Genomic DNA, 71,525 nt, shown 5'->3' on the forward strand with positions numbered 1-71,525 from the left:
TGTTGCTCAAACACTTTTACCAGAAAATATCTAGACCTTAGAGAGACCAATCATGCAAACCAAATTTCAACAAGCTCTACGGTAGTTCTCCACTAATAGATTAAACTACATGATGCAAGAGCTTAAACATGATCTAATGAGAGCTCAAAACAATTGCAAGTATCAAATTATTCAAGACCATATGAAGCATTTTCTGATTCCAACCAAATAGCAACAAGTGAAGCGATCAACTTTCGCCCTTGAACATTAAAGCACAACTAAGAACACTAGTGTTCCATATGAAAAAGCGGAGCGTGTCTCTCTCCCACATGAGCATGAATTTATTCAGAGAATAAAAATAAAAAAACGAAAATAAAAGCACACAGACGCTCCAAGTAAAGTACATAAGATGTGACAGAATAAAAATATAGTTTCACTAGAAGTGACCTGATAAGTTGTCGATGAAGAAGGGGATGCCTTGGGCATCCCCAAGTTTAGATGCTTGAGTCTTCTTAAAATATGCAGGGATGAACCACCGGGGCATCCCCAAGCTTAGACCTTTCACTCTTCTTGATCATAGTATATCATCCTCTTCTCTTGACCCTTGAAAACTTCCTCCACACCAAACTTTAAGCAAACTCATTAGAGGGTTAGTGCATAATCAAAAATTCACATATTCAGAGGTGACACAATCATTCTTAACACTTCTGGACATTGCACAAAGCTTCTGAAAGTTAATGGAACAAAGAAACTCATTCAACATAGCAAAAGCGGCAATGCGAAATAAAAGGCAGAATCTGTCAAAAACAGAACAGTCCGTAAATACGAATTTGGCAGGGGCACTTAACTTGCTCAAATGGAAAAACTCAAAACTAATGAAAGTTGCGTACATATATGAGGATCACGCTCGTAAATTTGCAGATTTTTTTGATTTTTCTACAGGGAGATCTGTACGAATTCGTGAAAGATAGCAATGCTGTTTCTGCGCAGCGATTCCAAATCTAGCATCAACTTTAGCATAGAGACTTTACTTGGCACAACAATACATGAAAATAAAGATAAGGAGAGGTTGCTACAGTAGTAAACAACTTCCAAGACTCAACAAAACAGTAGCAAAATAAACACATGGGTTATCTCCCAAGAAGTTCTTTCTTTATAGCCATTAAGATGGGCTCAGCAATTTTGATGATACTCTCGTGAAAATATACAATGAAGCAAAAGAGAACATCAAGAAGCAAATTCAAAACACATTTAAGCCTAACCCACTTCCTATGAAAAGGAATCTTGTACACAAATAAATTCATGAAGAACAAAGTGGCAAGCATAGAAAAGCAACACAAGCGCAATTTCAAGATTCTCAACATAAAGAGGGAAAACTTAATATTATTAAGATGCATATAACCATGTTTCCCTCTCTCATAATAACTTTCAGTAGCATCATGAAAAAACTCAACAATATAACTACACATGAAGCATTCTTGTCATGAGCCACATGCATAAATTTTTTACTCTCCACATAAGCATAATCAATTTTATTAGTTGTAGTGGGAGCAAATTCAACAAAGTAGCTATCATTATTATTCTCATCAAGTGTAGGAGGCATAGTATAATCATAATAAAATTTACTCTCCATAGTAGGCGGCACCAAAAGACCACTATCATTATAATCATCATAAATAGGAGGCATAGTATCATCAAAGAAAATTTTCTCCTCAATGCTTGGGGGACTAAAAATGTCATGCTCATCAAAACTAGCTTCCCCAAGCTTAGAATTTTCCATATCATTAGCAACAATGGTGTTCAAAGCGTTCATACTAATATCATTGCTACTAGCATGCAAATAAGATTCCATAGGATTTTTAATTTTTGCAGCAAACAATCCATGTCTTAACTCAGGAAATAGAATAAGAAGCTCACTGTTGCTTTCCATTATACCTAACTAGTGTAAACAAGAAACCAAAAGATGCAATTGCAGGATATAAAGGAAATAGCTTCGAGCACTTACAACGGCAACAGAAAATAACTTAGTTACCTGGGACCGGAGTATGAGTGCCTTTTACCTTTCCTCCCCGGCAACGGCGCCAGAAAATAGCTTGCTGTCCACAACTGGCGCGTGGTTGACGTGGGAGGTTTGATGGCGGTTGATGGGCTTGATGGAGTGTCTTAATTCGTCCCCGGCAACGGCGCCAGAAAATAGCTTGATGTCTACGGGTGCTTCTATTCTTGTAGACAGTGTTGGGCCTCCAAGAGCAGAGGTTTGTAGAACAGCAGCAAGTTTTCCCTTAAGTGGATCACCCAAGGTTTATCGAACTCGGGGAGGAAGAGGTCAAAGATATCCCTCTCAAGCAACCCCGCAATCACGATACAAGAAGTCTCTTGTGTCCCCAACACACCTAATACACTTGTCAAATGTATAGGTGCACTAGTTCGGCGAAGAGATAGTGAAATACAAGTAGTATGGATGTATATGAGTGGTAATAGCAATCTGAATAAAATATGGCAGCAAGTAAACATGCAACAGAACAGTAAATAAGCGGTGTTTGCAGTATTGGAAACAAGGCCTAGGGATCATACTTTCACTAGTGGACACTCTCAACATTGATCACATAATAAATAATAACTTCTTCTCATTTGTGCTACATACACTCTTTTGTTGGATGACAAACACCATTCGTTGTGTAGGGCTACAAGAGCTCCCTCAAGCCGGAGTTAACAAGCGCCACAACATTCGGCATTCATATTTAAGTAACCTTAGAGCATAATAGATCTTTGCAAAATAGCCCGAGTACTAACATAGCATACACACTGTCACCATTACACTATGAAAGGGGAATAGATCACATCAATACTATCATAGCGATAATCAACTCCATAACCTACAAGAGATTATGATCATAATCTACGACAAGAACCACACGATGCACACACTTGTCACCATTACACCATGCAGGGAGTAATAGACTACTTTAATAACATCACATGAGTAGCACATAGACTAGTAGCGATACAAAGCTCATATGAATCTCAATCATGTAAGGCAGCTCATGAGATCATTGTATTGAAGTACATAGGAGAGAGATTAACCACATAGCTACCGGTACAGCCCTTAGCCTCGATGGAGAACTACTCCCTCCTCATGGGAGACAGCAGCGTTGATGGAGATGGCGGTGGTGTCGATGGAGAAGCCTTCCGGGGGCACTTCCCGTCCCGGCGGCGTGTCGGAACAGAGACTCCTGTCCCCCAGATCTTGGCTTCGCGATGGCGGCGGCTCTGGAAGGTTTCTCGTACCGTGGCTTTTTCGTATCGAAGATTTAGGTCAGGGGATTTATATAGGCGGAAGGGCAGCCTCGGAGGGGACCTGGGGCCACCAGACCATAGGGGGGCGCGCCCCAGGTCTAGGCCGCGCCGCACAGTGGTGTGGCCCCCGGCTCGTCTCCGACTCTTCTTTGATGTTCCGGAAGCTCCCGGGAAAAATAAGATCTTGGGCATTGATTTCGTCCGATTCCGAGAATATTTCCTTACTAGGATTTACGAAACCAAAAACAACGAGAAAACGGAAGCGGCACGTCGGCATCTCGTCAATAGGTTAGTTCCGGAAAATGCATCAAAACGATATAAAGTGTGAACAAAACATGTAGGTATTGTCATAAAACTAGCATGGAACATCAGAAATTATAGATACGTTGGAGACGTATCACCGCCCCAATTTCATCACCGGAGGCCGCCGGAGACGCTGAAGATCGAGCGCTCGAATTCGTCCACCTCAGGAGCCGCCGCGACCCTCTCTCGACTCGCCGTCGTCGCCTCGGTCGTTTGCCCGCCTTGCTGACCTCGCTGGACGCCGGTAAGGACCTCCCCTGGACCCCCCTGGCCGCCGGTAGGGTTTGGACCTCGCCGGAGCTCGTCGCGGACGAGGACGAACCGCAACCGTCTGATCTCCTTAAATCCCACGGCCCCCATTCACGCATACCGGTTCGTCGTTTTAAAACGACTGACCGATGGGTCCCACCCTGTCAGGCAGCCCACTGCGCACCAGCGCGTAGCTGGGCCGGCCCAACCCGTTTAACCCCTCCTGGCCCATTTTCTTTTCCCGCGTTGGCCCAAAAATTCAAATATGAATATTCCAATTTAATTCAAATTGCTTACTGGTTTCATATTCAAATTTGAATAGAATCAAATCTACTTGGCCAAATTTAATAAATTTTATATATTTGGAAAGCTTAGAAAATTATATAAACAACTACACAGGTCTTAGGGCCTGTTTGGTGTGGCTGGCTGTGGCTGGCTGTGGGTGCTGTGCAGAAAAGCTGCTGTCTAGGAGAAGCTGCTTTTCTGAGTGAAAGTCTTTGGCAAACCAGTCGGCTATCCGTCGTAAAGCTGATTGAATTATGCTGAAACACCCTTACATTAATGAAAAGTTGTACTGTCGCTGCTTCACGTGTAATAAATAGAATATGCATCTAAAATTCAAGTCGCCATACAATTTTCATTACATAACCATCGGAAATATAGTTGTCCAAAATACATTTCCACTACATTATACTAGCTAATTCCTCCGTTGTCTAGAAATGAACAACGTGTTGGCAATGTCGTCACGTGTTCCGTTCATGCCTCTTGTGTGTAGTTCACCCGACACATGATCACTAGGCAAGGTAATTGTTTGCCTCTGGACCTTTGGCATGTAATCCTCATCTGCATCACATCGATCAAACTGTTTATCACGCAAGTTGGAGTCTCTAATGAAATTGTGAAGCACACAGCAAGCAATGATAATTTTCTTCTGTGTAACCAAGTCAAAATGAGGGATGCCTTTCAAAATGCGCCACTTATTCTTCAAGATCCCACAGATGCGCTCGATGCAATTTCGCAACGATGAGTGGGCATGGTTGAAAATTTCTTCCTTCTTCGTTGGTGGCCCTTCTCGACGGAAATCAGGAATATGGTATGTGTTGTTTTTGTAAGGAGCTAGAAATCCCTTTCTGTTTGGATACCTAGAATCAACAAGATAGTATGTACCTACACACAGGAGAACAAATTTAAGAAATCTGAAAACAATAATGCATAGAAACAAATGCGCATAATGAAAATTAGAGTACTACCATCAGGAGGGGTTGGGAACTCGAAGTGGATACTTCTCCATGCTCGTGTTGCAGAATGCGGTTATCATGTACCGAACCTGGCCATCCAGCAACCACAAATGTGAATCTGAGATCGAAGTCACATATCGCTAACAGATTTTGTGATGTGTACCCATGTCTTCATGTGTGGTTGACCTCTTCATCTTTTGCAACTTCAACAGGGATGTGTGAGCCATCAATGGTGCCAATGGCACCTTTGAAATGAGGATAAAAACGTGCATCCTGAAGTCTTGGATGCACATCCTTGAAAGTTCTATCCACTGGTTTTATATTATCTTTACCCAGTTTGTACAAACAATTCAAAACCATATGGAACTTTCTATGAACTGTTTCAAGAGACCGACTGAAATGGTTCTGGACTTGGCTAAATGATTGAGGTGCTCCAATAGTCCATAGAAACATCCCTAGACATTCAACAGATCCCATGTATCTACTTGAAATTAACCCATACTTGGTAACTAAGAGGTTGTGCAGTTTGTGGAACACATCAGGATACATTCTAAACATTTTGTAGCACCTTTTTCTATCAGCAAGTTGTTCATGCACCCATTCATTCCCAGTTTGTTGTGGAATCCGCTGAGGTGCCTTGTTCCAATATTTATCTGAATAGAGATTACCAAGGTAGCCCAACACGGCCATGTCATGCGCCACCCCAAGGAGGTGTCGAATCCTTTCTTCATCACTTCCATTGTCGCCACCACCATCCATCCTACAAATTTCATATAAGATCATGTCAAATTTTTGGACATGGCATAGCTAAATAAAGGCAACAATTGTCAGGTGATAACAAACAACACATATAATGGTTCATGGAAGGTAGCAAATCGTACATATGGTTCACAAAGCTTACATATGGTTCACAAATATAATAGTACAAGGTTCCAGAATGATCACAAATAGTTTCAGCAAATAAATAGTACAAGTTATGGTTCTAGAATGATCACAAGTGATGGTTCTACTTGTTCATCTCATTGTGCATCCTTTGAAGATAGTCAAGCCTCCCCTCAGATGTCTCAAATGCCGCCAACAACTCTCTATGCTCCCTTTTCACTCGCTAGCTTACTAGCCGTGAACATGAGGTCGATGCCTTCTTTGATTCCACACTCTCGAACCATAGATAGAAACTCCTTCATTGTTGGGACAGAGTCACCCATGCCGCTTGAACCTCCAGCATCCCCCCTTCCAAATGAAACAAGGCTAGTCAAGGCTGTTTTGTAGTCCCTGTAGAAGGGGCTCTCTTTCTCCTTCTCTCCACCACCAAACTTGAGGCGCTTCACGAAGTTTGGTGTTTTTTTGGACGCATCATCGTCATCATCCACTTGGAATTGCAGCTTCCTTGTCCGCTCCCGTTTCCTCTTCCCCGGGATGGCCGAAGATTCTCCGGTTACATGAGCCTTATTAAACATGACATCAAGTTGTGTCAAGTTAGCGGGTGGTCCATATCTGAACTTGACATGCTCGGGACGATCATCGCAAATAGAGTACAACAAATAAATTAGGTAACTATTATCATCGAATCACAATAGACAAGAAGATAATACATAACATGAATATATAACTTACTTGTAGGTGAGTCCGCCACCAATCATTATCCGCATCCATAGTTTTTGTTTCCGGATTCCAACCTAGGCCGGTTGCATTTAGCAACTCCATCCAACCGGTGTATTCTTTTTTAGAGAATCCCATTTGTTCTTAAATTGCTTCTTTGTTAACCTTTTTCCCGTTTTCTCGGCAAATTTATCCTCAAGATTGTTGTACCCCTTCCTACTCAAACAACCTCCATCCCTATTGTTTGCATTCACTTCCTCCATACAAATGTCGCAAAAAAAACGAAGGTAGTGTGCATCCCAAATTGCCTTCTCCATGGAAACGGAGGACACAAGCTATAACACACAAAAAACTACAGAATTACAATGTGCTAAGCAAGCAGAATTACAATATAACACACAAAAAACACATAACAAATATGTACTGGCTGCTACCATATCCATCTAGCATCAATTCATCCAATTACTAGCATACTCACAGTCCAAATCAAATCATCCAATTACTTCATACTCACAGTCCAAATCAAATCACAAATTGAAAACATCATATAATTGAAGAAATGGGCAGGGGGGTGTCGAGCAGGACTTGTCCTCACCAAGAACTGCGGCGGTCGCGGAGGACGGGCTGGGCGGCGCGGTCCTGGGGCGGTCGAGGAGGACGGCGGCTGGGCGGCGCGGTCCTGGGGCGGTCGAGGAGGACGGCGGCTGGGCGGCGCGGGCCTGGGGCGGTCGAGGAGGACGGCGGCTGGGCGGCGCGGGCCTGGGGTCGAGGAGGGGACGGCGGTCCTGGGGACGCGCGGTGCTGGGCGTCGAGCAGGAGCGGACGGCGCGGTCTGGGCGTCGAGGAGGACCAGACGGGACCGGGGGCGGCTAGGGAGGCGCGGCGTGCGGCGGCGGCGGCGACGAACCTTAGCAGAGGCGCGGGGAGGCGAGCAGGGCGAACACGGGAAAATAACGAGCAGAGGGTGCGGCTCGGTTGGGGAAGCTCGGGAAGCACCCTTCCAGGTGCTTTTCCCCATCTGAAGGAAACGGTGTGGCTTTTGGAAAAGCCCATGTAAGGGTATATTGCCCCTATGTGTGGTTTTGGTAATTAATGACAACCCCTATGGACTAATGTTTTCATTAAGTTTATATGAAGGAATATTCCATAGGTACTACTTGTACTCCATGTGTTGGATTCAAGTATGGATGCCATGAAGATAAAGATATACCTTGTGTATTGGCATCAAGATCATCGGTTTGAAGATAAATATGTGATATGATCAACAAGAAGAAATGAAGATGGAGTTCTTATGTGGAACTCAATATTAGCCATGCTCTATCTTAAGTGAGTATGAGAAGATACAAGGTTGAGTCGTGCAAGTTCAAGATGAGCATCTCAAGTGGATCACATGCTTGAAGCTTGCCGTCCATTTGGTGACATTGGACATGTGAAGATGTGCATCAATGGAGCTTTCCCATCATGGTGTATGGGGGAGCATTTGCGAGTCTTCACGAAGCAACGATGATCAAGTAAGGCATTCCGGCTAATGTAGGGCTTGAAGAGTTATCATCAAGATCAAGCGGGATGCACAAGGCAAAGGTATGACCTTGATAGGTTTTTCTTTTACCGGTCTCAAGGTGGTTGTTGGGAGACCGGATTATAGGATAGATAGCCGCACTATCAAGAGGGGCTTTCGGTTGGGTAACTTGATCACATCGTCTTAGAGAGCTCAACCCTTTGCATGCTTTGCATTCCATAAATCTATTGCTTCTTGGTGTTTCTTTGTGTAAGGTTCTTGAGCTTGTTGCTAGCTTTACAACAAGCCCAAGTTCATCGAAAACGGAATCCATATGCATCTTCTATTGCGTTTTCAAGCTTGGAGGTTTTACCGGTGTCTCTTTTATAGATAGGTCAATCATTCATCTTATGGTTTTTACTCCGTGGGTGGACAATGATGTTTCTATGCATAAAGTTGTAGGGCTTGTTGTCCTGATTCCAACAAGCCCAAGATCATCGAAATCGGAGTCCGGACGCAAAAGTTATCATGGTTTTTGTAAACCATGTTTTCATATTTGGCCCGGTGGCGCCGGCTGTCTGACCGGCTCGTCCGGCACAGACCGGCTCCCACACCGGTGCCATCCGGACGGTTTCCAGGGGCTTTCGGGGCGCCCGGTCCCCGGCCCGGTCGACCGGGTTTTCGCCGGCGGCCGGTCCCGGCCCGGTCGACCGGGTTTTCCGCCGGCGGCCGTCGGCCGGACCGGGTTTCCGCCAGCAGCCGGTCCCGGCCGGTCGACCGGGTTTTCCGCCGGCCGGTCGCAGCCCGGTCGACCGGGTTTCCGCAGGCAGCCGATCAGCCGGTCGACCGGGCTTTCCGCCGAGCTGCACGAAAAACTCCCGGATCTGCCCCAAACGGTCATATTTCATTTGGCTATAAAAGGGCTTCTTCCCCAACGGTTTTCTAGGGTTCTTGAGCATATTTTTGACCACCATTGTTGAACCTCTTGAGCTTGCTTCCTCTCCCTTCCCTCCCATGATTCTTGCTCATTCTTGAGGGATCTAAGAGAGGAGATCTAGATCTACAACCTCCACCAATCCATTTCTCCTCTAAGTGAGGGGAACTCTTGGGATCTAGATCTTGGAGTCTTTTGTTGACTTTCCCCATTGTTCTTCCTCTCCAATCTCATCTTAGCATTTGTTGCTTGGGTGGGATTTGAGTGTGAAGGACTTGAACACCTCTAGTGTTCTTGCTTTGCATCATTGCATAGTGTTGAGCTCTCCACCACGATTAGTTCGAGTGAGAGACCGTGAGCTTGTTACTCTTGGAGGGAGACCTCCTAGTTGGCTTGGCGGTTGGTGCTCCGGTGATCTCTTCAAGAAGATTGTGAAGAGGCCCGGGCTTCTCCTTCGTGGAGCTTGTGAAGTGGTTGTGGAGCTTGCCATCTCCGGAGCGGAGGAAAAGCTAACCATAAGGAAAGGGCCATTATCCTTCGTGGGTGTGGTTCGGAGAATAGGGTGAGCCTTCGTGGCGCGGGGAATCCTTCGTGGGACCTCCACTCCTCCAAACGTGACGTACCTTGTTGCAAAGCAAGGGAACACGGGAATACATCCTCGTCTCCGCGTGCCTCGGTTATTTCTATACCCGAGCTCTCTTTCCTTGTGATAGCCATCGTGCTTGAAGTACATATATCTTGCTATCACTTGTGCTACATATATCTTGTGCCTATCTTGCTTAGCTCTAGTTGCCATTGTTACACTTAGTTGAGCTTAGCATATTTAGGGTTTGTGCTTGTAAACTAAACATTAGTTTAATTCCGCATTCTTACAAGACAAATCCACAAGAGTTTGTAATTGCCTATTCACCCCCCCTCTAGGCGACATCTCGATCTTTCAATTGGTATCAGAGCAAGGTCTCTCCTTGTTTAAGGCTTCACCGCCTTGAGAGTAAAGATGTCGGCTAGTAACTTAGTGCACAATGACACAATTATCTTTGTTGGCACAAATTATCTTTTGTGGCGAAATTGCTTGCTTTGCAAACTTCGGACCTTGTGTCCAAACATTGAGCAATTTCTAGATGTAGGTTTTTCTCCTCCGATGGACCCTCAAAATCTATCTTTAGAGGATGAGAAAAACTTACATCTTGAAGCTCTAGTATCTAATGAGCTTGTATTCTCTTTGAGACCAGATTTTCATAGGTTCTTGATATATATAAAGCGAAAATCGTCTCATGAGATGTGGATCAAGCTTAAGGAAATGTTTGGTGGATCCACTTCTCATTTGGTTGGTGGTGACTCCGAGGAGCTCTCTTCCCCTTCACATCATGAAGAGCTCCAAGTTGCTTCCACCTCCGGCCGTGATGAGTTCTCATCTTCTTCCACTTCACCAACGTGTAGCAAGACACGAGGTAATGATATGGTGAGTGGTGAGAAAAATTGCAATGTTGATATTGTGCTCAATAGTGATGATTCTTCATCTCTATCCCATTGCAATGCTTCCTCTTTGGACTTAGACACATCTAGCATTGAAAATAATCTACATGCTTGTGTTGATAGTCCTCGCATATCATGTGTAAATTGCTCACATAAATCCCATGATGATATGCTTGCCTTGTCTTGCTCCCATAATCAAAATGCTTCTATCTCCTCTAGTTGTTTGACTAACAATGTAGAGGAAACCGAACACTCTATGGATCAAGACATGTTTTCAAATAAGGATTCAAGAATTTCTTCATCTTCATCCTCCGGTATGCACATGTGCCTTATGGCAAATGGATCAAAGGTATCTCCTACTTTGACTCCTAACACTTCCTCTAATGATGAGAGTGATGATGATAATGATGAAGAATATAATATATTGGTGCATAATATGGCAATGGTATATGCTTCTCTTCATGGTAATAAAGAAGCTCGTGCTAATCTCGAACACTCTATGGATACCTTGAGTAAATATAGGGAAACCATAGTGGAGTTGGAGTCCCATGTTGAAAATGGGGAAATGAGATTCACTCTCCTCAAGCATGAGCTAAAAGATGAGAAGCATACTAATTTTATGCTCACACAAAAATTTGAATCCTATAAGCATGAAAATGAGAAAACTATTGTTGATGCTTGTGCTACTAACTCTACTTCTTGTGAAGCATCTATCTTAAAGGAGAATGTTGAGTTAAGGGCTCAACTTGAGTTGCTAACTAGCAATTATAGGGAATTGGAAGAAAGTCATAAAAAGCTCTCGGGCTCTCATGATGACCTTCTAATTTCCTATGATGGGCTAAAGTTAGCTCATGAGGCTAGTATCACTAAGGTAACATCTTGTGAGCCTCATGTGGACATTAGCACAATCTCTACTACAAATGCTAAATTGCCATGTGCTAGTCCTTGTAATCCATCTAGTCAAACTAGTGATACACCTTGTGTTGGATTACTTGCCTTGCCTTGTTGCTCTAACAATGAAACTTATACTTCCTCTAGTACTTGTATTTCTACTAACCATGTAGAGGAAATAAAAGAGCTCGAGGCCCAAGTCCTTTCTTTAAAGAAAGACTTGGAAAAGCGTCATGAAGGGAAATCCGCACTTGACAAGATGTTGAGTTTGCAACAATCCCCCAATGACAAGAGTGGACTTGGATTCAATTCCGATAACAAGAACAAGTCCAAGAGCAAGAGCAACAAAAAGAAGGGCCAAGACAAAGTCAAGGATCCGGCCAAGTTGGTTTGTTTCAAGTGCAAGGTTGTAGGGCATCATGTTAGATCATGCCCATTGAAGAAGAAGAAGCACTTGAGTGAGAAACAACAAGGGAAACGGCCACAAGGTCAAGGTCAAGCTCATGCTCGACCTCAAGTTGAAGATAGGCCACTTCCCAAGAAGAATCAAGATATTGTTCCCCAAGAGAAGAAATCAATAAAGAAGAGAAAGGGGAACACTTGCTACTTATGCCGTGTGAAGGGGCACTTTGCTTCTTCATGTTTAGGTAGTACCTTATCTAACCCTATAATTGTTGATGATGATTATTCTCTAGGGAAGGATAAGGATGGCAATGTGTTTGCCAAGTTTGTTGGAACTCAAAGTGGTCTCAAGAAAAGGACCATTTGGGTTGCCAAGCCTATTGTGACTAACCTCTTAGGACCCAACTTGGTTGGGGACCAACAAGCTCAAACGTGATCAATAGGTACATATGGAGGTCATTGGAGACTTGGCTAATTTATGAAGAATTAAGGGATCTTCATATATTATTTTGACCAAGCCAAGTCGTATGGATCATTATCTATATCTTATATCCAATGTTCCTCCTTGCGGTAACTTATACTTCAACTCTTCATATTCATTGTAAGTTACTTGCCCCTTTGCATGTTTGGTTTTGTATCAAATATGTGTTTGTATGTGTTGAGTCTTACTTGCCTATCTTGTGTATTCAAGTATGATTGTTTGACTCACCATATACTAGTGTATTGTTTTGAGCCTAATGCATCTTGATAATATCTTATTTGGCTCTCTTTGAGTGATTAATGGAACATCCCATTTTGGGGGAGTGATATGCATTGTGCATCTCTCTTTCTTTAAAATGTGTGTACATGGGTACCACCACTTAGTATTGATATTGCAAGATTATCTAGTCACTATGTGGTGTGTCATACTCATGAGAAATTCAAATTCTAAATATCCATTAATCATCTCTAGTCGAATTTTAGTTGCCTCTTGTTTAGAAGAAATGTTTTATCACATTATGGGGGAGTAATATGTTTTGTACATATCACAAACCTAAGAAAATGTGACCATATGAGGTTATGCCACTTGGAGTTGATACACGTAATTATCTTGTTCCTAGGTGGCATGTTTGCTCAAACAAGCTCCACTTCTATTAAAAAGCTCTTATTGGCTCATCCTATGGATTCTTGTTTGATTAAGAAATTCTTGGTACGGTTTTCCTCAAATACATATCTCTATATCTTATTTAGGACACCGTTTGCTTCAAGTTATTCTAATCATTGCCGTGCGTGATTGTTTGACTAATTGAAGCTATCAAGAATCTTCATCCGTGCATAGTGCTTAATTTTATATACTTATCCTATGCCCTTTATTGTGAAGTTGATCCTTACTATCATTGTCAATTCACCACCGGAAATTATTTCCAATATACTCATTGTCTTTGACAATTGATAACCTTGTATGTGGTTGAATTCATGGATCATCTTCACCTTGGATTGCCTCTTATTTACTTATTTTATTTCCAAGAAATCCTTGTTGCTCCCACGTGTCTTCTTTGTTCCTTTGAAAAATCTTTTGATAAATTCTCTTGATTCATATCAAGTGTTTGTTTTGGAAGACAAACCTTTTCCTTACGGTACATTGTGCCATTGTGAAAAGTGTAGAGGGTTTGGTTTATTTGTTCGAACCTTGCTCTTTTTGGGAGTTTTGCTATCTCATTCCTTCTTCTATGCTTTATTTGTTGAATGAGATAAATCTTTGAGCATGTTTGCTTTATTTCATCCTTTATGCTCAATGGTTTCTTCTTAGTTCATTTGTTGAACTTTGTTGAACAAATCTTTTGTGATTTGCGTCTTTGATATTATTTGGACAACAAATTTGTTTGGTCACACCTTTATGCCTTATTCAATTCATTTGGTGTTTTGTCCAAAGTATATCTTTCTTGGATCTTTAAAAGTCTTTGTGCGTGCTTATATGCAATTTATTTATATTTATAGCATGCTTTCTTTCTTCGATCCATTATATAGGGTATACTCCATCAAATCCTAAACGGCTAAGATGTGCATGAAATTCAAATTTCATCTATAAATATGCACATATTGATATGGAGTGTATCCTATGTATTGTGGTTAGTCTAACCATTTTGGACCCAATGAGTTTGGGGACCAAGATGTACTTGAATGATGTTTTAGGTACATTGGAGATGCAATGGAGGCTTGTCTCATCTATAAGGAAGGTGTTGTCACCATGTGAGAATTGGAGTCAAGTTAGGATGATCGTTGAACTCTTATCTACTACATCAAGCCATTGCTATCTCGGTAACAAGTATCTTATTCATGCATTCTCATATAGCATCCAACCTCTTGTAGGTTGTATCTTGGCATGAAATTATTTATTTCGAAAATATTGCGGTTCTTGAAAAACCCTTTTAAAATAAAACCTCTTATTGAACATTTGAGTAATTTGAGAAGATGCATATGATAGGTTATATATATATATCATATTTTATGATTCACCTATCACAAATATGCCCTCTAGCAATTTATTGCATATCAATTCCTCAAAGAGCTCTTGTGTGCAATATTGATGAATTTGTGAAATAAATCCGTATTTGAGATACTTGTTGCCTTTCTCAAAACATTCCAACTAGCCTTACTTCCCTTATTGTTAGTTGTGATGTTTTTGAGATCTTATTTTGTTGAAGTTCATTTATATACCATAAGTGAAAAGTGGAGCCATAGGCTATATATGCTTTTAAGCAAACATCCTTTGGTATATTTTATGACTTCATTTTGGATATCTAGTCCTATTTATTTTGTTAACCTCTTGTGTGTGCATGTTTCTTTATGGATCATTTTGTCCACTTTAGAAACTTATATACATAAGAGCGTTAATCCATCACCTTGATATCTTTGTTCTTTGCCAACCATCTTTTACCCTTTTTGTTTTTAATGGTGTTGGTAAAGAAGATTTATGAGTGCTTGGTTTATTTATTTTCTTCATGCACTCATATCTCGTAATTGTTGGACTAAAGTTGTTCTTGATAAGCATACTCTCTTTATCTTAGTTGTGTTCTAAATGATATATAGAGAGTGAGGATTCCATGTTTGTGCATATTGTATTCAAATGCAAACATTATAAATTGTGCACGAACCTTGGGGAGCTTTCTTATTTTTAGAGCACTATATCTCTCTTATCATGATATCTTTGTTTGTCCAATTGGATCTTTGATTGCTTGCTTTATTTGTTGAAGCTCACCTCACCATGTTATCTTTATGCAATCTTTGATCCTCAATATAGTTTGATTTCCTTCAAGTATTCATCATTGGATATGTGCACTTGATTCCACTCAAATTATGAGAAGTGCACACTTTGGGGAGGAACTCACATTATATTGGCCTTCTAAATTTTTCACCCATTTTGACAATCGATGCCAATGGGGGAGAAGTTTAGAGGGTTTAAGGGAATGGTTTTATACTTAAGTTTGGTTTGTGCTTAAGTGTTTTGCCTCTCATGCATTCCATATTTATATGTCTTGCATGGTTGTATATATATAGTGGAAATTGCCCCAAAGGTTAATCTTGACAATGTATGCAATGAATTCATGTTCATCACACGTGCATACATTGTGGGGGAGTTTTCTCTATATATAGTGGTTCTACTCACATCCCTTGCATTAGTTGTAGTTGTGTGAGTAGAGTTGGTTTTGATATGGGATAGTAGCTTTGTGTTACTTTACCATATCAAATACAACCTCTTGTATACAACTTATTCTCGGATAAGTTGCGTACTTGTCTCTAATATTCATTATATAAACCCTCTTATTGTGGTTGTCATCAATTACCAAAATGGGGGAGATTGTAAGGGTATATTGCCCCTATGTGTGGTTTTGGTAATTAATGACAACCCCTATGGACTAATGTTTTCATTAAGTTTATATGAAGGAATATTCCATAGGTACTACTTGTACTCCATGTGTTGGATTCAAGTATGGATGCCATGAAGATAAAGATATACCTTGTGTATTGGCATCAAGATCATCGGTTTGAAGATAAATATGTGATATGATCAACAAGAAGAAATGAAGATGGAGTTCTTATGTGGAACTCAATATTAGCCATGCTCTATCTTAAGTGAGTATGAGAAGATACAAGGTTGAGTCGTGCAAGTTCAAGATGAGCATCTCAAGTGGATCACATGCTTGAAGCTTGCCGTCCATTTGGTGACATTGGACATGTGAAGATGTGCATCAATGGAGCTTTCCCATCATGGTGTATGGGGGAGCATTTGCGAGTCTTCACGAAGCAACGATGATCAAGTAAGGCATTCCGGCTAATGTAGGGCTTGAAGAGTTATCATCAAGATCAAGCGGGATGCACAAGGCAAAGGTATGACCTTGATAGGTTTTTCTTTTACCGGTCTCAAGGTGGTTGTTGGGAGACCGGATTATAGGATAGATAGCCGCACTATCAAGAGGGGCTTTCGGTTGGGTAACTTGATCACATCGTCTTAGAGAGCTCAACCCTTTGCATGCTTTGCATTCCATAAATCTATTGCTTCTTGGTGTTTCTTTGTGTAAGGTTCTTGAGCTTGTTGCTAGCTTTACAACAAGCCCAAGTTCATCGAAAACGGAATCCATATGCATCTTCTATTGCGTTTTCAAGCTTGGAGGTTTTACCGGTGTCTCTTTTATAGATAGGTCAATCATTCATCTTATGGTTTTTACTCCGTGGGTGGACAATGATGTTTCTATGCATAAAGTTGTAGGGCTTGTTGTCCTGATTCCAACAAGCCCAAGATCATCGAAATCGGAGTCCGGACGCAAAAGTTATCATGGTTTTTGTAAACCATGTTTTCATATTTGGCCCGGTGGCGCCGGCTGTCTGACCGGCTCGTCCGGCACAGACCGGCTCCCACACCGGTGCCATCCGGACGGTTTCCAGGGGGCTTTCAGGGGCGCCCGGTCCCTGGCCCGGTCGACCGGGTTTCTCGCCGGTCGGCCCGGGTTTCCCGCGGCCCGGCTCGGCCGGGTTTTCCGCCAGCGGCCGGTCGCCGGCCCGGTCGACCGGGTTTTCCGCCAGGCAGCCCGGTCACTGGCCCGGTCTGACCGGGCTTTCCGCCAGGCTGCACGAAAAACTCCCAGATCTGCCCCAAACGGTCATATTTCATTTGGCTATAAAAGGGGCTTCTTCCCCAACGGTTTTCTAGGGTTCTTGAGCATATTTTTGACCACCATTGTTGAACCTCTTGAGCTTGCTTCCTCTCCCTTCCCTCCCATGATTCTTGCTCATTCTTGAGGGATCTAAGAGAGGAGATCTAGATCTACAACCTCCACCAATCCATTTCTCCTCTAAGTGAGGGGAACTCTTGGGATCTAGATCTTGGAGTCTTTTGTTGACTTTCCCCATTGTTCTTCCTCTCCAATCTCATCTTAGCATTTGTTGCTTGGGTGGGATTTGAGTGTGAAGGACTTGAACACCTCTAGTGTTCTTGCTTTGCATCATTGCATAGTGTTGAGCTCTCCACCACGATTAGTTCGAGTGAGAGACCGTGAGCTTGTTACTCTTGGAGGGAGACCTCCTAGTTGGCTTGGCGGTTGGTGCTCCGGTGATCTCTTCAAGAAGATTGTGAAGAGGCCCGGGCTTCTCCTTCGTGGAGCTTGTGAAGTGGTTGTGGAGCTTGCCATCTCCGGAGCGGAGGAAAAGCTAACCATAAGGAAAGGGCCATTATCCTTCGTGGGTGTGGTTCGGAGAATAGGGTGAGCCTTCGTGGCGCGGGGAATCCTTCGTGGGACCTCCACTCCTCCAAACGTGACGTACCTTGTTGCAAAGCAAGGGAACACGGGAATACATCCTCGTCTCCGCGTGCCTCGGTTATTTCTATACCCGAGCTCTCTTTCCTTGTGATAGCCATCGTGCTTGAAGTACATATATCTTGCTATCACTTGTGCTACATATATCTTGTGCCTATCTTGCTTAGCTCTAGTTGCCATTGTTACACTTAGTTGAGCTTAGCATATTTAGGGTTTGTGCTTGTAAACTAAACATTAGTTTAATTCCGCATTCTTACAAGACAAATCCACAAGAGTTTGTAATTGCCTATTCACCCCCCTCTAGGCGACATCTCGATCTTTCAGCCCACCGCGCAGCCGAGCCCTTTGGCTCGTTTGGGCTGCTTTTTTTGGTGGAAAGCCTCCAAAAGCCACACCAAACAGGCCCTTAACCCTAGATTCTTTGTAGAATTAATGTGATAAAAATAACAAGGCAGAGCCTTTTTAAACAAACATTTATTAAAAATCAACCAAAAATGCTTTTGAGTTGATTCCAACTCTCAAAAATCACAATTCATATTGTCTATCTGAATATGTAAAAATATGACATAGTTAATTTATATGATCATGGTCTAGATTAAATAATGGCTATATGGCTATTTCTAGTCCATTCAAATTATCCAAAACTATTTATGAAATCATATGAGAGGTACTCCCTCATTTAAATCCTGTCTCAAGTAACTCAACATGAGGAAGTGACCATGGTCTACTTAATCTCATATTGAATTATTTGGTAATATTAAATTATGATTATGGTAGTGTTAAATTGCATGAGGTATATTACCTCATTTAAATCATTTTCCCAAGTGATGAGTATGAGGTGTTGACCTTGGTCAACATGTGATCATACCTTATTATTTGAGGAAATTAAATCTTAACAAGATTCAGTGAGAGGAAATTATTTCTCCAAAGAATTAAATAGAAACTCTAATCAATATGTGTAATGAGAGGAAATTATTTTTCTTAAAAAGAAAACAAAGTCAACCAACATGTTAACAATGTGGTGATGTTAGAATAGCTTGTGTGAACCAATTGTGTGCTTAGCCTAGCCCTTAAGTTGTTTGGTGATTGTGTACCTCGTATCCTTTATAGACACTAGAACCGATGAGTACCAGGAGGAGGAGGAGGTCTACTTCCAGGGAGAAGAAGACCACTTTGATCAATACACCAACCAAGGCAAGGTAATATTCTTGCAAGTTGCCCTAGGGCAAAGCTCTACAAGAGCAAGGCACCATTACATATTCCTTTATGCTTAATGATCCTATCCCAAATTTTTACTTTACAAGTTTTGACTTTGGTTTATCAAAGTTTACGTTTTGATTCATGATTCACTTGGTCTAGATATGGAGTAGCTCAAGAGCATCAAATTTAGCGTAGAGCAATAAAAACTAGTTAGCACCCCTCATGACTAGTTGCTAGTGCAAAACAAATCAAATTGACTACTCTAGATGGGAACATGTGAAATGAAATGACTTTGAAAGATTTTGAAGGTGAATGTGACTTGAATGACATGATGAATTTGATAAAAACTGATGGTTGGGTTCTGATGCGATACCATTCCAATTATTTAGTACCCCCACAATACCTGATTATGGGTAGGGCTTAACTAGAAGTTTATGCATCTTAGTATTTGTTCCCTCTAAACAAGCGTCATAGGGGTTATGCCGAGGCTGCCTCCGTTGAAAGTGAAATGATGTGAAATGACGTGAAAAAAATGTCCAGCCCAAGCCCTATGCAGTTCCCAGGTTGACGGTTTGTCTTCACTGGGAGGCCAAGCTCATGGGGAGAGGTGCCTATACTAGGATATGTAAGTGAAAGGTTATGGTTGATGATCCGCGTACTGAGTTACGATTATTCGGGGTTATCCCTGACGGATGTAATCAAATGTTGTGGCACAAGAGTACAACCTCTGCAGAGTGTAAACCTATTCGAATAGTCGTGTCCACGGTTACGGACGATTGGAAAGGCCATACTGTTATGTTGTCAGATGTTTTCTTAAAAAGGAATGATGAATTGAGTGGTGAACTTGACTTGAAACACAACTGAGTTGTGGGAATGACACTAATGTTTCCACTTGAGTTAGTTAGCAATTGAAGAGTCTTTTACTAAATGCTTATGAACTAAAATTGGCTTTATGCAAATAAACCTAGAGCTTAGCCTTCCCTTAGTAAAATTGATAGTACTTACATTAATTTTAGTTTGCGAGTACTTTAAAGTACTCATGGCTTTGTCCCTGGCTATTCAAATGGCCAGACTATGAAGAGGAGCACCAGTACCAGGATGACGGACAGCAAGACGTCTATGATAACTAGGACTACTCCTGACGTCAACAGTTGACTGTGGAATAGATGGACCGCAACCGCTACTACGGTACTTCCGCTGTATGTTTTGTAATAGGATCTCTAGATCCACTATGTTGTAAGACTGGATCATGTGATCCTCTATTTGTAAGACGATTATGGTATGTAATGAATGATGTGTTGTGATATCAATCTATTATGTCTCGCAACGGTATAATAGGCATCTGGACTTAAAAATCCGGATGTTGACACAAATGCTGATTGGAGTGAATTACTAATAACCCGATAACTTCTTCTGTGTGAAAACTTGCTTGCAGGTTTTCCGTGTATATCACGATCACAATCACACATCTGAAAAGCTACTGGGATGGGATTTTCCTCTAGCATGGCAGATAAAACCATTTTTGGCAATGAACTATATCACCAACATGAGTGGTAATTTAGTATATCTTTGCAGGATTCAACATTCTTTTGGATCCGAATTTGTGTCCTTGATCGAACTTCATGGTTTTTAGTTTCACAAATTATATTGTTTTTTGACATATACTATTGCTTATTGACATCTATGTATACATTTTTACAACGCAACGCAAGCATAGGAAATGTCACCTCAAGAATAGAAAAGGTGCAGATAAGACCCGAAGCATGTGAGTATCTTTGGACTCATTAGTTTTTCTCTCCTTATTTAATTCTGTATTGGTAGCTAACTTTAATCCAAAGCTAATTTTTAATAATCTTGAATCGTGTATGCAATAAAACTGTGTAACCTGGAAATATAACTTTGGATTATATTTGTGACATACTAACTTAAAACTGTGTTGATATTGTCAATCTTCCAAGTATGCATACAGTTGGTGTTTTTTCCATGATTACTCTTCGCCAGCTATATTGGCAACATATATTAATTAAAGTGTGGGGTTAATTAAGTTTATCTTTGCTTGCACAATTTGTTTTTATCAAGCATGGATAATACAGCTAATAAAAAGGCACGGAAGGAACAGTTACTAACCCGTATGATGATAGTTAAACATATAACCTTTAATGAAGATTGAACTGTAGCATAATTTTCTCCACAAGTTTCTTTTGTGTTACGTTGCAGTTAAAAAAAATCATGTTATTTGCAGGAAGTGAATCTAAAAAGCGCCAATATTGTGGAGCATCCAGGTAAAATCATCTAATAACTGCCATTTGAATGAGACATTCCCTTATTTTATTATGACTGTAATTATTTTATGTTTTGTTCAGATATGTAATGAAGGCCGTCAAACAACTCTGGTAGAGATACTGCAAATCTTGTTTATAGTATGTGAAAATTTCAAATTGCCCGTAGTTCAACCTTGGGTGCCGCAAACACCAGAGTTTACAGTCACATGGTGGTGGTGTGAAGAAGAGTTGCTCAAGCTTCATGTAAGTTGTATGGAAGAGGCATGCGTCTCAACCAGTGATGTTGCCTTTCACGTTACTGATGCTTACATGTGGGGCTTTAGAGATGTCTGTTAAGCCCACCACCTACAAAAGGAGCAAGGAGATCCTGGAAAGGTATCCACTCACACCGACCATGATTTTTTTAAAGATGTTTTTAGATTCACGAAGATGGATTACCTCTTGTACACTGTTCTCACATTTTTGTATTAGCTGGCTGATTCTCGACATGCTTGTAAAATGCTTATACTGGAGATGATGATTATATATTAGAGTTTTTCCTGCCACCTGGTTACATAGAACCTAATGAACAGGATTTCCATCATAGATCGGTTGAGATAACATCTTCGTAGTTTACAGGTAGCCAGTGATGAAGGTTTGGATGAAGCTTATCTTCAAGTTGATCATGTTACTCTAATTCATAGTGAAGAAACGAAGGATACATTTCATACATTAAATGAGAGTGATATGCATGGAGGAATCGAAGAGTCCGATAAGACGAACAATAGGAGAAGGAGATGAACATTGGAGGCACCAGAAGACAAAAGGAGAACTTGGAGTTACTAAATTCAGGTTCATCTCTACTACTTATAAAGGCACGAAGTGCCGTAGGAAAATTGAATCTAACCCGTCCATCTACATGCATCACACGGTCTAAAATCGTCTGTTCTCCCCACACCCCGATCCCTTCCATCCCGCCCGCATCGCACGCACTTGCCATCCTTTCTAAGAATCGCAGAAACACCGGGCCGACAGTTCTCGCCTCTTCGTTCCTCGCGAGATCTCCTCCTCCTGGTTGCTGCCGCCGAAGATACAATCTCCGCCTTCAATCACCGCCGCCCATAGTGCTCGGACCACCGCGCAATCGTGCTCCTCGGCGCCTCTTCCTCGCCAACCCTCACGCCTCGCCGGCAGGTCGACTGTCAGCGCTCCTCATCGCCCGCCACGCTCCCCGCCGGCAGGTCGATTGGTCTGGAACTCTGGATGCGGCCGCTGCCCCACTCACCGAGTTTTCTTCAGCTTCCCTGGGAGGCGTTGCCTCACGAAGCTAAGACAGTTGCAGGAGCAAGGTTAGCCCGCATATTTTTAATTTATTTCCATGTCGTCCTGCATTCACGCCGCCGCCTGTCCCCAACGCTGCACTGCCCTGCGCCCAAGCAGCCGCCCGTCCCCGATGTCGCGCCTTCCATCCCTAACTCCCCGTCCCCGTCGATGCCCGTTCCCAAATCAAGGCGCCCGTCTCCGTCACCGCGCGCCCCAAACTCCGCGGCGCTGACCGTCCCAAACATGGTCGCCATGCCCCCACGCCGCCGCCTTCTCTCTGCACTGCAGGCCGTATCGGCGTCTCCCACGCCTCCGTACAGGTTCGTACAGGTTTTTTTTTGCGGGGAGTTTTCCCGTACAGGTTGGGGTATTCAGCTGTCCGTAAATGCAAGAAAGTGCCATCAACAAAGATTCGGGAAAGAAGGAATTGTGTGGATCTGGGCAAGCTTCCATAATTAAATAATATGATCCTCTCTCATAGTCATAGTAGTATCAAGTGTCATTTTCAAGAAACCAGGTCTTAATGTCTTATGTTATGCTTATCTTAGTTCTCCTTCTGGCTATTCTAGCCCATCTTGGTGACTCGGTCTAGAGTTATATACAAGTTTTAATATAGTTATTGTGACTTTCGAATGGGATTTGTAGCTAGACAAGTATATGTTCTTCCTTGTATGGTCTGCATTTTTAGAACTTCTACTGTTAATACTGTCTTTTGTTTTAACTTGTTAGTGCATGGGCCGAATTAAACTCATGCATCTTGCAACACAATCTAATGCTTGACTGGTTTTCTAGCTTTCTTCCCCAAAATTGCATGCTGTCTAATCAAGTATGTCCTTTGTTCAATTGGTGACGACTTCATCAGTTTGTGTGCTTCTGTTAGAGACGACCAAGGCCAATGTGTACAGTACAACCATTGCAAGAAGGAAATGGTGCTGGGTCCGTGTGTATGATATGATTTTTTACTGTTATATTTGATTTTCTTTCAGTCCAGACTCATCTGTTATACTTTAGCTCTTCAGACTTAACCTGAAAAGATCCGCAAGAAATCAACTCAGAAATGGGTGTTTGGCTTAGTAGATAAAAGAGAGTAACAATGTAGCAGGCATATTAAAAGTATTAGCAGGCATATTGACCAATATTGTTGATGCAACTTTGCTGAAAGCATGATATTTCAGCTATATTGTTTCTATAACAAAGGTCGATTTTTTTTGGTACAAGTGTCCAACGGAGGGGATCAGTGGTAAGAGTCGGTTACCTATGTTGAAGAACTCAAGCCTCGAGGATGATCTGAACGTTGTACAGTGGAGGGGATCAGTGGTAAGAGTCATTTACATATGTATCATAGTCTGCATAACACATAATCCTCCATTTCCTTCCATTTCAGTAGGTAGGATTGGTTGGTATTAGTAGTGTGATTTCGTTAGATAAGCTGCAATTTAGTTAGAGTGATTTTCCATTGATTTCCACTAAGTATATATCACATAGCACGCATACACTTGCCAATGCATTTGATTATAAGCATTTTGGTATTTTATTGGTCAAGTGATGCTGGAGGAGATGATTCCAGTGAAAATAATAAAAGATGATGCCCCATTTTCTTTAGCATGGTTTCAAGTTTGAACTTCCTCACTAGATCGCATGTTTTGATTTGTTTATTTTGCAACATCTGTTGTTACACTGATAGAATTATTATCCAGGACAAACCGCATGGAACATCAGAGTGTGTTTGGATATAATTTTCGGATCTGCTACCATTGTTAACCCACTTTTCTTCTCTGTTTTCTAAAATGCAATGTTGTCAACCTGAAGCTGTTATACTATGTATAAGCCGCTTAGCATTTACTTCTATGTGCTAATTCGATTCAGAAGATATCTTCTACAAGTACTCCAAGAGTAGGTTTTCCTTTGCGCTATTTAACTTTTTGTACTCCAAGAGTAGAAGTCGAAGATTGATGTTTTCCATATGTTTCAGCCCATGTGTGGAATCAAATGACTTAACCCCAGTCACTGGTGCAAAAGATATAACATTGCGGTGTTATTCTTATTACCTACGATTTTACACTTATCCCAGACCATATAACATTGTCTTCTTGCATATATAAAGTCCCTGGTCTATATAATGTTTTACACTGACAATCTTCCTCGAGAATTATGGATTGTCTTGGTTGGGCACTTGGCAAGACGCAGCACGATCTGCTCTCCAAACTAATGACCAACCTCTAGGTTGCTCAAATGTGATTTATCTGTGATCAACACTATGATATTGTTTATACTTGATAGATCAGAAGTGCAGCATGCATCTGCTACTGATTATTTTATCCCACTTTAGTTGATTGATGTCATTTCCAGGAAGAAGAACCCGACAACTTGAAAATCAATCGTGATGGTTTCTTTCATGAAGAGAGTTGCAGTTTATGCAGCTTGTGTTCTTTTCAGACAAGGTAATGCACTTCACCATATTGAATAATTCTTAGGATGCAAATTACATTAGAGTTCTAGAGGCACTTCTTTATGTGTTCCAACTCTTTTGAAGTTACAAGGATGGGTTGATGGCTTGATGCTACGAATTGTTTGGGTCGACACGGTCTTTCATCGCCATAAGCCACAAACAAACTCATATTTATAACAGGCTGAGTTATTTTTATTTTGGTTTTTTGATAATTTAGAAACAAAGTGGATTCGAAATTGTAAATGATTTTGCCTATGCCACTGTATTAGGCGCGGGCGGGGAAGACAAAAACTTGCTTGACTGCTTACCCCTTGGGTTTATTTGTTACCCATTTGTGAGTATATTTGCTGCGCCTTATTTAATCATTTATTAACAACAGTGCCCACTGGATGAAAAATTGACAACGTTTAGTTATCTTTGTTTATTGTCTTGGGAGTTGCTAGCATTTATAGTGAGTATTGAGCAAGTTTGTTGCCCAGTGACACGATTGTTTGAGAGAAGACACAAGATTTGAGTATTCAAAGCTTTCACGATCTGGCCATCCTTGTAAGAAATAATTTGTTAAATCAAAGCACGGTTATTTTAATAATACTTTAACAGTTAGGTTTATGCATAAACATGTTCTGAAATTATTGTTGTAATGAGGCTATTCATATGAGATTATGAAAGCATCCTTGCAACGAGCATTGTATTCATATGAGTTCACCTGTTGCCATTCTGTAAGGTTGAAACATAGTTCTTAGTATAAACACCGTGTAGGTTTGCTGAATGTTCTTATTACATCAGCCATTTATAGGTTGTGTGTTCTTTGATTGTTTGATTCTTCCACATTTTGGTTTGTGTCTAGATAGAGAACGTGCGTTGCACGTGCAGACTTACTAGTTATACAAAGTGACAATGTAGACAAATATTTTGTATATACTAACACAAAAGAAAAGAATATTTTGTATAAATTCAGGTTCTAGTATAAAGTCAATATACACTTCAATTTCCATATTCAGGGCTTTTCAGTCATAGGATATCAAGAAAAGAATATACCAACTTCCGTCGGGAAAATTCTTTTGTTTTTTTTAGAATGATGAGCAATATTGTTTGTAGCTGAATCAATAAACAAATACTGTTCCGCTTGTGCCAAATATAAGAGTGGTTCAGAAAAAAGAAGTGACCAGAACCATGATTGATGTTCTTACTAATGATGTGTATACAATTTTACTCAAGCTTGCTATGCTCATATTGTCAATCGTATATTATATGTGGTACTTGGGACAAAATCTTGAGAAACAACAGTTTTTGATTTTATACTAGACTACATCATGTAGTCTACATGTAACTAGAGTAACTGGAGTGGAGTTTTAAATTTCTTTTTCTTCCATGGTCAAAGAAAGAAGACATGGGTTGGGGAAAGGAACCCCTTGTGCATTTGGCGATCAAAATAAAGAAAATACAAGTTTGTGGCAATGTCCTGGAGCTAGATTATGTCATCGTTGAATAAAAAAAATATTTCAGTTGATACATGTATGTGCGTATTTTTTTCTGCTGCTGTGTTGTGTATTTATGTATAAGATAAAATTGTTGAGCCGTTGCTATATATGCATATGAAGTTCAGCAATCAATTTTTATCAAATTACATTTTAAGAAAAAAAGAAACATTGTTTTTGTAATAATATGTGGCTCTCTTTTTATACATAAATTTTTACGTGTATATTATTTGCATACTGCGATAAAAACTAGCAACCGTAGCAACGCACGGGCATTCAACTAGTTATCTTATATATTTATATACGAACCTGTACGCGTAGAAATATACAATATACGAAAAATATTTTGAAATTATATAAATACCGTAAACCCTAACACAACAAAATGAACTCTCTGCCGCAGCACAGAAAGTGTCGAAATTTCTTTCGCGGAAGAGACTATTTAGTCGCGGTCCATTTTACGAGCCGGGACTAAAGGGGTTGGCCCCAGCCCACTCCGCGGCACCCACGTGGAGGGCCATTGGTCCCGGCTGGTAACCGGACCGGGACTAAAGGTTCCACCTCTAGTCCCGCCTGAGTAGTCGCGGTTGGCCAACCGGGACCAAAGGTACGGTGCGGGACAGAAGAGCATATCTCCACGGATCGCTTATTGTTGGTATAAAAAGCTTTTTATGCAACTATAATACAGTATATTTTTTGATATAATACGGCATTTGTAGCACTTGATAGTTATCAGATAAAAAAATACGCATTCGCGTTTTTACTAAATACTCCTAACTTATTTCTATTTATGTCTGGTCTGACTATAAAAAAAATTATGTCTGGTCTCTCAAAAAAAATACGCATCCATGTTTATTTACGAACTACGCATCCATGTACATTACTACGGTAGTATTTATGTCTGGTTTCTCATAAACCACCAATTACTAGACTTTCCGGTTCCGTTCAAGCAGAGGCCGTTAGGGGTGCACGCCGGTGAGAACTCGGGGAGGGAGCAGCCGGCGATCCGAGCTTCCGGCGATCACGCGGAGCCACCTCATCGACATCCCAGCACCGACCACCGAGCGCGCAACCACCGGAGAGGTAGGTGCCTTCGCCCGCCCGCCCGCCCCCGCCCATTCCGTGGTTGTTCCCGCGCGATCCGGCTAGGGTTTCCCGCGCTCGAAGCATGGCTTGCCATCGCGCGCCTAGTACGGCTTGCGATCGGGCGGGTACGAATGAAATTTGGGCCGCCGGTTTCCTAGCCGCGCGACGGTTTCGGGGACGGGGCCGCTAATTGGGGCCGCCAATTTTTCCACGACGGTTTCGAGATGTAGATCTGATCCAAGGGTGCTCGATGGATACGAGATTTGCTTTGTGCGAGGTTTCAGGAAATCCGTATCTACGACTACTTTCGTTTCACCAAATCTTGATGCAATTTGTTTATTCCCCATCTCTCAGTGATTCAGTTCAGTTCGGGACGGTTAATAGATGCAAACAAAAGTAATTCCCCAATTTGTTTATCCCCCATCCTGTCAGTAATTTCGATCCAAATTGGAGATGCTAAAAGGGGTGTATAAGTTTATTCCCCAAATGTATGCGATTTCGCTGCTAGCTGAGGCAGATTATATGCGCAATTTTGTATAGGCACTGATATATCAGTTCAAATCTCAAAATTCGGTACAATAAACAATCCTGCTCCTTTTACATGTTCAAATCTCAAATTCGGTACAATAAACAATCATGTACTGCTCATTTTACATGTTCAAATATCAAATTCAGTACAATAAACAATCGTGTACTGCTACTTTTACATGTTCAAATCTGCTGTACAAAGACATAATCTCGAAATACCTGGTAAATTGCTACATTGCTACAGCACATTCTATTTGTTCGTCAATTCAATCATACTGTGAACAGGAAGTGGAAGATGGCGAGGCGCGAGTACCCGATCTCGTGCCGCAGGCACAGGCTTGAGGGGATGTTCTCCCACGCCCAGTTTGAGGCCCATCGCCTCGAACATGCTCAGGAGGAAGCACTTGCCCGCGAAAAGGACAAGCAGCAGAAAGAGGCTGCAGCGAAGAAGAGGGCCGACCGTGCTGCCAAAGATTCACGCAACGCAAAGAAGATGAGCAAGAAGAAGGGCCAAGCCAAGCAGAACGGGCCAAGCAAAAAGTAATAATCTTGTAAGTGAAGGAACGAACAAAAAAATAACACATCTTCAAAAGCTGAAATGAATCTAACAACTACATATTTTGCAGGGAGTACAGTCAGCATGTTAGAAGCTCATAAACAAGCAGATGTTTCATTTCAGAAAGAAAAATGACAGGGTTTGTACTGCCTGCACAGAAACTATAATGGATTCTGCACTATGCGATGTGAACTATATCGTCATGTATGGCCAAAACTGGTAAATGTACATTCGTATCTTCACTATGCCTATGGATTTTCCACTATGCGTATGTGCACTAATACTGCCATTTTTAAAGTTTTTCAATACTGATATACATGGTTATGTGCACTATACCTATGAATTCTGAACTATGTATGTGTGCACTATGCCAATGAATTCCATGTTGATTCTGCACTATGTGATGTGAATTATACTGTCATGCATGGGCAAAACTGGTAACTGTATAATCGTATCTTCACTATGCCTATGGATTTTGCACTATGCATATGTGCACTAATATTGTCATTATGTAAGATTTTCCATACTGATGCATGGTTATGTGCACTATGCCTATGAATTCTTATGTCTATGTTCACGCCACTACTACAGTACTACTACTGTCAATATTGATATTTCCATATTGATGTGTAATATATTGCATAGTAAGATCTGAAGAGTTTGTAGGTGACCAACCTGTAGTGGAGACTGCTTTTAGTGTGGCATCAGTCGTTGCCTGCCAAGGAATTGGGATATTGCATAGTAAGATCTGAAGAGTTTGTAGGTGACCAACCTGTAGTGGAGACTGCTTTTAGTGTGGCATCAGTCGTTGCCTGTCAAGGAATTGGGATATTGCATAGTATATACTGTTGGCACTCTGCCATGGTGAAAAAGGAAACAAGAAACTTATATTTCCGCAAACCTTCATTCTAATCAAACAAAGATTTCATAGAGAATCTTACCAGTGCCTAACAAAATCTGTATCCCACCCCACATGGACAGACAAGGTTCTTCACCCCTTAGTGGAAAATAGACTTATCAAATGACCCTGCAGAATGAACAATTAGCAGTCTTGTCTATGTGGCAATAAGAAAATAATATTGGCAGCAAAACTGGAATCACATTTCATAATCAATCAAAACTAACTAGGAACTAGAGTAAGACTGACGAGCAAAACAATTACATTACATTACATGTACTAACTAGGAACTAGGAACCTTCAACAGAACGGCCAATTGGCAGTGCATCACTATCACAGCACCACCCCAGAAATCCAGCAGAGAGGACCGCCAGCACAGCCTCCCAAGAGAAGTCAAGACTACAGCAGAAACTATGATCTTCCACATAGTATAATATAGTGTATTACCATTTAGAACATGGAAGGTACTCCTGAAAAAAATAGTATCCAGATTCTTGACACTCCTCATTTGAGATAGATAAACTACTAGCATTCATTTAGATAAACTACAACTCCCCCGTCCCAAAATATAAGGCCTCCAAGGATAACTCAAAAGTCAACGTTTTCTAAGTTTCACCAAGTTATATACACAAAAATATGAACAATTACAATACTGAATCAATATCAATAGATTCATCATGAAGTATATTTTTTCCTAAATATTTTTGACTAATCCTTGGGCGTCTTACATTTTGGGATGGAGGGAGAGTAGCATTCAACGGTCAGATTTTATTAACCAAAAGAAACAAATGAACTTGAGGGTACCATAAGCAAACACTCACCCAGCTACACGAAACCTAAAAACAGTAAGTCTAAATGAGATTCTAAACTTCAGATTAGGTGCTACTGTGTTTTCAGGGATTGGATATTCAGTTATACACTTGTTAAAACACTACTAAAATATATTTGTCCACATGGTGTGATATAATGCATTAATCTGACTCATCATCTCTGTGAGGGCGTCACAGAGAAGAACTAGTAGCACAGCAATGTGAACTATTTACTGAACACAAGAAGCCAAGACTAGACTACAGCAGAAACTAATGATTGTCTACATGGTTTAATAGAATGGAATACATCAGAGTTGGCACACCTGTGTCCATCACCATAGAGAACCAAAAATTATCAATGATTTGAGTGACACAGGCGGTCAAGCAAATAACTCCATCAAATACACAACTCACAACACTTTATCTCTGTAGCAGAAGTCACGGGGCGAAGGAAGAAAAAAAGAGAGACAAATGCATCGTGTTGTCCCCACTGTTTAATAGACATGTAATGAGCTCCTCATGACAGAGAACCACCAACACAAGTGAGCAGTAAAAAATACAAGCAAGACAAACAATTGCATCACATGGGAAGCCAAAACAGCACAACATTATGAGTACAAGACAGTGGGGATGGACCTCGCTGGTGTAGTTGTTATTGTCCGTGGCATCCAAGTGGAGGAAGTGGACTTGATCCAACTGCCCATTATTCAGCTCAAAGGGACACTCGATATTCAATACAAGTACCAGCAAGAAATTCTGTGATGACAGATGAAAAGAAAAATTAGAAAAGAACACTACTCGTTAAATCAAGTCTCAAACAAAGTACTGATGTATCTAGAAATACTAGTGGTACTGCCTTGTGTTGCGGTTGAATCGATTCAATTAGGAACAAAGCAAAAATATACATGGTAATCCTGGATTGTTTGTTTACGCACTTGCATGTGATAAACAAGCATGTAGTGTAGATTCTATCCATGACCCGAGGACATTAACCTAGCTGCTGCCAACTGAGGGACGGGCCTGAGCTAAGATTATCATCAATCTAGAAGAAAGAAGGTAATCCTGAACAAATCTGGATTCTTGCTTCACACTCCATGTTTAAATAGATAGATAATCTAGTATTGTTCATGTAGAATACAGCATACACCTAAGCATCAACAGTACTCCCATTCATTTCCCAAAAGAGAAGGGTACCAAAAGCAATCACTCAACCTTTTAGCCACACACAAGCAAGTTAAAAAAATTGTAAAATTGGTGAGATCGAAATCAGATTTAGCCTGTGCACCAAACAAGGATTTGTGTTGCACAATGAGCAGCCAAGAAAATCATCAGGGGAGGCAGCAGGAGGCACCTGCAGGTCGAAGTCGTTCTTGTCCATTCCCGGCGGCGTTGACAAGTGGAGAGCAAGTCGTTCTGGTGGGCCCTCCTGACCCATCCTCCTTGCCACCCGCGACACCTAGGGTTGTGCCACCACCACACCCAACCAACAACCCTGAAGAAAAGGCGAGTTAAGATGGGGTTTTCACAGTACACACAAAAGAGAAACCATGGTTTTGAAAGCATCCCTAAGGCGTCGCCTCGCCTAGGCGTCAAGGCGCCTCCCCTCCGCCTTGAAAAATCGACCGCTTTAGGCGCCTAGGCTTCTAAAGCGCCCACCTAGGCATCACTTAGGCGCCAGAGCGCCCCCAAACCACACTAAGACGCCTTAACGCTTTTAAAACCATGAGAGGAACACAGCATCAGCAAAGGAGAACCAGATGGCTACAAATAATGAGTAGTGTCGTTCATTTAGCACTAAGATAGATTCTTGCCACTTCTCATTTACTTGATAGATAAACAATTGCCGTTCATTTAGCACTAAGAATAACATTAGATACCACATGATTTTTATCAAATATACATACTGGGATCATGGTCTTCAAGGCGGTAGGCGTCCTAAGGCAGATGGGGGGCGCACCAACACCTAAGCATCGATTAAGCAGACTCTAAGTGCCTAAAGCGGTCAATTTTCCAAAGCAGAGGGGGTGCCTTAGCACTTAAGCATCGCCTAACGACGCCTTAAAAACCAGGACAAGGGATCAGAGAACACCAGCATGATATTTATGTAAACATGGAAGCAATTAAATCCAATCACTTGTAAGAGCATCTCCAACAATCGCGCTAAATTTTGTCGCTGTAAAAGCACTTTGCAGCACGCTCGATCCGTGTTTCACGCGTGAGCTTTGTACCGCACACTCTTTCCGGCGCGGTAGATATAGTGCACGAGATAGCGCTTTTGCAGCGCGTTCCACTTTACAGCACCGGTTGCAGCATCTGTTGGAGCATCAGTTTACGCCCCTCGCGTGCTAAACTAGTCACTTTTTTAGATACAGCGCCTGTTGGAGATGCTCTAAACAATTGCAAGATCAGCACTTGTGTCTTAAATGCTATTACATCCGCTCAAAAGTGTAAGCCTTTATAGCTTTCTATAAAAAGCTAAAAAAATGCTTACATTTCAGAACAGAGGTAGTAACAGTTAAGGACTACTAAACAATTACTTTGAAACTGAAATAAGTCAAAGAGGAACAGAGTCCGTCGGGGGAGGCACTAGTAAAGCGCATGACTAGTAGACCAATAAAACCTTCAGGCCATGGGGATTAGACGTCTACAGCAAATTTGAGCAATGACAAACCATGAAAAGCTACAGAAGCACAAAATAGCAATGATTTTGGTACCACAAAATAGCATGTCAGAAATATTTCTCGGACGAGCTCATCATCATTGCTCAACCATGTCTTGAAAAGTACATGCTCACATACAAATGGAAAAGCATATTGGGATCAAACAAAAGCTTGGCCACTACCTACATATTGAATCTTCAAAATATAGAAAGGCGCAAGTTCCGGTGCAAATGAATGCTCAACTATGGTGTATATGTATATGAACAGTACTGTGTACCACAGCAAGTGGAAAATCATCCAAGTACAGTGGCATATCAAACTCTAAGTGTGAAGGCTGAAACACAATTTGTCATCATAACAAATCGAATTTATTTCAGTGATCTATGAATTTTGATATGAACAAGACCTAAGCCAAAGCTTAATTGGGTGCCAGAGAAGAATTAGCAAAAGGATGGTAGTAAGGCCAGTGAGAGGAGTGGCTGGGGTGCATATCTCAATCCTACCGTAAACAGCCCGACCATGGCCACTGGGGACAGGGGAGACGGCCATCGATCAAACCGCAATCCCCTGCGCATAAAAAAGCAATCTTTACCGATGAAACAGGCAGGGAGACGACGAATTGGAAGAAAGGCAGCCCCAATTCGGCAGATCTACGGTCCAATCTGACAGGGAACACGGTTTCGTGTAGACGAAGATCTACCTAGAGGAAACCCATGGGGTCTGAGCGATTACTGGATAAAGGCGTCACCTTTTACGGAGATCCGGCACGGGAGGGCTTCGCCCGGCCCTGGCTCCCGCCTGGGCGCAGATCTGCCGATTTGCCGAACCGCCTGCGCAAATCAGCGATTGTGAGTAAAGATGAGACATAGAGGGGGGGAAGTTGGCAATTTGTATGGGTAGGATGGCCTTGCCTGGTGCCTGCTGGTGGTGGTGGCCTCGGGGAGGCCATGGCGCGGCGGCGATGCGGTGAGGCGCAGGAGAGGATTTGGGATTGTGGTGATAGGTTTGGGCGAGGAGACGGGGAAAGTCTCGCGATGGCAGGGGCGACCAAGTGGGGGATCGTGTGCGGTTTCCTTCGCTACATGCGGAGGCGTGACTAGCCAACCGGGTCCAGGTCCTCCACGCGTGCCCGTTTCTAACTTGTGGGTTTTTTTTTTTTTAGATAACTAACTTGTGGTCTTTTTTTTTTTTTTTTTAGGGGACTAACTTGTGGTCTTGGTCACCCAGCCATAATCCCACTCGAGTCACCCAGCCGTACGATCCAAAGTGTCCGAGTCAAGCCCCGTAACACGCCTATCCGGTCGGGTGGACCGTCCAGTTTCTTATTCTGAAAATCTATAACTTGTTGAGAATCTACAGATTTTGATAAATTCTCCGCAGTACCCAAGGTCATTTTTCAAAATCGTCCTATGTTTTCGTGTCTTCTTTTGCATACATTGGTATGTTGTGTTCTCGTAGTTTGAGGCAAGTCATGTGAAATACAAATTGTGATCATGTTTTCGTGTCTTGTTTTGCAACCATGGTTGTTTGTTTTATATCAAAATAAGTGTTGCGTTATTTATTTATTTTGTAAAACACGTGCTCACACATACTTTCCATTAGTTGATGTATGTATACATCGTTTCACCTCTAAGATGGTGAGTATGTAACATTCCACTTTGTTTGCATGCATGTGAGTGAACATATGGATTTTGCCATTGTCGGTCTTATGTGAGTGTTCGAAATAAAAAAAATTTAAAGACCACGATGAAGCGCCACACATTTTTTATGATAAGGCTGCAAGTGATCCAACTTTTGTATTTCTTCATCCCGTTCCCATTGTCACTTTATTCTCGTATTTGGACATCGATCTCGTAGGTTGCTTCGTAAACACATGAATTCGTGTAAAAAACACCATGGTTGAAGCATGTGTTGTCATGAAGGTAACGGGCGTGAACTCTGTTTGTGAAGTTGTCAAAAGATAAGAGTGGCATTTTTCAAAATTATTCGGTTGGTTCTTATGGTAAAATGCATACATCCACTACATGGACCCTTTTTTTCGTTGACCTTGGACGGCCCAAGCCTTTCTCACATTCTATCATGGGTGGTGTCGACCTCCCGTAGATATCACCACATTCTCAAGCCTCCTCCTTGTAACATCTTCACACGGTTTATTCTCTGGATACTTCATGCCTCTCTTCTATTTTCAACATACTCACCGTTTAATGGACCTCCCACAAAATTTCACATCTCTCTCTCATAGGTCACCACACTCTCAAGCCTCCTCATCTTCACATAGTTTGCTCTCTCGATACTTTATGCCCCTCTTCGTTTCAACATACTCATTATTTAATGGACCTCCCTAGAAAATGTCACACCTCTCTCCCTCTCCTTATATATATATATATATCTCTCTGCTGCATCGCCCTAAGCCTCTAACACAGAACCTTGTGACAATGTGTACACCACTTGCGAGACCTTCGTCACAAACCCCTTCTCGCTAATCCAATGAGTCGCTCATCTGGCGCATCCGGTCGATTGGACAGTCCGAGATGAGTCACCAAGCTGCACGGTGCAATGCATGGAGCCAAGCCATGTTCGTGCACAACTTGTTAGAAATCTCCATAGTTTGATAAAATTGTCCACACATGTTAATGTTATTGAATATCACTTTTCGAAGTTGTGTTGTGGTTTAGTGTCTTGTTTCTTAGATGCATTCTTATGTTGTATCTTAATAGTTTGAAGCAAATTGTGTGAAATAGGGTTATTCTAGCCTTTCCTAATTATAATTACTATGTTGATTTTGTAGGTGCTTGTCTTGTACAAATCAAACCAAGTGGTCCATTAGTTCATGTAAAAAAAAAGTTCCACCCATTTCCCATTTGAAATGGGTAGGTAACATTCCACTTTGTCTCGGTACACAATACACAAACGTTCATGCATGTGAGTGAATATATTGACTTTGCTATTGTTGATCACATGTGAGTGTTCAAAATAAGCCACTACGAACCATGAGAAGAAGATGTCGCCCCTTTCGCGATAAGACTCCAATTGATCCAACAATGATAGGTCTCCGGCGTACCTTTTTTTGTAATAACGGGAATCGTCATATACCTGGATTTCCCATCCTGGCCTTCGAAGCCCATAGAGGCCCAGCTGAGCAGCCCGTAGCCTTCTCCTCGGACACTCCGGCCCGCCATACCCATCGTCCTCCGCCGCAGCGCCGCTGCCGTTCCGTTCCGGCACTTGACCCATCCAACCGTCGGCACAAGTGGCGACCTTTTTCTTCCCCCGACCGACCTCTGGACCGGTGAGCTCTGAGCTATGGCGGGCGAGGGGGAGGACGACGAGGCGGCGGCGATCGAGCTGCAGCTGGAGCAGCACCTGCAGGAGCAGCGGTCCTCCCTCGACGCCGTCGACGAGGCCCTCGCCGCCGACGCATCCAACGCGGACCTCCTCGAGGTACGTACGCACGCACGCCTCGGTGTCTCCTACTCTCCTCGGCGCGAGTTCCTGAATCCGTACCGCGGTCCCAGATTGCTGGAGTTGTTCTCGGGTCCTGGTTAACTAACTTGTCCCACCAGGGAATGGGGATTTTTGGGGGCATCCCTGATTCATCCCTGTAGGGGATAAGGAGCTAGTGGGTGTTGGAGTACGAGTAAAATCTGCGATGGATTGCCTGTTTGTCCACGGTGTTAGTAGATGATGGGATTAGGGTGTTGGCAGTATCTACTGGGTTATTAGCATTGAGTTGCAACAGTGAGGGATTTTCTATCTGGGAGGTCAGCGTAATTTGTGTGTTTGTCTGATTACAACGATTGTGCTCCTTTTTATGGTGTGACATTGTTCCAATGTGATTGTTCAGTGGAAATTGCTGCAGGGGTTGAATTAGCCAATTCATGTTTTGTCTCGCTGGCAGCAGCTGACTTGAGAAATCACTAGATATAAGTGCTGCTTATCACAACCATCTGTATATCAGCATGCAGTATTGAGACCTTGAGACTGATGATAGCAAGAGTTAAGTGAAATTTTGCATCTTAGTAGCTTATTTCCTCCAAGCGTAGTTTTTCATTGATGGGTGAAGAGAGCTAAATGCATGACAGCAATAAATGTGGGAGTGGTGATTGGCTCTTATATTTTCATTCCTGAGATGAGTAGGTGACTTAAGTATGCATGTCTTATCTTGAAGATTATGAAAATTCTAGACTCTTTTGGGGGATACTCCTACTTCAATCATAATGTTCCCTAGTTTTGCATTTGCACTCCTAGTTAAACTGTGTCCTGTTCTGCAGGTGCATGAGGAACTTCTTGGGGCCATTAAGGATGCAGAGGAGGCACTTCTCCATTTGAAGCGTTCTAGGCTAGTGAAGCAGATCGATGACATCTTTCCAAATCAGGGGTCAGAACCACAAGAAACAGAAGCTGCTATCGAGCCATTAGATCCAGATGATGTTGAGCCGGAACCATTGGAGCCACAGGAATTTTCAGTCGGATCTAAGTGTAGATTCAGGCACAATGATGGGCGTTGGTATAATGGATGTGTTATAGGACTTGAAGGCTCAAGCGATGCAAGGGTTTCATTTCTGACACCCACATCAGAAAACATGTCGGTGAGTCGTGCTACTTGATCTATCTGTTCTACACAGATTATCTTTCGAATTGTACCAGCCTTGCTGTTTGATAATCACCAGACCTAACCTCTTACACCTGCTAATATAGCTGGTATTGGTAGAAATGTATTAATGGCGCACGAGCCAGTTGGAAAACACTTGGTTGCTTGTTAGTCCCTTCTTCAAATATGAATCTGAGTGTGCTTTCGTTCTGTTAGGACATGTGTGAATGTTTTGTTTGAATGGCCTCGCATAGCGGAGCAACGATAGGAGATGGATTCTGTTCGCCACAAAATATGAATTTTAGGAGAACCATGTGAAATGAGCATGTGTTCAGTAATTGTCTTCTCAATAGAGCCATAAACCATCTGTTCCGTTTTCTATATAACCTGAGCATACATCACCCTATGTTAGCTTCCATCACATGGACACCAATACATGCATAATAAAGGCAGGATAACCACTCCTAGTGCAGGTTACAGGTGGGTGCCCCATAGCTACCTTTTGTTCCTCCATAAATTTCTGCTGCTTAATAGTATAACTGTAGTAATACCCAGAAGGCCAGAACAACGGGCATTGTTTTTGCCAGACTTACTAATCAAGTCCACCCATAGTGCAGATGTGCAAGTTCTTTCTACAGCAACGGTGTCGGTTTGCTAGTAACTGCCGCTTGTCCCATGGTATGTATATCGTTTGATGGATGGAACACTTTGAACTTTGTTCTGTTCTTGAGTTCTTCTTCCTTTGCTTTTAACATTAAACCCTTAAAATGTGCTCTGTTCTTGAGCCCATGATGCTTTGCTTTCGCATAAGGCAATAATGACTCTGTGTAGTGGTGCAAACTTCATAAAATGGTTTGCTCCTTCAATTGTTTCATATTTCCTTTTTAGTGACCAACCTGTCAATATACACACATTTGCTTCTACATGGTCAAGATATGTGTATTGGTTCTGTCCCTCCGGGTGATATGCGTGTCTAATTCGGAACTTGTCCTCAGGTATTGTAATTCCTATTGGATCGTTGAAGCGGTTTACTCCAACTAGATGGCAGCAGTCTCTGGCAGGATCAAACATACTAGCAGCTTCTGGGCATCATTCTGGTCTGTGGAGGAGAGCTGAACTTGAGTCATGGGATGATGACCAGAAGCTTGGTCATGTTATCTTTCAAGACGATGGGAGCACTGCAAGGCTTTCAGGCGATTCTCTCTCTATCCCAGAATATGCTGATGCAGGTGACGAACAAGGCTCAAGCGAGGATGAATCTGGATTCAGTGACGATAGCGATCAAGAGGATGAAACCATTCATCAGGGTGTTGGCCTTTTGGAATCCCAAAATTTAACTGGTGTTCAGTCAGAGACTTTAATCTTTGCAAAGTGGGAGCAGCACACCAGGGGTATTGCCTCCAAAATGATGGCAAAAATGGGGTACCGGGAGGGCATGGGGCTAGGCATATATGGCCAAGGCATGGTTGACCCCATCCCAGTCAAGGTGTTGCCCCCTAAGCAGTCACTTGACCACGCACTCGCTCCAACCGCAGGCGAGGATGGCGGAAGCAAAGCCCGTGATAAGAAGCGCAGCCGGGGCGGGAAACGGAAGCGTGACAAGAAGTTTGCGGAGCTGGCCAGGGCCGCCAAAGCCGAGGAAGCAGAGAGGTCCGTCTTCAGCTTCATGAACAGCCAGCTGGTAAACCAAGACGCGGCCGGAGGCTCGGCGGGCAAAGCTAGGAAGGAGTCGCCAGGCCAGCAGGGCAATGGGCAGCCCAGGAAGGAGGACAACAGGAGATCGTTGCTCGCGTACGACGACGAGGTGAAAGAGCTCAAGAGCCAGGTGGGGAAGCTGGAGGAGATGGTGAAGCGGAACCGCAAGGACAAGGCGGTGCACGAGGCGGCTTCGAGGAAACTGGAGCAGACGCGGAAGGCGCTCGCTGATGCTGAGGCCACGCATGCTTCGGCCACCAGCGCGGTCACGAGGAAGGAGAAGGAGAAAAAGTGGTTGAAATTTTGATGCCGGTTTCGTGCGCTGGTACTTCCATCTGTGTGGGGAAGATGCATGGAGCTGAAGACTGTTTCCTTTTCTCGGCTCCTGCAGCGTCCGTGTATGGGTGCCTGTGTTTTGTAGGAGCCCTGTTGTAGTGAAAGGCGAAACATGTGATATCTAGTTAGAAGAGACTTTGATTTGGACCATTAGAACCATCCTGTATTAGTTATCTGAACTCTCTCAAACATCTGGCTTTGGTCTGGTCATATGCAATATTTGATGGATGATTTTTTTTTGTCTGTTCTGCTGTCGAAGCCTCTAAGGAATTCACTTTTCCATGTAATATTACGCTGACTAAACAGTTCATGAGTTCCAGACTTCGAATTTTCAAGGTGATTCTTGCCTGCTTCACAGCTGAGTGCTAGCAAATGTTTGACACTGTAGTTTTGATGTGCAATATTCACAACAGTTTTATCTGAAGTTATGTAATAGGACAAGGCGTTTTGGCTGATAGGTGTAGATACACCTATTAGGAAAAGTAAAATTTAAATTTATTTCAAAATGTTAAAAAAATTTAAATAAAATTCCTCATCGTGCATCTGAACATTCTATGTTACCTGATGATGAAAGTTTTGCAGGAAAAAATATATTTTATGTGGCCTATGTAAAAAAGACAAATAAATGTCTCATAAAAAACTTTTTTGGAGCATGAGAAATTGTCTTTTTTTGCGCAGGCTATAGAAAATAATATTTTTCGCGATACTTCTGTGTGTGCAGGCATAGAATATGTCGAAGTACACCCTGAATTTATTTTTAAAATTTTTAGAAATTTTAAATTATGTTTTTTCAGTAATAGGTGCATCTACACACCTATGAGCCAAAATGGATTGGAAAGCGTGGTGGGCCCTTTCATCGCTGTTTCCTCTCGTGGGATGCGTGTCGGATGTAGAAGCCGGAGGTTGCAACTGGCGGTTTTGCGGAGGTTAGTTTTGCTTCCTTAGGCCTCTAGTGTCGCTACCGGCGGAGGCATGCTTTGCTACCTTAGATGCCGAACATTGCTGCTGGTTCTTGATGTTGCTGCCTTGGGTGGACTGTTGATGTCTTTAACTGTTTCTCCATTTTTGTGGATTTTGCAACATATGAATTTTTTTTTTTGCTAGAACACTTCTGCGGTTTTGCTACATTTGCATAATATATTTGCTACGGGTCTCCAACGAGGTGTTTTTTTTTTGCTATACATGGTCTGCGATTTTGCTACATTCTCATAATTTTTTTGAGACAACTTTTCTATATTTTTGCTACAATTGTACCATATGTTTGCTACGGGGTCTCCAACGAGTTCTGTCGATGTCTCCGACGATATCTGTTTTTGCTACATTAGCATTTTTTTTGCTACGCGGTATCCGGCGAGACTCCGGCGAGCTCAGACTTTTTCTTTCACTTTATGGGTAAACCGTTTTTTACTACATGCAGTTGCTGTCGGGGGGTGTTTATTTTGCTGTCGAGGGTGTTTATTTTGCTGCAGGAGATGTTCTTCTGAGACACGGGCTGGGGAATGAGATCCCTGGGGGACGCCCAACACTTTCCAAATGGATTTCCGTATGTAATAGCCATACTAACGTCGAGTCAAATTTAGGTGTCGCAAACTTACAATTTGCTCTCTTTTTTCATCATCATGTTATAGTTACTGTATGTATGAAGAAACCGTGGTCGTAGATGGTTTGCCGTTAAATAAAACGTTGGTCCAGAATATATTTGTCTGACCCGGTCCTCCTTATCCGGTCCAACCCGACCGGCCAGACACGGCAGCACCAACTCGGAACCGAATCCACCTCCTCCCTTCCTATCCTTCGCCGTCCCCTCCCCAGCACGCGTTCCCCACAAACAAATTCCCCACCACCACCAGAAATCCCCAAATCGAGCCCAGAAGCGCCCTCCTCCTCTTCCCGATCGATTCGACCTGATCGACCGCCGCCGCCACCATGTGGGCCGCGTCGTGCCTCGCGTCCTGCTGCGCCGCCTGCGCCTGCGAGGCCTGCCGCACCGCCGTCGGCAGCATCGGCCGCCGCTCCGCCCGGATCGCCTACTGCGGCCTCTTCGCGCTCTCCCTCCTCGCCTCCTGGGTCCTCCGCGAGGTCGCCGCGCCACTCCTACAGTCCATCCCATGTATGAACGCCCCCTAAACCCAACCCGACGATTCCTTCCTCTTCGTTTCCCTTGCCCCCGATTCGATTTCACCGATTTGACGGTGGTGTTGTTCCGGTCGTGCAGGGATTAACCACTTCAGCAAGACCCCGGACCGCGAGTGGTTCGAGACGGACGCCGTGCTCAGGGTCAGCCTCGGCAACTTCCTCTTCTTCACCATCCTCGCCCTCATCATGGCGGGAATCAAGGACCAGAAGGACCCGCGCGACAAGCTCCACCACGGAGGGTGGATGGCCAAGGTCTTCTGCTGGGTCGTCATCGTCTTCCTCATGTTCTTCGTGCCCAACGGGGTAGTCAGCTTCTACGGTGAGCAACTTTTGATGTTTGATGTCCACTGCACATGGTAAAACATAATCGTGGACATAGATGCTAGAATGACGTTTGATCGATCGACAGGCACCACAAATCAACCAAACCAAGCTGATTGTATAGCCCACTTTTTCACCTCCAGTGGCAGGATGCAGCTTATTGTATATATCCCGTTTGATATTGAATGCACATGGTTAACATAATCGTGCAGATGCTAGGATGACGTTTAATTGAAGGATGCCACTAATCACCTAAAAAGGACTAGTTAGACACTTACAAATAACAAAACCATAGGAGAGACATGCACTAAAAAAATGAGAAGACGGAGATGACTTAATCAAAAAGATATTTAAAATGTGTAGATGCAGGCCAAATGCAGGAACATCTGTTCTGAGCTATGAAGGCATAAAGTAGAGTTTCCAGAAATTATGGCATATCCTGAGACACACGTGGTTGGAGTGGCGTATTCTATATTAAATTAAGAAATCGTTGATAAGTGTATATGATAAGTAGTCTCAGTGTTGGCCAGATTTCTATTGAATTAGGAAATTGTGTAGTAATAAAAGTTGGCACTGTTGCATTTATGTTCGTCTCAAGGATGTTTGTACTTCCACATCCTTGACTTCGCTAGATGCAAGCCAACTACTTTTCGGAATAACATTTGCTCCCGCACTTGTTTGTAGCATATGTATGGCTGCTTTTTTTATCTGGTAAATGAAACCTGAATTGGGAAACCTTCATTATTTTCTTTATAAAATGATACTGGTTTGCTGGTCTATAGTTTAATCTAGCTGTTGTCTTTCCTTGCGCTATAAAATTCCCTAACCATCAGACTAGTGATGCTATTTCCTGTTTCTTGACAGTTTATAACTTCAATTTATTTTACACTAGTGTTAGATATGTGACATTTGGATTTATTGTAGCTGCGTGGTCATCATTATGAAGTCGGTGATGCTTACTCTAGTTATATTTTTTTTGCAGAATCGATATCCAAGTTCGGATCTGGACTGTTCCTTCTTGTTCAGGTTGTTCTTTTGTTGGACTTTGTGCATGGATGGAATGAGAACTGGGTTGCTAAGGATGAACAGTTCTGGTCAGTAGTTTGTCTTTGCACTTACTTTAGCTGGCTTCCATTAATTAGTATGTCTAGAGTTCTGTTTTGTTCTCTCAAGATATGCTCTTATTTACTTCATGTTCATCGCTGCAGGTACATGGCTCTGTTGGTTGTTTCGGTTGTTTGTTATATTGCCTCGTTCGCTTTCTCTGGCCTACTCTTTCACTGGTTCACTCCATCAGGACAGGACTGCGGACTCAATATGTTCTTCATTGTCTCCACATTGATTCTTGTGTTTTTGTTCGCCATTGTTGCACTCCACCCGAAGGTATTCTGTCGTAAATTTTTTGTCTTACAACTTAGTTGTTTTAGTGTTCGGTTGATCCAGAATCTTCTCCTGGTTATACCATGAAGAGTTCAGATGATACGTGTTTGTGCATTTTGATAATTGCTATCAAGGATTGTTTTACAACCTAACTTGAAGCTGTGACACCAGTTATCGATGCTATTACATGTGCATGGGATTAGCTTTTTTGCTTCTATAAAAGATGAAATTTTGGTTTATGACTTTGGCAGATCAATGGAAGCCTGTTGCCTGCATCAGTAATCGGCCTCTACTGCACCTACCTGTGCTACAGTGGACTCTCCAGTGAGCCAAGGGACTATGAGTGCAACGGGCTTCACAACCACTCCAAAGCTATGTCAACCAGTAGCCTTACGTTGGGACTGTGTACCACCATCCTATCTGTGGTCTATTCCGCTGTTCGTGCTGGCTCTTCTGCAACTGTGCTCTCAGCACCAGATTCACCACGTGCCGGTTAGCTTGCCTTCTCTGGCAACTAAACTAATTATTATGTAGTGTGTGTTGCTAAACTTGTTGACATTTGCTTCAGGTGCCGACAAGCCATTGCTCCCCTTCAGCAAGGCAGATGAGGAGGATACCAAGGAGGTGGCAAAGCCGGTGACATACTCCTACTCATTCTTCCACCTCATTTTCTCCCTGGCAAGCATGTACTCGGCGATGCTCTTGACTGGCTGGTCTACCTCAGTTGGCGAGAGCGGGAAGCTTGTTGATGTCGGGTGGCCATCTGTCTATGTCAGGATGGCAACCCAGTGGGCAACGGCTGGCCTGTTCATCTGGTCTCTCATTGCTCCCCTGCTGTTCCCTGACAGGGAATTCTAGGTTGACCTCTTTACTTGCTGAGGGCGCATCATCTGTTAAGTGCACCTTACTTATCAAACGTGTCGGCTGTCATAGCTAAGTTGACCATCTGTATCGGTACTATTGTGTGAGCAAACCCATGGCGAGGAGCCTGTGTTGGTGTTTGTGTAAGGTTGTTGAGTCTGGTCTGCATAAAATGTGTGACATCAGGCATTGTGCCAGTATTTGAACGGTGAAGAAACGGTCTTTGATTGTATATATATTGAAGTCTTATGTTCGGTTGATGTCTTGCATTTTGTGTTTCACTGTGACAAGGAGGCAACCAATGAAAGCTTGTCTAAATTACTGTATCATGATTTCCCATGCCAAAAACAAAACTGGCTGTTGATTCCTACACATATATTCTTTGGAAATGATGATTTTTTTTAAATCGAAAATGATGATTTTCTTGAGTAGTTGAAATTCTGTCCATCTTATTGACTGTTGCTATATTAAGTTTCAATAGCAAAATGTTTCTCATATATAGTTAGATACAAATATAGGGCTAAAATGAAGATTTATTCCTACCAAGCTAGAATATACTGAACTTCGAGTTTAATCTCATCACAACCTTCTGTGCCTCCTAATGAAATTGGTTGTGGTCAAAGAAACCACCGAGCACTTCATTAGATAGGATAAAGCGTTTCTGAACTAGGGCTCATGCTTCTGGTTGAATAAAAAATAGCAAATAAATTTTTAAAAATATAAAAAAATTGTACAATGAAAATGAACAAGTGTTCAACCCACTGCACACTAAAAATTTCTGAGAAGTGTGTGATCTGCGTAAAAAGGACAAACTCCGAGTACCTAATTTTTTTATTTAACCAGGAGCATATAAGCTCGGATACAAATATACAGCGGCTAAAGTGAAGAATTATTCCTACAGACTAGAATATACTAACGAACGTAATGTTTAATCTCATCACAGCCTTCTGTGTGTCCTAATGAAATTGGTTGTGATCAAAGAAACCACGGAGCCACACGCGTACGACGCCGCAGCGAGCACGGCGGCGGACGCCAGCAAGACGACCTTCCACTGCCTGGTCGCCGCCAGGACGGCCGCTGCCACCGCCACCGCGGCGAGGACGACGAAGGCATTCTTCAGCGCGGTGTACTTGTTGACAGTGTCCCTGCAGCCCTTGCAGTGCACGACGTGCCGGAAGTACCTGTTGGTCGGGTTGGGCGCGTGCGGCGTGCCGAGCCCGCCCTTGGCCGGGAACGACGCTGAGATCCCTGCCACGGCCCCCGCCGGCGCCTGCTCCACGACGGCCGGCAACGCGGGCGTCTTGAGCGTGCTGTGGCCGAAATAGTAGGGCATGCCGTGGCCTGCCCTGTCCATCCACCGGCGGTACTCCGCCACCCAGGTGTCGGACGACCGGAGGTTGAGGTACAGCTCCTTGGTGGGCACCTTCTCCCTCATGAGCACCTCGTTCTGCGACGACAGGAACCCCATGTCCTGCTCGAACACCTTGCCCGCGTTCTGGTGCATGTACCACTTGGGCATCACCTTCAACAGCGGCGAGGTCGCCGTGGACCCGAACCGCACCACCAGCATCGATTTCCCCTGCCCCGCCGGCCGGCACAGGAAGTGCGCCGAGAAGCACTGCTCCTTGCCGTCCTTGTCCGTGTACTCGAGCGTGTTGGTGAGCACGCAGGGCGCCTCGAACCGGAGCGCGTTGCGGAGGTGCGGCGACCGCTCGCGCCACCAGTGGCCCGCGAAGCCGCGGGCCGTGCGCTCGGCGACGTCGAAGGCCAGCGGCTGCGCGTCCTCCCGCTTGGCCGTCCAGTCGGTGCGGTCGTGGGAGATGGGCACGTGCGCCGGGTCCATGAGGTTCTCGAGCAGGATGGAGTGGTCGTAGGGGAGCTCGTGGACGGTGGACAGGTCCGTGAACCCCGGCCGCGAGTACGGCTCGAAGAAGGGGAGCTTCTTGGCGTCCGGCGGGTTCGACGGCGACATCCACACCCACACCACGCCCTGCGAGTCCCGCACCTCGTAGTTGCGCGCGCACGCGTTGCGTGGGATCTTGGCGCCGTCAGGCAGCTGCACACATGTCACACACGATTCATGGTTTTTCTCAGACGTGCTCGATGAAGCGATGGGGTAAAAATTGGATTGCAGGATAAGCAGGGGAGGGAGACCTGTGGGATCTTGACGCACTTGCCCTGCCCGTCGAACTGCCACCCGTGGTAGAGGCACTCCAGCTTGCCGTCGACGAGCTGACCTTCTGATAGCTTGGCTAACCTGGCGGACGATCATGAATGTTTGGATCGTGTGAGTTGGAGCAGCTATGTGAGTAATACTACTGTATAAAATCTTAGTTGCTGATCATGGAGGTTTAATCTGAACATATGAAGAGGGATTTCTAAATTTCCATGCACGGATTTGGGTTATTTAGTTATGAAGCCAGATGAACAGGTACTGTACACTTGTCAAGACAGACATCTGGCGTGCCAACACTGTGACAAGGGGATCACTGACTGACTGGCTGAAGACTAGAGTAAATGATCAAGAATTTTTCAGATCAGCGAGAGAGATGATGGGGCAGGCAGGCACCTGTGCGGGCAGCGGTCCTCGTGGCAGCGGAGCACGCCGTCGGCGTCGCGGTAGAGCACGAGCTGCCGGTCGTACACGGTGAGCGGGAGCGCCGCGTCGTCGGGCACCTCCTTGGTGAGGTACAGCGGGTACCACTCCTCCTGCCAGTCGTACTTGGCGGCCCCGTCCGCCGCCACCTCCTTGGGGAACAGCACGCCGTCCTCCTGCGTGCCGGTCTCCCCTCCACCACCGCCGCCCAGCATCTCCCTTGCCGCCGCCGCCTGCTGTCGATCCCGACGCCACGCGCTGCCGCAGCCGGAGTCGCCGGCGAGTTCTTGAGCCGAGGAGCAACGGCGGAGGAGATGGAGAGGAGGGAGGGCCGTGACAGTGTGGTGGGAGGAAGAAGCGTCGTCATGTCTGGTGGTTTGGTTGGCGCACAGAGCTCGCTCGATGCCCTGGATAAAAATCTCCAGAACGGGACGAGGTTTGCATGAGGACACGCGTCACGGCTCTTCCTTCCCGCTACGTTCCACGTGAGACTTCCCTCGCCCTGCGTCCTTGTCGTGCACAACCAGGACGAATTCGACGATCTACGCCATGTCCAGATAACTTTGGAAGCTACAAATCCCTGTCAGCGTGTGAATTTTCTTTCGTACACACCCACACAGTTTTCACGAAGGATAACACTCCTCAAAAGGAAGTGTGAACGTAGTTAAGCTGTTGTGTTTTTTTTTCCTTACTTAAGAGTGAGTCGATTAGAGTTTTAAAATGGGTTTTGCAGTTCTCAGCTAGCTAAGAACTAAGTTTATGCTAAGTTAAGTTCTACACCATTAAATTTACTTCGTGATACGTGCTAGTTATCAGTTGAACATGAGTTGCAACTAACAGCTGATGACATGTCACTGGATCCCCTTATTCCTCTTCTGCCTTCTCAGCTTTGGAGACGACCAGCGGTGTGGAGACCTGCCAGTCCTGCGAATAATGGCGACGGTCCTTTGATTTCTTCTTGCGCCAAGATGCAGATCTGCCGGTGCATGTCCTCATCGATCTGGCGGATGGGTCGTGTTCCGGAAGGCTCCGCCGGCGCTCCATTGGGCGAATCAAGCCTGGAGGTTGCCGGATCGGGTGGAATTTGGTTGTGCGCACCCATGTTTTTTCTCTGGCCGTTTGGTTACAGAGGGAGCGCTTCGAAGCTCTGTTGGCGGTTATTATCATGGAGCATGTTTTCGTTCCGCGGTGATGGCGGAGAATGAAATGGAAGCCGAGATCTATGGTCTTGCAATGGTGACTCGAGTCTGGGTGGCGAGGAGGAATTGGCTTCGTGATCGGTGTCTTTGGAGCAGCGGCATGCGAGTGGGGGCGACTGCACAGGAGAAGTTCAAAGTCTTACCTTTCAGGGTGAAAATTCTAGGTCTGGCCTTAATTGGTTGTGTCTGACAATGTCCTTGTTGAAGGCATTGTTTTGAGAGTGAGGATTTTCTTCAGGGTGAAAACCTAAGATCTATGATCGGGTGACGACGGCGCTGGTGCACTGTTACCTTCTTGGAGGCGTCGCTTTTGCAGAAGCTCAACTTCTGGTGCTGTCATGGTGGTGTTAGTGATGTTGTTTAAAAGATTAGATCACTGTAGCGGGGCTTTTCTTTTTTTGGTAATTCTTCTTTCTTTTTTGGATTTATGCATCCATGCCGCTAGGGCTGTGCTTTGTTGCAGATGCTAGGTGTAATTGGTATCTTTGTGATATTAAAATATACTCTTTGTCGAAAAACAGTTGATGACATCATCTGACTGAGAACGAGTTAGTTCTCAGTCGACTGAGAAATAGCCACGCCTTTTAGAAATACTTCTGTATTGTCATTTTCTCAGGGTGTAAGTGGGCATCCAAGGTCTCTTAGTCTTTCCTTACCAAAATTTTCCGTACAACCCCAAAAAACAGAGCCGGGTTCCAATAACACTTACTTTTTTGAAATTCTCCACCGGATTTGGCAATGTCCTTTTTCTGCTGTACTTTTATTGGTTATATGCATCCTCGATGCTTAGCTCATGAGCTTGAACTCTCTTACAGTACCTAAGTACTTTTCCAAACAATCAACAACATACCGTCCTTAATAAAACTACTCGCAAGAAACTAGATCATGGTATCCTAGCAAACACCAAACATCCCTGCATCACAGAACTGCTCGCAACTTGAGCCCTGGGGGCGCAATGTACACCGTGATTGGCGCTTTTATGTCGACGACTTCCTCTAGACTGGTCAGGTCCTGCCGTCCACTCGCCGAGCTGCTCTGTGCGCTTATGAGTGTGTAGTATATTGATTCGGGTGTTCATAGTGTCATTCTACCAAGGTCTCCATCTTCGAGAATGATGCAGTGATGGGTTTCTGTGGCCCACCCTTTCGCCATTCTTGTTGGCTGGCGGTTCAAGGCGAGCCTTTATAGTCGTGTGTCTTGGGTTTGTGTTGTAAGTCGTGTATCATGTGGTGATGATGGAGTTGTAGCCATTCGTGACATTTCTTCTTCTATATGATTAATACACTTTCTAACGTGGAGTTTCCAAGGCAACACCCATGGTTCATGGACTTAAATTTAACAAAGAGGTGCGCTGACGAATTTGTCAGTTGACAAGAAAAGAGGAGGCGTGAGTCGAACTAGGTTTTACAAACACCTAATTATCAGTTTATCCCACTAGTAGAAAACAAGCCTTTCGTCACGCCTCTTTCGTCCCAACCGTGTCCTAGGACGGGACTAAAGGCCTGACCACGTCGCCCCGAATCCGCCCAATCGTACGGCACCCATAGGTCCCGGTTCGTTAGGACCCATTTTCCCCGGTTTGTATCCCAAACCGGGACTAAAGGGTTTTGCGGCTCGCTGTGCTTGTCGGTACCCCCTTTAGTCCCGGCTGGTGACACGAGCCGGGACATAAAGTCGAACGGTTCATTCCCGCGGAAGCCGATCGTCCTCGCCATTACTGGCGCGGAAATCGATCGTCACGCGCCTCGCGGCCACGGGAATTTGGGTCGCCGGCGCCGGCGGCCAGCCATGGGAATTGATCACCCGGTTGCTGGCATGTTCATGTTCATCTTCCTTTCCTTTATATGCCTCACATCTTCTCCACCATTGCCACACACATTTTTCACATCTCCATCATCTCCTCTACCAAAAATTTGTCTCTCCATCGACGTTTCGGCCTCAATGGAGCACCTCGCGCGCGACCCGGCTCCTCGATCTCGGATATACCACCTCATGGGCGAAGGGATGTCTTTCAAGATCACGGTCGCTCTCCGTACAAGAAGGGTGGAGAAGTGGATCCGGGTCGTCAAGAGGGACTATCTCGACAACGCACCAATCAAGTGCGTCGGCTTGGACTGCGATTTCACCAACCCTCGCGAGGGTGATCAGGGGCCGCCGTCCTTCAACTCTCGGTGGCGTCCGAGAATTTGGTATTCCAGATTTGTTGGGCTGATGAAGTGCCACAAGTTCTCAAGGAGTTCTTGCAGGACAAGAGCATCAGATTCTGCGGCGCGGCTATCGGCAAGGAAGTGGAAATGCTGAGTCCTTACTGTATTCATATTACTTCTGCGTTCGATCTCCAGAAGATACTCCCAAATCCCACCAAAAATCCCATTTCGAGTCTATATGATCTGGCGAATTCTATCATTGGGACAAATCTTAATAATTAGAAGAGGAAGAAGTACAAGAAGAAAGACGCCGCGGAAGAAAAAGAAGATTAAATGATATTTGGGTGGGCCAATGTTCCATTGAGCTACGAGCAAGTGCGCTATGCCGCTATGGACGCTCGTCTCGGCTTCGAGATGGCTAGGAGTTATTGGGAGCTAGTTGGATGCAATAGCCATGTTGATCGTCTCAACATGTAAAGACCTATGTGTCTTTCTATAAATCGTCTTCAATATATATTGAACTATGTGTATGAACTGTGTGTCTTTCTATAAATCGTCTTCAATATTTGTATGAAATCCTAGCGACATTTTTTCTTGTGTATTTTACATTTCTGCATTCACTGAGTCCTGGGGCACGTTTCTTGTATACCTAAGTTACATTAGTCCATGCCTCTCTAAGGAGGAGGCCCTAAGGATGGCCATGGACGCCTCGTGCATGCCGCTGATGTCTACGGGTGCTTCTATTCTTGTAGACAGTGTTGGGCCTCCAAGAGCAGAGGTTTGTAGAACAGCAGCAAGTTTCCCTTAAGTGAATCACCCAAGGTTTATCGACCTCAGGGAGGTAGAGGTCAAAGATAGTCCTCTCAAGCAACCCTGCAATTAAGATACAAGAAGTCTCTTGTGTCCCCAACACACCTAATACACTTGTCAGATGTATAGGCGCACTAGTTCGGCGAAGAGATAGTAAAACACAGGTGGTATAGATGAATATGAGTGGTAATAACAATCTGAAATAAATATGGCAGCGGGTAAACATGCAGTAGAACAGTAAGTAAGCGGTGTTTGCAGTATTGGAAACAATGCCTAGGGATCATACTTTCACTAGTGGACACTCTCAACATTGATCACATAATAAATAATAACTTCTTATCATTTGTGCTACATACACTCTTTTGTTGGATGACAAACACCATTCGTTGTGTAGGGCTACAAGAGCTCCCTCAAGCCGGAGTTAACAAGCGCCACAACATTCAGCATTCATATTTAAGTAACCTTAGAGCATAATAGATCTTTGCAAAATAAACCGAGAACTAACATAGCATACACACTTTCACCATTACACTATGAAAGGGGGAATAGATCACATAAATACTATCATAGTGATGATTAACTCCATAACCTACAAGAGATTATGATCATAGCCTACGACAAGAACTACACGGTGCACACACTGTCGCCTTTACACCATGCAGGAGGAATAGACTACTTTAATAACATCACATGAGTAGCACATAGACTAGTAGCGATACAAAGCTCATCATATGGATCTCAATTATGCATAGCAATTCATGAGATCATTGTATTGGAGTACAGAGAGAGAGATTAACCACATAGCTACCGGTACAGCCCTTAGCCTCGGGGGAGAACTACTCCCTCCTCATCATAGGATACAGCGATGGCGATGAAGATGGCGGTGGTGTCGATGGAGATGGCTCCGGGGGCAATTCCCCGTCCCGGCAGGGTGCCGAACGCAGACTTCGTCCCCCGAATTGGAGTTTCGCGATGGCGGCGGCGCCCCTGGAGCTTTTCTGGAGTTTCGTCAATCGGTATCGCGTTTTTAGGTCGAAATGGGTCTTATAGGTGAAGAGGCGGCGCAGGTGGGGCTCCAGGGCGCCCTCCCCATAGGCCGGCGCGGCCAGGCCTGAGCCCGCGCGGCCCTATGGTGTGGGGGCCCCAGGCCTCCCCTCTGACTCCCCTTCGGTGTCCTGGTCCGTCTCGGTGAATTATGATGTTTGGTCTTCACTTCGTCGAATTCCGAGAATATTGCCCGAACAGCCTTTCTGGAACCAAAAACAGCAGAAAACTGGAACTGGCACTTCGGCATCTTGTTAATAGGTTAGTTCCGGAAAACGCATAAAAATGATATAAAGTGTGAACAAAACATGTAGGTATTGTCATAAAACAAGCATGGAACATCAGAAATTATAGATACGTTGGAGACGTATCAAGCATCCCCAAGCTTAGTTCCTACTCGCCCTCGAGTAGGTAAACGATAACAATAATAATTTCTGACGTGACATGCTACCATCATAATCTTAATCAACATTATTGTAAAGCATATGAAGTGAATGGTATGATCTGAAGTAAAAGATTGCTAACAAAAGATGATGACTAAACAAATGAATCATATAGCAAAACTTTTCATGAATAGTACTTTCAAGACAATCATCAAAAAGTCTTACATAAGAGTTAACTCATAAAGCAATAAATTCAAAGTAAAGGCATCGAAGCAACACAAAGGAAGATATAAGTTTCAGCAGTTGCTTTCAACTTTCAACATGCATATCTCATGGATAATTGTCAACACAGAGTAATATGATGAATGCAAATAAGCAAGTATGCAAGAATCAATGCACAGTTGACACAAGTGTTTGCTTCTAAGATGGAAGGAAATGGGTAAACTGACTCAACAATAAAGTAAAAGATAGGCCCTTCGCAGAGGAAAGCAGGGATTAAATCATGTGCTAGAGCTTTTCAAGTTTTGAAATCATATAGAGAACATAAAAGTAAAGTTTTGAGAGGTGTTTGTTGTTGTCAACGAATGGTAGTGGGTACTCTAACTACCTTATCAACCGGACTTTCAAGAGCGGCTCCCATGAAGGACGTTATCTCTACCGAGCAAGGTAGATCATCCCTCTTCTCTTTTGTTTACACATGTACTTTAGTTTTATTTATTAGATGACACTCCCCCCAACCTTTGCTTACACAAGCCATGGCTAACCGAATCCTCGAGTGCCTTCCAACATTCACATACCATGGAGGAGTGTCTATTTGCAAATTTAAGTTGCTTACTGATAGATCAGAGCAAAACATGTGAAGAGAATTATTAATGCAAGTTAATTAATTGGGGTTGGGAACCCCATTGCCAGCTCCTTTTGCAAAATTATTGGATAAGCGGATGAGCCACTAGTCCATTGTGAAAGTCTGTCAGAAGTAAATGACAAGATCGAAAGATAAAACACCACATACTTCCTCATGAGCTATATATTGCAAAGATAAAGGAATGAAATTTTAAAGGTAGCACTCAAGTAATTTACTTTGGAATGGCAGAAAAATACCACATAGTAGGTAGATATGGTGGACACAAATGGCATGAGTTTTGGCTCAAGGTGTTTGGATGCACGAGAAGCATTTCCTCTCAGTACAAGGTTTGGCTAGCAAGGTTGTTTGAAGCAAACACAAGTATGAACCGGTACAACAAAACTTACATAAGAACATATTGCAAGCATTATAAGACTCTACACTTTCTTCCTTCTTGCTCAAACACTTTTACCAGAAAATATCTAGACCTTAGAGAGACCAATCATGCAAACCAAATTTCAACAAGCTCTACAGTAGTTCTCCACTCTTAGATTTAACTACATGATGCAAGAGCTTAAACATGATTTATGAGAGCTCAAAACAATTGCCAAGTATCAAGTTATTCAAGACATTATACCAATTACTACATGTAGCATTTTCTGTTTCCAACCATATAACAATTAACGAAGCAGTTTCAACCTTCGCCATGAACATTAAAAGTAAAGCTAAGAACACATGTGTTCATATGCAACAGCGGAGCGTGTCTCTCTCCCACACAAGCATGAATTTATTCAGAGAACTAAGATAACAAAACAAAAATAAAACCACACAGACGCTCCAAGTAAAGTACATAAGATGTGACGGAATAAAAATATAGTTTCACTAGAAGTGACCTGATAAGTTGTCGATGAAGAAGGGGATGCCTTGGGCATCCCCAAGCTTAGATGCTTGAGTCTTCTTGAAATATGCAGGGATGAACCGCGGGACATCCCCAAGCTTAGACCTTTCACTCTTCTTGATCATAGTATATCATCCTCTTCTTTTGACCCTTGAAAACTTCCTCCACACCAAACTTCAAGCAAACTCATTAGAGGGTTAGTGCATAATCAAAATTCACATGTTAAGAGGTGACACAATCATTCTTAACACTTCTGGACATTGCACAAAGCTTCTGAAAGTTAATGGAACAAAGAAACTCATTCAACATAACAAAAGCGGCAATGCGAAATAAAAGGCAGAATCTGTCAAAACAGAACAGTCCGTAAAGACGAATTTTGCAGGGGCACTTAACTTGCTCAAACGGAAAAACTCAAAACTAATAAAAGTTGCGTACATATCTGAGGATCACGCACGTAAATTTGCAGATTTTTCTGAGTTACCTACAGAGAGTTCTGCGCGAATTTGTGACAGACAGCAAATCTGTTTCTGCGCAGCAATCCAAATCTAGCATCAACTTTACCATAGAGACCTTACTTGTCACAAAAACATGATAAGGAGAGGTTGCTACAGTAGTAAACAACTTCCAAGACTCAACAAAACAGTAGCAAAATAAACACATGGGTTATCTCCCAAGAAGTTCTTTCTTTATAGCCATTAAGATGGGCTCAGTAATTTTAATGATGCTCGCGCAAGAAATAAGAGTTGAAGCAAAAGAGAGCATCAAGAAGCAAATTCAAAACACATTTAAGCCTAACCCACTTCCTATGAAAAGGAATCTTGTACACAATTAAATTCATGAAGAACAAGGTGGCAAGCATAGAAAAGCAACATAAGCACAATTTCAAGATTCTCAACATAAAGAGGGGAAACTTAATATTATTAAGATGTGTATAACCATGTTTCCCTCTCTCATAATAACTTTCAGTAGCATCATGAACAAACTCAACAATATAACTATCACATACAACATTCTTGTCATGAGTGATACGTCTCAAACGTATCTATAATTTCTTATGTTCCATGCTACTTTTATGACAATACTTGAATGTTTTATACATACTTTACAGCATTATTATACATTTTCCGACACTAACCTATTAACAAGATGCCGAAGTGCCGCTTGATGTTTTCTCGCTGTTTTTGGTTTCGTAAATCCTAGTAAGGAAATATTCCCGGAATTGGACGAAATCAACGCCCAGGGTCCTATTTTTACACGAAGCTTCCAGAAGACCGAGGGGGAAAGGAAGTGGGGCCACGAGGTGGCCAGACCATAGGGCGGCGCGGCCCAGGCCCTGGCCGCGCCGGCCTGTGGTCTGGGCCCCTCGCGTCGCCCCCTGACCTACCCTTTCGCCTACATATAGCCTTCGTCGCGAAACCCCCTGTACCGAGAGCCACGATACGGAAAACCTTCCGCAGACGCCGCCGCAGCCGAATCCCATCTCGGGGATTCAGGAGATCGCCTCCGGCACCCCGCCGGAGAGGGGAATCATCACCGGAGGGGCTCTACATCATCATGCCCGCCTCCGGATTGATGCGTGAGTAGTTCATCCTTGGACTATGGGTCCATAGCAGTAGCTAGATGGTTGTCTTCTCCGCTTGTGCTATCATTGTTTAGATCTTGTGAGCTGCCTAACATGATCAAGATCATCTATTTGTAAGGCTACATGTGTGTTTGGTGGGATCCGATGAATCTAGAATACTATGTCAAGTTGATTATCAATCTATCATATATGTGTTGTTTATGTTCTTGCATGGTCTCCGTTGCTAGTAGAGGCTCTGGCCAAGTTGATACTTGTAACTCCAAGAGGGGGTAATTATGCTCGATAGTGGGTTCATGCCTCCATTGAATCTGGGATCGTGTCAATAGGTTCTAAGGTTGTGGATGTGTTGTTGCTACTAGGGATAAAACATTGATGCTTTGTCTAAGGATATTTGTGTTGATTACATTACGCACCATACTTAATGCAATTATCTCGTTGTTTACAACTTAATACTGGAAGGGGTTCGGATGATAACCTCGAAGGTGGATTATTTAGGCATAGATGCATGTTGGATAGCAGTCTATGTACTTTGTCGTAATGCCCCGATTAAATCACATAGTAATCATCGTTGATATGTATTGAATCTTTATTTGTCAATTGCCCGCTCGTAATTTGTTCACCCAGCATGTTAGTTATCTTATTGGAGAGACACCACTAGTGAACCGTGGACCCCGGTCCATTCTTTTACATCTGAATACATTCTACTCGTTTCTTATCGTTCTTTGCAAACAAACACCATCTTCCACTTGATACGTTTAATCCTTTGTTTTCAGCAAGCCGGTGAGATTGACAACCTCACCGTTACGTTGGGGCAAAGTACTTTGATTGTGTTGTGCAGGTTCCACGTTGGCGCCGGTTTCACTGGTGTTGCGCCACACTACACTCCTCCACCAACAACCTTCACGTGCTTCTTGGCTCCTACTGGTTCGATAACCTTGGTTTCATACTGAGGGAAACTTGCTGCTGTGCGCATCATACCTTCCTCTTGGGGTTCCCAACGGACGTGTACATCTACGCGCATCAATGAGCTACATGCATAAAATTATTACTCTTCACATAAGCATAATCAATTTTATTAGTTGTAGTGGGAGCAAATTTAACAAAGTAGCTATCATTATCATTCTCATCAAGTGTAGGAGGCATAGTATAATCATAATAAAATTTACTCTCCATAGTAGGCGGCACCAAAAGACCACTATCATTATAATCATCATAAATAGGAGGCAAAGTATCATCAAAGAAAATTTTCTCCTCAATGCTTGGGGGACTAAAAATGTCATGCTCATCAAAACCAGCTTCCCCAAGCTTAGAATTTTCCATATCATTAGCAACAATGGTGTTCAAAGCGTTCATACTAATATCATTGCTACTAGAATGCAAATAAGATTCCATAGGTTTTTTAATTTTCGCAGCAAACAATCCATGTCTTAACTCAGGAAATAGATTAAGAAGCTCACTGTTATTTTCCATTATGCCTAACTAGTGAACAAGAAACAAAAAGTCGCAATTGCAGAGTCTAAAGGAGATACCTTCGAGCACTTACAACGGCAACAGAAAATAACTTAGTTACCTGGGACCGGAGTATGAGTGCCTTTTACCTTACCTCCCCGGCAACGGCGCCAGAAAATAGCTTGATGTATACGGGTGCTTCTATTCTTGTAGACAGTGTTGGGCCTCCAAGAGCAGAGGTTTGTAGAACAACAACAAGTTTCCCTTAAGTGAATCACCCAAGGTTTATCGAACTCAGGGAGGTAGAGGTCAAAGATAGTCCTCTCAAGCAACCCTGCAATTAAGATACAAGAAGTCTCTTGTGTCCCCAACACACCTAATACACTTGTCAGATGTATAGGCGCACTAGTTCGGCAAAGAGATAGTAAAACACATGTGGTATAGATGAATATGAGTGGTAATAACAATCTGAAATAAATATGGCAGCGGGTAAACATGCAGTAGAACAGTAAGTAAGCGGTGTTTGCAGTATTGGAAACAAGGCCTAGGGATCATACTTTCACTAGTGGACACTCTCAACATTGATCACATAATAAATAATAACTTCTTATCATTTGTGCTACATACACTCTTTTGTTGGATGACAAACACCATTCGTTGTGTAGGGCTACAAGAGCTCCCTCAAGCCGGAGTTAACAAGCGCCACAACATTCAGCATTCATATTTAAGTAACCTTAGAGCATAATAGATCTTTGCAAAATAAACCGAGAAATAACATAGCATACACACTTTCACCATTACACTATGAAAGGGGGAATAGATCACATAAATACTATCATAGTGATGATTAACTCCATAACCTACAAGAGATTATGATCATAGCCTACGACAAGAACTACACGGTGCACACACTGTCGCCTTTACACCATGCAGGAGGAATAGACTACTTTAATAACATCACATGAGTAGCACATAGACTAGTAGCGATACAAAGCTCATCATATGGATCTCAATTATGCATAGCAATTCATGAGATCATTGTATTGGAGTACAGAGAGAGAGATTAACCACATAGCTACCGGCACAGCCCTTAGCCTCGGGGGAGAACTACTCCCTCCTCATCATAGGAGACAGCGATGGCGATGAAGATGGCGGTGGTGTCGATGGAGATGGCTCCGGGGGCAATTCCCCGTCCCGGCAGGGTGCCGGAACGGAGACTTCGTCCCCCGAATTGGAGTTTCGCGATGGCGGCGGCGCCCCGGAGCTTTTCCGGAGTTTCTTCAATCGGTATCGCGTTTTTAGGTCGAAAGGGGTCTTATAGGCGAAGAGGCGGCGCAGGGAGGGCACCAGGGCGCCTCCCCATAGGCCGGCGCGGCCAGGCCCGAGCCCGCGCGGCCCTATGGTGTGGGGGCCCCGTGCCTCCCTCCGACTCCCCTTCGGTGTCCTGGTCCGTCTCGGTGAATTATGATGTTTGGTCTTCGTTTCGTCGAATTCCGAGAATATTGCCCGAGCAGCCTTTCTGGAACCAAAAACAGCAGAAAACAGGAACTGGCACTTCGGCATCTTGTTAATAGGTTAGTTCCGGAAAACGCATAAAAACGATATAAAGTGTGAACAAAACATGTAGGTATTGTCATAAAACAAGCATGGAACATCAGAAATTATAGATACGTTGGAGACGTATCAGCCGCCACCTCCACATCCACCTCCATCACCATGGGACCAGTGGCCGGCGCCGGCTCAGGTCTACCCTGCACCTACAACATATCCATTGCCTTCTTAGGAACCCAAATGCCCCTGGATGCAGCAGCCCTTAGCTGCACCAACCATCCCTCCTCCTCCGTGATCGGTCTAGTATCTGCAAACGCCTAGGACCGACGGCTGCACTTGGCGCTCCACCATCACGCTAAAATCGAAGAAGATGCCGTTCCAACTACGGTTTAGAGATTTAAAGATACTATTTGTTCAATTACGGTTTACAGATTTAAATATATTAATTATTTGGCCATATTATAAGAATAATGCATATATTATTTGATAATAAAAATAAAAATAAATAAAAACATAATTATTGCATATTCAAATTCCTCACATTTTTCTAATAATAAAGCATATATTATTTGTCCAATTGCGGTTTACAGATTTAAAGATATTAATTATTTGGCCATATTATATGAATAATGCATATATTATTTGATAATAATAATAATAATAAATTTGAATAAAAACATAATTATTTCATATTCAAATTCCTCACATTTTGATAATAATAAAGCATATATTATTTGTCCAATTGCGGTTTACAGATTTAAAGATATTAATTATTTGGTCATATTATATGAATAATGCATATATTATTTGATAATAATAACAACAATAATAAATGAATAAAAACATAATTATTTCATATTCAAATTCCTCACATTTTTCCAACAATAAAGCATATATTATTTGTCCAATTGCGGTTTACAGATTTAAAGATATTAATTATTTGGTCATATTATATGAATAATGCATATATTATTTGATAGTAATAATAATAAATGAATAAAATAAAATTATTTCATATTCAAATTCCTCTCAGTTTTCTAATAATAAAGCATAGATTATTTTTCCAATTACGGTTTATAGATTTAAAGATATTAATTATTTGGCCATATTATATGAATAATGCATATATTATTTGATAATAATACTAAAAATAAATAAATAAATAATTATTTCATATTCAAATTTCTCACATTTTTATAATAATAAATCATATATTATTTGTCCAATTGTGGTTTCCAGATTTAAAGATATTAATTATTTGGCCATATTATATGAATAATGCATATATTATTTGATAATAATAATAATAAATGAATAAACATAATTATTTTATATTAAAATTCCAAAAAAACTCTAATAATAAAGCATATATTATTTGTCCAACTGCGGTTTACAGATTGTTTTTTGTTTCAAAAAATACAGAAATGTGACACAATGATATAAGAGTTAATATGATTGATATGGTAGTATTTACAACAAGGTACAATAACATTCGAGGTAGCACAGCAGGAGAGAACCGATGAGTTGAGCGTGCTGAGGGTGAAGTAGTGTGCGGATGGGTGACTGATACGTCTCCAACGTATCTATAATTTCTGATGTTCCATGCTTGTTTTATGACAATACCTACATGTTTTGTTCATACTTTATATCGTTTTGATACATTTTCCGGAACTAACCTATTGACGAGATGTCGAAGTGCCAGTTCCTGTTTTCTGCTGTTTTTGGTTTCAGAAATCCTAGTAAGGAAATATTCTCGGAATTGGACGAAATCAACGCCCAGCATCTTAGAATTCAACGAAGCTTCTAGAACACCCGAGAGGAACCAGAGGGGGGCCACAGGGGCCTCACACAGTAAGGCGGCGCGGCCAGAGGGGAGGCGCGCCGGCCTATTGTGCGGGCCCCCCGTAGCCCTTTCGACTCCGCCTCTTCTCCTATTTAAAGCTCCCTGACCTAAAACCTCGACACGAATAAGCAACGGTACGAGAAACCTTCCAGAGCCGCCGCCATCGCGAAGCCAAGATCTGGGGGACAGGAGTCTCTGTTCTGGCATGCCGTCGGGACGGGGAAGTGCCCCCGGAAGGCTTCTCCATCGACTCCACCGCCATCTTCATCACCGCTGCTGTCTCCCATGAGGAGGGAGTAGTTCTCCATCGAGGCTAAGGGTTGTACCGGTAGCTATGTGGTTAATCTCTCTCCTATGTACTTCAATACAATAATCTCGTGAGCTACCTTACATGATTGAGATTCATATGATGATGCTTGTAATCTAGATGTCATTATGCTAGTCAAGTGGATTTTACTTATGTGATCTCCTGGAGACTCCTTGTCCCACGTGTGTAAAGGTGACAGTGTGTGCACCGTGTGGGTCTCTTAGGCTATATTTCACAGAATACTTATTCACTGTTATGAATAGCATATTGAAGTGCTTATTTATATCCCTTTATGATTGCAATGTGTTTTGTATCACTATTCATCTATGCGCTACTCTAGTGATGTTATTAAAGTACTCTATTCCTCCTGCAAGGTGTAATGGTGACAGTGTGTGCATCGTGTAGTACTTGGCGTAGGTTATGATTGTGATCTCTTGTAGATTATGAAGTTAACTATTGCTATGATAGTATTTATGTGATCTATGCCTCCTTCATAGTGTGATGGTGACAGTGTGCATGCTATGTTAGTACTTGGTTTAGTTGTGTTGATCTATCATGCACTCTAAGGTTATTTAAACATGAATATCGAATATTGTGGAGCTTGTTAACTCCGGCATTGAGGGCTCGTGTAATCCTACACAATTAGTGGTGTTCATCATCCAACAAGAGATTGTAGAGTATAGCATTTATCTATTTATTCTGTTATGTGATCAATGTTGAGAGTGTCCACCAGTGAAAGTATAATCCCTAGGCCTTGTTCCCAAATACTGCAATCATCGCTTGTTTACTCGTTCTATCGCATCCGTATCGCCTGCAATATCACCACCATCAACCATACGCCAGTTGTAGCATCAAACTATTTTCTGGTGCCGTTACTATTGCTCATATACATTCATACCACTTGTATTTCACTATCTCTTCGCCGAACTAGTGCACCTATACATCTGACAAGTGTATTAGGTGTGTTGGGGACACAAGAGACTTCTTGTATCGTGATTGCAGGGTTGCTTGAGAGGGATATCTTTGACCTCTTCCTCCCTGAGTTCGATAAACCTTGGGTGGTCCACTTAAGGGAAAACTTGCTGCTGTTCTACAAACCTCTGCTCTTGGAGGCCCAACACTGTCTACAGGAAAAGAAGCGTGAGTAGACATTGATACGTCTCAAACGTATCTATAATTTCTTATGTTCCATGCTACTTTTATTACAATACTTGAATGTTTTATACATACTTTACAACATTATTATACATTTTCCGGCACTAACCTATTAACAAGATGCCGAAGTGCCAGTTGCTGTTTTCTGCTGTTTTTGGTTTTAGAAATCCTAGTAAGGAAATATATTCTCGGAATTGGACGAAATCAACGCCCAGGGGCCTATTTTTACACGAAGCTTCCAGAAGACCGAAAGGGAGACGAAGTGGGGCCACGAGGTTGCCACACACCAGGGCGGCGCGGCCCAGGCCCTGGCCGCGCGGCCCTAGTGTGTGGGCCCCTCGCGTCGCCCCCTGACCTACCCTTCCGCCTACTTAAAGCCTCCGTCGCGAAACCCCCTGTACCGAGAGCCACGATACGGAAAACCTTCCAAAGACGCCGGCGTCTCGAATCCCATCTCGGGGGATTCAGGAGATCGCCTCCGGCACCCTGCCGGAGAGGGGAATCATCACCGGAGGGGCTCTACATCATCATGCCCGCCTCCGGATTGATGCGTGAGTAGTTCATCCTTGGACTATGGGTCTGATGACTACGGGTGCTTCTATTCTTGTAGACAGTGTTGGGCCTCCAAGAGCAGAGGTTTGTAGAACAGCAGCAAGTTTTCCCTTAAGTGGATCACCCAAGGTTTATCGAACTCAGGGAGGAAGAGGTCAAAGATATCCCTCTCATGCAACCCTGCAACCACAAAGCAAGAAGTCTCTTGTGTCCCCAACACACCTAATAGGTGCACTAGTTCGGCGAAGAGATAGTGAAATACAAGTGGTATGAATGAATATGAATATGAGCAGTAGTACGGCGCCAGAAAATAGCTTATCGGCGTGCGGTTGATGGTAGTAATATTGTAGGAAGTAAACAAGCAAGTAGTAACGCGATAGAAACAAGTAAACAAGGAGCGATAGCGATATTTAGGAACAAGGCCTAGGGATTAGACTTTCACTAGTGGACACTCTCAACTTTGATCACATAACAGAATAGATAAATGCATACTCTACACTCTTTTGTTGAATGATGAACACATTGCGTAGGATTACACGAACCCTCAATGCCGGAGTTAACATGCTCCACAATTCAATGTTCATATTTAAATAACCTTAGAGTGCATGAAAGATCGACACGACTAAACCAAGTACTAACTTAGCATGCACACTGTCACCTTCACGCCATGTAGGAGGAATAGATCACATCAATACCATCATAGCAATAGTTAACTTCATAATCTACAAGAGATCATAATCATAGCCTACGCCAAGTACTAACACGGATGCACACACTGTCACCATTACATCGTGTAGGAGGAATAAAACTACTTTAATAACTTCACTAGAGTAGCACATAGATAAATTGTGATACAAAATACATTGCAATCATAAAGAGATATAAATAAGCACTTCACTATGCCATTCATAACAGTGAATAAGTATTCTGTGAAATATAGCCTAAGAGACCCACACGGTGCACACACTGTCACCTTTACACACGTGGGACAAGGAGTCTCCGGAGATCACATAAGTAAAACTCACTTGACTAGCACAATGACATCTAGATTACAAGCATCATCATATGAATCTCAATCATGTAAGGCAGCTCATGAGATTATTGTATTGAAGTACATAGAGAGAGAGATGAACCACATAGCTACCGATACAGCCCCGAGCCTCGATGGAGAACTACTCCCTCTTCATGGGAGCAGCAGCGTTGATGAAGATGGCGGTGGAGATGGCATCAGTGTCGATGGAGGAGCCTTCCGAGGGCACTTCCCCGTCCCGGCGGCGTGCCGGGACAGAGACTCCTGTCCCCGCATCTTGGCTTCGCGATGGCGGCGGCTCTGGAACTTTTCTCGTACCGTGGCTTCTTCCCTCGGGGTTTTTAGGTCAGGACCTTTAAATAGGCGAAAGGGGAGCCTCGGAGGGGGCCTGGGGCCACCACACCATAGGGCGGCGCGGCCCCCCCTCTGGCCACGCCAGGGTGGCGTGTGGGGCCCCCAGGGCTTCCCTCTGGCGGTTCTCGGGTGTTCTGGATGCTTCCGGGCAAAATAGGAACCTGGGCGTTGATTTCGTCCAATTCCGAGAATACACTACAAGAAAAGTTCTGATAGACAACGTCCCAAAATCGTCCACTAAGGGGTATTTTTTGTCGCCTATGGGCCTAACCCGACGATATGGGTTCTGTTGTCGAAACTGCGTCAGGCAAAGTCCAACGACGATTTTTTCGGTCCGTCGCGCTTGGGCGCCCTTCCGCCACGGAAAATCGGACCGTTGCGGAAGTGTTTCGGGAGCCCGTTGACCGCCGACGTCATGCAAGCCGACATGTGGCGGACGCCGTTAACCGGCGGTTAACGGCGTTAACCGGCCGAAACCCCGTGGTAGATGGTAGGCCCACACGAGGCCCGCCACGTCTTAAGCGGGCCGGGCCAGATGACATAGTTTGACCGGTCAACTATATAGCTGGGCTGGTCCATTAGTTACGTGGGCCGGGCCTAACCTCTAATGTTGACTGGTCAAAACTTAAATGGGCCGGCCCATTTAACATGTGGGGTCCCCCTTACAGCAACTAGGCCGGCCCAAGAATCAAGTGGGCCGGGCCAAAAACACAGGTGGGTCCCACTATCCTGTTAAAAGGCCGGCCCATTTAGTGTGTGGGGTCCACCATATAGCAAGTGGGCCGGCCCAACAAGCTAGTGGGCCGGGCCAAAAACACAGGTGGGTCCCACTATCCTGTTAAAGGGCCGGCCCATTTAGTTTGTGGGGTCCACCATATAGCAAGTGGGCCGGCCCAACAAGATAGTGGGCCGGGCCAAAAACACAGGTGGGTCCCACCTTCCTGTTAAAAGGTCGGCCCATTTAGTATGTGGGGTCCACCATATAGCAAGTGGGCCGGCCCACCAAGATAGTGGGCGGGCCAAAAACACAGGTGGGTCCCACATTCCCGTTAATGGGTCGGGCCATTTGTTATGTGGGGTCCACCATATAGAAAGTGGGCCGGCCCAACAAGATAGTGGGTCGGGCCAAAAACACAGTGGGTCCCACCTTCTTATTAAAGGGCCGGCCCATTTACCATGTGGGACCACCATATAGCAAGTGGGTCGGCCCAACAAGATAGTGGGTCGGGCCAAAAGCACGAGTGGGCCCCACTTTCTCGTTAAAGGGCCGGCCAAATTAGTATGTGGGGTCCACCATATTGCAAGTGGGCGCGCCCAACAAGATAGTGGGCCGGCCAAAAACACGGGTGGGTCCCACTTTCCTCTTGAAGGGCCGGCCCGTTTAGTATGTGGGGTCCACCACAAAAGCAAATGGGCTGGCCCAACTAATTAGTGGGCCGGCCCAGTAGTGGGTGGGGTCCACCTTAAAGCAAGTGGGCCAGCCCAATTAGAGTGTGGGGTCCACCGTAACTCACATGGGCTGGCACAAGAAGTAAGTGGGCCAGCCCGTTTAGTTGTCGTTTATATGCCGGCATAATATGCGCTTTAGGATTTTGCGGGCGAGGCACATATGTGATTTCGCATAATTGGGCCGTTTAAGGGATGGGAATTCGTGATTTAGATATCGAGAATATTTACGCAGCATTGATTTACGTCGGATAGCCTCACTTACCACAAGCACCAAAGAAAAAATGCGCGAAAGAACTATAAAAACTAACTAAATATTACATCAGCTGCAAGGCATTGAAAAAAAATATTACAGAACCCAGAGAAATTGAATGGTAATTAAACCTAGCAATACAATGAAGCGATCCGGCAATCTTTTAAGTTGTCCATGCAGCACCTATATCTGAAACAAAGACATTACAAGTTAAGACAGCAACAATGGAAAGGCAAAGACACTACAATATTGTTTGCCAAAGAATTTGGACTCATCATTTCGTCGTTATAACAAGATCATTGTAATGCGCACAATAAGCAAACAAAGAGTGCATGCCGCATACCAACGACCAATATAACGAGCATGTTAGAATGAAACAGACGAGACTTACTACTGTCGAGTCCCATGCAAACCAACATGTCCAGGGAGTACAAAATTGGCATGAACAACATAGTAGCGAGGCTATAAATTTTGTAACAACGGCCGAGCAAGATGAAGTTATGATGGCTACATCTACGGAAGCGAGGAATGTAAACCAAAAATAGAAGTTACGATGGCAAAAGCTAAAGAGGAGGGAATGTGAACCAACATGTGCCAAGTGCAATTACTTCATTTTGGCCGTGAACTAAATAATACTCCCGAACTTATAGTGAAGGGGATGCAAATCAAGATGTTTCGGGATATAAACTTGTAATGAGCAACACATAGAGGATAGTTAATGTCTGGAGCTTAGGATGGACCGGATACGTAATATAGTGGGATCACTCGTGAACTTGTATAAGAGGGAATGCAAACCAATATGTTCAGCTTTCCATATGTGAGCGTCATGCCAAGTCAGAGAAACAAGTCAATAATGCAGCTTTTGAAGAACAAGATGGCACGCAAAATTATTAGGGATTTCTATTTTCGTGCCCTCAGTTCCTTAGTTGTACTCAGTTTTCCCCAGCTCCTTAGTTTTTCCTCAGTTTTACCCCCAAACGTTTGTCTGAAACCCGCAGAAGCAACTCAGACGGCAGGATTCCCGTTTAGTTGACCGTTCGTCACGTGTGGGGCCGCGTCGTGTGGGGCCGCGTCGTGTGGGCCCGCGTCGCGTGGGGCTGGTAGAAAGGGACCGCGTGGGACGGGACGAGAAGCGTTTGGTTGCACGTGAGCGGGAGCTGGGTTCTGTCTCTCTCGGCCCAAAATTGGCATTATTAAGTGCACCTTTTTCCCCTCTTTCTCTCTCGTCCTTTTCACCAAATTAGTATAAAATCTAGAGAAGCTTGCATTTCGACTTTCTTCAATTATTTGTGCCTTTTGGCCCTCGTTGTTTGCCCAATATGGCAGCAAATCTAGTACTCCCTCCGGTCCATATGTATGTAGTTAAATCTAGAAGCAAATCTCCAGGATAATGTACGATAAATTCACGATCATAGTAAATCAAGAAAACTAAGTACGGCCAACAAAATATAGTAGACTAGGGATAGATAATCCCTAGATAATATGGATAGATAATAGGCTGCATACACGGCAGCCAACATAGTAACGAGGTTCTTCACGAGCACCATCATACTAACATAACAACAAGGGATCCCTAGCTAACAACAAAGGGATCCCAACAACAAACTAGGAGGCAGCGAGCAGCAGCACACGTCCGGGGACTCCGCCTACCCCATCCGGCTCGCCTCCACTTGTTGCTCTTGCTCCCCTTGGGAGCCTTGGGCTTGAGCGGAGGCATGCGGCCGGCGGAGATCTCCACCCGCCGCAAGCCGCGGAGGTGCATGCCGAGCGCCCTGTGCTTGGCGCGGAAGGAGTGGACGTTCACCGTCGTGCCGACGTTGGGGAAGGTGTTGCCGATGTTCTCGGCATGCGTGACGAGGCGGTTGAAGTCCGTGGCGCCGAGTCTCCTGGTGCGAAGGGGCACCTGTACACCTCCTTGGCGAAGTAGGAGATGTACCGGCCGACCCGCAGCCTCCGCGGGACTCCGGCGAGTCTTGACGTCCTCCTCCTCTTCGTCGCTACCGACGTCGCTGCCGTACATCCGATCCATATCAAACAGAAACTAGTGAATGAGTTGCAACGATGACTAACGTACATGATAACAAAGTTAAGAAAAACAGAGTCGGCCTCGGTTAGAGTGGACATGATTATATATCTACGGGGAAGGTGTTAGCGAACTAAAGCTCATGCACAACGATTTGTACACGGCAATGGTTCGCTGAACCCTCCCTGTAAAATTTGTGCCCAACCATTCATCATAGGCAAAGAAACGGATTCTAGATCTGAACTAGATCTAAACTTGAACACATTCGAGATTATTTGCAAAATTAAACGGTTGATATCTTTTGATTAGTGCATAAAATAACCGATTGAGATCTCATGATTACTTGCATAAATTAACCGATTGAGATCCAATATTACTTGCATAAATTAACCGAACAGACCGAACCCCAAATCTTAAACGAAATCAAGAAGTGATCAAAACAAAATGGAATAAAATTGGCGCAAATATTAGCCCAATACTCATCCATCTACGGATCCATCTACACCAGCAAAAATAGGGTTCAAAAAGGAATGGGGAACAAAAAAGGAAGCAAACCGTAGTTACCTCGTTCCATGGGTCCTCCGAGGAGGTGTCGTAGGGGTTCGGGGGCGGGACGTACGGCACGGGGTCGTAGGGGTCGACCCATCCCGCCGGGATCCGATCGCCACCGGCGGCGGCAGCGTCCGATGCACCGGCGACGGCGGCGGCGGCGGAGGCGTCGTCGTCCGTAGAGGGGACGGCGCCGAAGATGGAGGCGTCGCGCTTTGAGCCCACCTCGACGATGGGATTGGCATTCTCCTTGTCCATCTCTACGGCGGAGGAAGAGGAAGAGGGAGAGGGAGAGGGTTTTTTGCTTTGGAGAAGATGATGGGACGTGAGAGAGTTGGCGATGCGTGAGCGAGTGAGAGTGACGAGAGAGAGTGCGAGGAGGCGTCTATAAAGGCGAGGGGTGGTTAATGCGACCCGCGTCCTACGCGTGCACCGGTGCACGTCCGCACGTCTTGGACTTCGCAACGCGACACGCGTCCACGATTGCACGTCTCGACTTCTCCACCGCGACCCGCGTCTACGCGTCAACAATTGCACGTGTCCTCGAGTCTAACCCCGGAAATTTAGATATACTCAGGTATACCCTCGAGTCTTATACTAGCATTTTTTGTGTGCTCAATTTTCCCCTCGAGTGCTAATACTTGGCTAGTGCAATATACTCGGTTTTACCCTCAAGTGGCTGGTCAACGAGAGAGTCAACAAATGGGATTAACTAGTTAAATGAGTCATTTAATGTGCAAAAAAATCCTAAAAAGAGTGGCACTTACTCATGGAGTCTTTACCACAAATTGCCACTTCTCAAATCATAGATAAATCATAGATAAATCAAGTTTTACCACAAATTGCCACTTCTCAAATCACCTAGTAGCTATGAAGGTGCATGGTTTTCCACAACAAGCCCTTCCCAAAACAGCTTCCCCCAAATCATACTTTGTCTAAATGAGGCCACAATTCTCACACTCGATGTATATTGGTATTGCAAATAGTTTGAGGTAGGCCAAGATGGGTTTCATTGTACAAAACACACATTTTCCATTTTTCAAATCTCAAATTTGAATCCCTTAGTCTGTTTACTACTCGAGTGCCCTTGGTTTCTTGATAGTACTCGGTTTTGCCCTCTCTCTTTACAAATTCTCGCAGACGTGCATCATCGCCCTGATTGGTCTAGCCCATGTCACGCGGATCGTGCCCGCCGACCGTTGATCGTATGATATAGGGAACGGGCAGGATAACCCCTCTCTCTCTCTCTGTGGGCGGTTAATTAGCTTCCACCCTCTAAGTATGCTGAAGGGCGGTTTTCTGTATTATTTTTCACGCGCTAAAAATTATAAACTATTTTAGGCGTTACTTTTCACGCAAAAAAATGATAAACCATCAACAATTTGTTGTAGCCATTACTTTTCACGCAAAAAAAATGATAAACCATCACCGATTTGTTGTTGCCATTACTTTTCACGCAAAAAAATGATAAACCATCAACAATTTGTTGTAGCCATTACTTTTCACGCAAAAAAATGATAAACCATCACCGATTTGTTGTTGCCATTACTTTTCACGCAAAAAAATGATAAACCATCAACAATTTGTTGTAGCCATTACTTTTCACGCAAAAAAAATGATAAACCATCACCGATTTGTTGTTGCCATTACTTTTCACGCAAAAAAATGATAAACCATCAACAATTTGTTGTAGCCATTACTTTTCACGCAAAAAAATGATAAACCATCACCGATTTGTTGTTGCCATTACTTTTCACGCAAAAAAATGATAAACCATCAACAATTTGTTGTAGCCATTACTTTTCACGCAAAAAAAAATGATAAACCATCACCTAATTTGTTACAAAAGCTGGTTTCAGTGAGACCTAACCAAGTTTGGCATACATGATGGCATACCTATAACAACAAGGAATATCTAAAAGGGAAAGTTTCAGAAAATTTGAAATTTAGGGTGAAATGATGCCATACATGATGCTTTGTTTTCGAGGTTTTGACCCGAAAATCAATTGGGTATTATAAAGGGAAATAAAAAGTTCGAAAAATGTAAAAACGAAACAATCTATCTATCTATGTATAGAAGATCAGTTGTATGAAATTTGAGGTTATTTAGAGAAGGTAGAAAAAATCACCTTGTTAGAAAAGTCTGGTTTCAGCGAGACGAAACGGCATGCGCTTAAGCAAAGTGATTTTTTCGAACATCTCCAAATGACCACAAATTTTCCATACATGATGCCATACGTGTAACAACAAGGAACCCTATCTAAAAAGTGTCAAAAAAGTTTGCCCAACCGTATAGCTCTATCAAAAAGAACCTCACCATGGCGCTAGTATAATTTTGGGATAGTTACAAACTTTCGTTACCTAACCTTCAACATGAAACTTGTTTCAAATTCATTTTGGCCTACGAGAAACAAATCCCAACTTGATTCGAGCACCACAGCCCTCCAAACGATGCCGATGCCGATATCGGCATGGTCGAAACGGCTATGCTCGCCGCCACTGCTAGGTCAACGTCGGGATGCACCCTCAATCCCGTCCCCTCATTCGATCACCGACACACCGGAGATACCGCCGAGGCCAATGCCGAACGTACATGCCGATGCCAATGCCGAACATGCATGCACGCCGCCGTGGGCACGGCCACGCCGACCCGCTATGCTTCGGACGCCACGGACCGCCGCGAGGTCTTTCCCTTCGCCACCACACTCTCCTAGCACCCACCTATACACGCCGGAAAGGAGAGACACTAGTTTTCTCTACATTGCTCGTGTTCGTGTCCGACACGGTCGGTCAAAGTTTTGACGTAGTCTTCGATGTCGTCGACCATTTCTTCTCTTCTTTGCATGGTTAAACGCGTCTAGTTCATATCTATCTAATGCGTCCGGTCTCGCCTCATGCGGTTCATTGTGGACGTCGATCTCATCTCGGCACCCCGCATGCCACCTCCTCCGTGCCATCGGCTGTAGAGCTCCATTTAAAAATCTAATCCTACCCGTGTATTGCCCCTTGTATCGGCGTCATGGCCCCACTTGTCATTCGATATACCGAAGCCCCACTCGTTCGCGTTTTGGTCGGGGATACAGCGATGCTTACGGTCAAACAAAGATGGATGGTCCGACGTGTCTTTGCGGGCTCTACGTGGCCCCACTAGTCGGAAGATAACGGTCAACCGTCGGGCAGCGGCCGTTACATCACGTGTGATGGTTTCAGACAAAAGTTTGGGTAAAACTGAGGAAAAACTAAGGAGCTGGGGAAAACTGAGTACAACTAAGGAACCGAGGGCA

General features: G+C 43.6%; 4 protein-coding genes and 1 long non-coding RNA gene across 8 annotated transcripts; 3 read left to right on the forward strand and 2 right to left on the reverse strand.

Moving 5' to 3' along the window:
* The first annotated feature begins 22,360 nt into the window (after positions 1-22,360).
* LOC124687128 lies at positions 22,361-25,044 on the forward strand. Of its 3 annotated transcripts, none has more exons than XR_006998099.1 (4): positions 22,361-22,468; positions 23,661-23,759; positions 24,792-24,883; positions 24,976-25,044. XR_006998099.1 is itself a non-coding variant. In XM_047220962.1 (4 exons), exons 1-4 carry the CDS (start codon positions 23,271-23,273, stop codon positions 24,998-25,000), a joined length of 324 nt encoding a protein of 107 aa, XP_047076918.1. In that variant the 5' UTR covers positions 22,805-23,270; the 3' UTR covers positions 25,001-25,044. The 3 variants fall into 3 exon arrangements, 1 of the variants encoding a protein (XP_047076918.1); XR_006998100.1 differs by lacking the exon at positions 22,361-22,468 and adding an exon at positions 22,713-22,762; XM_047220962.1 differs by lacking the exon at positions 22,361-22,468 and adding an exon at positions 22,805-23,378.
* A 2,990-nt stretch (positions 25,045-28,034) lies between these two features.
* LOC124692251 lies at positions 28,035-33,749 on the reverse strand. 2 transcript variants are annotated; one of them, XR_006999444.1, is made up of 6 exons: positions 33,655-33,749; positions 31,598-31,738; positions 30,883-31,002; positions 29,481-29,566; positions 29,215-29,395; positions 28,035-28,447 (listed from the first exon to the last, which is right to left on the reverse strand). It is a non-coding gene; the product is annotated as an uncharacterized LOC124692251 (long non-coding RNA). The 2 variants fall into 2 exon arrangements; XR_006999443.1 differs by having other exon boundaries at positions 29,481-31,002.
* Positions 33,750-36,209: 2,460 nt separating this feature from the next.
* Positions 36,210-39,526, forward strand: LOC124687130 (zinc finger CCCH domain-containing protein 18-like). The gene is made up of 4 exons (XM_047220963.1): positions 36,210-36,347; positions 37,178-37,495; positions 38,115-38,175; positions 38,493-39,526. Exons 1-4 carry the CDS (start codon positions 36,210-36,212, stop codon positions 39,497-39,499), a joined length of 1,524 nt encoding a protein of 507 aa, XP_047076919.1. The 3' UTR covers positions 39,500-39,526.
* A 1,920-nt stretch (positions 39,527-41,446) lies between these two features.
* On the forward strand, positions 41,447-44,486 carry LOC124692253 (probable serine incorporator). Its single transcript, XM_047225579.1, has 6 exons — positions 41,447-41,638; positions 41,744-41,983; positions 42,968-43,079; positions 43,194-43,368; positions 43,617-43,857; positions 43,934-44,486. The coding sequence occupies exons 1-6, from the start codon at positions 41,455-41,457 to the stop codon at positions 44,221-44,223; spliced, it is 1,242 nt and encodes a 413-aa protein (XP_047081535.1). The 5' UTR covers positions 41,447-41,454; the 3' UTR covers positions 44,224-44,486.
* Positions 44,487-45,039: 553 nt separating this feature from the next.
* On the reverse strand, positions 45,040-47,037 carry LOC124690044 (protein TIC 55, chloroplastic-like). Its single transcript, XM_047223487.1, has 3 exons — positions 46,796-47,037; positions 46,381-46,483; positions 45,040-46,282 (listed from the first exon to the last, which is right to left on the reverse strand). Exons 1-3 carry the CDS (start codon positions 47,035-47,037, stop codon positions 45,164-45,166), a joined length of 1,464 nt encoding a protein of 487 aa, XP_047079443.1. The 3' UTR covers positions 45,040-45,163.
* Between the last annotated feature and the right edge of the window lie 24,488 nt (positions 47,038-71,525).

This window comes from Lolium rigidum, chromosome 2 (assembly GCF_022539505.1).
Source record: "Lolium rigidum isolate FL_2022 chromosome 2, APGP_CSIRO_Lrig_0.1, whole genome shotgun sequence".
NCBI lineage: Eukaryota > Viridiplantae > Streptophyta > Magnoliopsida > Poales > Poaceae > Lolium > Lolium rigidum.

Coding starts and splice junctions, on each gene's coding strand:
- LOC124687128 (XM_047220962.1), top strand. CDS start 23,271: ATGTCCTTTGTTCAATTGGTGACGACTTCATCAGTTTGTGTGCTTCTG. Junction 23,379..23,660: donor CAAGAAGGAAATGGTGCTGG/GTCCGTGTGTAT, acceptor TTTTGGTACAAG/TGTCCAACGGAGGGGATCAG. Junction 24,884..24,975: donor TTGTGTTCTTTTCAGACAAG/GTAATGCACTTC, acceptor ACTCTTTTGAAG/TTACAAGGATGGGTTGATGG.
- LOC124687130 (XM_047220963.1), top strand. CDS start 36,210: ATGGCGGGCGAGGGGGAGGACGACGAGGCGGCGGCGATCGAGCTGCAG. Junction 36,348..37,177: donor CCAACGCGGACCTCCTCGAG/GTACGTACGCAC, acceptor CCTGTTCTGCAG/GTGCATGAGGAACTTCTTGG. Junction 38,176..38,492: donor TAACTGCCGCTTGTCCCATG/GTATGTATATCG, acceptor ACTTGTCCTCAG/GTATTGTAATTCCTATTGGA.
- LOC124692253 (XM_047225579.1), top strand. CDS start 41,455: ATGTGGGCCGCGTCGTGCCTCGCGTCCTGCTGCGCCGCCTGCGCCTGC. Junction 41,639..41,743: donor ACTCCTACAGTCCATCCCAT/GTATGAACGCCC, acceptor CCGGTCGTGCAG/GGATTAACCACTTCAGCAAG. Junction 41,984..42,967: donor CGGGGTAGTCAGCTTCTACG/GTGAGCAACTTT, acceptor TTTTTTTTGCAG/AATCGATATCCAAGTTCGGA.
- LOC124690044 (XM_047223487.1), bottom strand. CDS start 47,037: ATGCTGGGCGGCGGTGGTGGAGGGGAGACCGGCACGCAGGAGGACGGC. Junction 46,484..46,795: donor GAGGACCGCTGCCCGCACAG/GTGCCTGCCTGC, acceptor ATCGTCCGCCAG/GTTAGCCAAGCTATCAGAAG. Junction 46,283..46,380: donor AGTGCGTCAAGATCCCACAG/GTCTCCCTCCCC, acceptor ACATGTGTGCAG/CTGCCTGACGGCGCCAAGAT.